The sequence below is a fragment of the Lampris incognitus genome, chromosome 17 (genome assembly GCF_029633865.1).
Source record: "Lampris incognitus isolate fLamInc1 chromosome 17, fLamInc1.hap2, whole genome shotgun sequence".
Classification (NCBI taxonomy): domain Eukaryota; kingdom Metazoa; phylum Chordata; class Actinopteri; order Lampriformes; family Lampridae; genus Lampris; species Lampris incognitus.
Window position 1 is genome coordinate 39,179,030 of NC_079227.1, and position 60,333 is coordinate 39,239,362.

Consider the following 60,333-nt stretch of genomic DNA (forward strand, 5'->3'; position numbering starts at 1 on the left):
GCATGAAGATTTGGGAAAGAGTAATAGAAGCTAGGTTAAGAGGAGGAGAGGTGATGATCAGCGAGCAGCAGTATGGTTTCATGCCACGAAAGAGCACCACAGATGTGATGTTTGCTTTGAGAATGTTGATTGAGAAGTATAGAGAAGGCCAGAAACAGTTGCATTGTGTCTTTGTAGATTTAGAGAAAGCTTATGACAGGGTGCCGAGAGAGGAGGTGTGGTATTGTATGAGGAAGTCAGGAGTTGCAGAGAAGTATGTAGGAGTGGTGCAGGATACGTATGAGGGAAGTGTGACAATGGTGAGGTGTGTGGTTGGAATGACAGATGGGTTCAAGGTGGAGGTGGGATTACATCAAGGATCGGCTCTGAGCCCTTTCTTGTTTGCAATGGTGATGGACAGGTTGACGGACAAGATCAGGCAGGAGTCTCCATGGACGATGATGTTCGCGGATGACATTGTGATCTGTAGAGTAGGGTGCAGGTGGAGGAGAGCCTGGAGAGGTTGAGGTTTGCACTGGAGAGAAGAGGAATGAAAGTCAGTAGGAGCAAGACGGAATACCTATGCGTGAATGAGAGGGAGGACAGTGGGATGGTCAGGATGCAAGGAGTGGAGGTGACAAAGGCATTTGAGTTTAAATACTTGGGGACAACTGTCCAAAGTAACGGGGAGTGCAGTAGAGAGGTGAAGAAGAGAGTGCAGGCAGGGTGGAGTGGGTGGAGAAGTGTGTCAGGAGTGATTTGCGACAGAAGGGTATCAGCAAGAGTTAAAGGGAAAGTTTACAAGATGGTTGTGAGACCAGCTATGTTATATGGTTTGGAGACAGTGGCACTGACGAAAAGACAGGAGGAGGAGCTGGAGGTGGCAGAGTTGAAGATGCTAAGATTTTCACTGGGAGTAACGAAGAAGGACAGGATTAGGAATGATTATATTAGAGGGACCGCTCAGGTTGGACGGTTTGGAGACAAAGCAAGAAAGGCAAGATTGAGATGTTTTGGACATGTGTGGAGGACAGATGCTGGGTATACTGGGAGAAGGATGCTGAATATGGAGCTGCCAGGGAAGAGGAGAGGAGGAAGGCCAAAGAGGAGGTTTATGGATGTGGTGAATGAAGACATGCAGGTGGCTGGTGTGACAGAGGAAGACGCAGAAGACAGGAAGAAATGGAAACGGATGATCCGCTGTGGTGACCCCTAGCGGGAGCAGCCAAAGGTAGTAGTAGTAGTAGTAGATAAAGAAAAACATTATATTTGAAAATAATGATAATAAAAACACATTGAATAAAACAAGGTAGTCTGTTTAACAGCTTTTAAATAAAATTATGTTTTCAATATATTTTAGATGAAATTGTCACATTTAAATAAAAAAATGTAAATACATTTGTAAATGAATGACTTATGGTATTTAAATAGCATACAAATGAAAATAAACTGTAGTCTATTGAGACTATCCATCTCATAGTGAAAAAATAACCATTTCAACATTTCAATAACAGCATTAACCATCGATGTGGTCTAATTTTAGAACGGTCTTGAAACAAATCTGACTGTGTGAGAATGTATATTGACATTCAAAAGTCTAGACCTCGAATGTAAGACGACCCCCACTTTTTCATACGTATTTCCAGGGTAAAAACCCCGTCTTCTATTCAGAACAATACGGTAGCTACCTATCATACATCACATATATCATATATCAGAATATTCTATTACTGTTAAGCCAACTATGAACATTAAAATACGTCAAACCTTGTGTCCTGTATCATAGCTACATGTATGACGTTTTCAGCAACAAAAAAGGCGTGGAAATCAGTTTGGTATTCAGCGAGTTATGATTGATTAACTGCGCTGACAGTTCATTGCGCCTGCCAAACACATTACACTGAGTGGAGCGGGTGACCGGTCCAAGATGGCGGCCCCACGCTCGTCAGCGCCAATAGGCAGCAGCGGTCGATGCGGCGTCTACTCTTTATATGTCTATGACATCCGAATCTGTAGAGCATTAGTAAGAATACGAGCAGGAGGCAATGAGATCCAGCAGGGGGCAGCACTGACAACCTGGGAGAAAACCTTCAGGTGAAAGCGACACACACTGAACTGCCACCAAAACAACCAACGAGGAAGAAGCGTCACTTCCTGCTTCAGCTGGTTGGAACCAGAACACGCCCTGTTAAAAAAGACCAACGATAAGAAAAGTGGTGAAGAGTGAAGAGACTGAAATACAACCAAACAAGTCTGGCCCACTTCAAGTACTGATGACACCCAACTTAACTATTGTTTCTTCAACTATCTATAAGTACTAATGTGTACAGTGTACTGTCTATAAGTACTGATATGTATAGTGTATGGTCTATATGTATAGTGTACTGTCTATATGTACTGATATAGTGTAGTGATATAGAGTGTACTGCTTATATGTGTTTGTATTATAATGTAGTGATGTAGTATACTGCGTATATATAGTGGTATTATAGTGTACTGTGTATATGTAGTGATATTATAGTGTAGGGTGTATATGTAGTGGTATTATAGTGTAGTGGTATTATAGTGTAGTGTGTATATGTGGACTGATGTGAACCAGTGTAAACCTGGTCTGGACTGATCTAGTGTTACTGACCTCTGACCTTCCTCTTGTAGTAGATCAGACCTGCCAAAGACAAAATCAAACCCAGAAGGAGACCTGACGCTCCAGTGGCGATCTTGTTTCTGTCTGATTGTGGCATGGAGGGATCTGGAGAGACAGACACATGTCTCTATCTATAGACACATCTGCATGTTGACCTGTCTCTCTATGTCTTCATCACCTATCCATGGACAGAGACACACATAGATACTCACTCCAGTCCACTTTCTTAGGAGAGGGGAAACTGGCGTGTTCCACCATGCAGGTGATCTTCTCTCCAGACCTGAGATGAAATAAGTGAAGAAGAAGAAAACACACAGGGAATAAACAACATATCAACAATAAATAAGACGTGATGTGATTGGATGAGGTAAGTTTGTACCTTCCTGTCTGTCTGCACAGAAACTAGTCGAGTCTGATACTAAACATCAGCCCAGTTTAAAACACGGTATTAATATACAATAAATACTCTGTTGTCCATCTGGAATCTCACCAGTAAAGAGCCACGCATCCCACCTTAAATATACAGCTGGTGTCTACAGAGCAGACACTGAGGAGACACGTTCCACCTTAAACATACAGCTGGTGTCTACAGAGCAGACACTGAGGAGACACGTTCCACCTTAAACATACAGCTGGTGTCTACAGAGCAGACGCTGAGGAGACACGTTCCACCTTAAACCATCACTTTGTGCTTTGTTTTCCAGTCATTGTGTGTGTGTGTGTGTGTGTGTGTGTGTGTGTGTGTGTGTGTGTGTGTGTGTGTGTGTGTGTGAGAGAGCGCGCGCGCGCGCGTGCGTGTGCGTGTGTGTGTGCGTGTGCGCGTGAGTGTATAGTGTTAAAGTATTTTGTATGTATTTGGACCGGTCCATTTGGTACTGAGTCTAAGTGTTCTTACCTGGGCGTGTACTCCAGGTGGGAGTGGATCTGGTAGTACCAATCACCGTTTGCCAGCTCATCGGTGGAAGTGACGTCAGAGGTCACCGGCTGTCCGTCTCTCAGCCAGGTGACACTGATGTATTTGGGGTAGAAGTTGTAGACACTGCACATCAGCATGGCCGGATGTCGGCCACTAGGGGGCGTCACTGAAGTCAGTCTCACACTGGGCTCAGCTGGTAAATAATTATTTTGTTATCATCATCATCATCGTCATCATCATCATCATCATCATCATCATCATCATCAGGACTTGAAATTAACTTTTTGAATCAATGTCAAATGTGTAGAATTGCTAATCCTGAGAGTATATAATGTTTGGGGCCACATGGTGGCGCAGTGGTCAGCACGGTCGCCTCACAGCAGAAAGGTCGTGGGTTGGAATCCCGGGGTAGTCCAGCCTTGGCGATTGTACTGATGTGTCGTAGGTTAGTTTACATTATTACGACAGCGGCCCCCAGAGGAGTTACCATAAACTGATTTACGGCAGTGCCTAGCAGAGCTGGAATAAAGCATGTTAAACGGCTCTTCTGCGGTGAGTCGCCTCAGTCCAGCCCTCCGCATTGAGGACTAGACTCTGTTATAGCCGGACCTCAAACAGGGCTCATGAAAACCCGGCACGTTACTGTAACATGAGACTCATCCTAGAGCTGCTGGATTATGCAGATACAGTAAATTCTGAAGCACTTATTTGTTCCTAGACTTCTATGAGGCCTTTGACACGACTGAACTCACGGTTCTGTTACAGTCCGTCGAGGCGTTGGGCTTTGGGAATAACTTTGTTGGCATTGTCAATATGTTTTACAAAGATATGAATAGTTCTGTTATGATGAACTTCAACAGCTGTAAAAGAGTCCAGATGAACAGAGGGTTCCGCCAAGGCTGCCCTGTTCCTCCTCCCTTATTTATTTGAGGGGCTGAATTCTTATCAGTTAATATCGTGAATGATGGACGTTTGGGAGGAATGTCGGGTTTTGGTGGAGAGTTAAAAATCTCACAACTGGCAGACGACACCACTTTGTTTTGAAGGACAAGAAGCACGTGAGGAACTCTGTTACCTCAGGTAACCAGTGTTCCAGGGCCTCGGACCTGCGACTAAATGTGTGCACATGTGGAATGTTGTCTGTGCGTGATTGTAGCGATTGTGTACTTGGAAAGATCCGGTAAAAGAGTCCGTTAAGTATTTGGGAATATATACAACTACACATCTTACAGCTAGACAACATCTCCATTTCTCCAACAGATTAAAAAGACCAAGTCTGTCTTCAGGATTGGTCTTGGAAGGGGTTTCTCTACTTTAGGAGGAGTTCTCCTCTCCAAAGCAGAGGGCCTGTCTCGCTTTGTGGGTCCATCTGTGTCTCTATTGGTTTATGGTTCTACCGCCACAGAAGCAAATAGAACTTTCTTAAATGTCATTTGGAAGAATAAACCACACCAGCTTAAAACATGTGTCCTGTCCAGCAGTGAAGCAGAAGGAGGTCTGGAAGTTCTAGATTCCGTTGATTCTGGTAACACAACACACAAACACGCTCACACTTGTTGTGTGATGGTGAAATGTCCCATAAGTGTTGGACTGGTGTGGAGTCTCGTGACTCTGTCCCTCCTTTAACATGAGACACGTGACCTGGTGCTGTCTTCATCCAGAAGATGTGCTCTTCAACACCCGATTAATTGTGTTACTGTAGATGCAACATGTGTACTCACAAACAGGAGTTGTGTAAATCACTACCTAAGATCCCTGCTTGTCTCCAAGAAGTGAGTCTTTCCTTAAACCTCTCAGCCTTGAAACAACAACACAAGTAACGAGCTGCTGACCTACTACCACACTTGTGTCCTGACAGCCGTCTGTTACTTTACATGTGTACACGTGTACTCCCCTTCTGTTTTGTTGTGTGTCTGTTCTTTGTTTGTATTATGTTGTTACCATTTATTAGGGGTCCAAGCCCCAGGGGCTGGGGACCCCTATTGTTTCTGCTCGGATTTTTATTTTTATTTTTCCGTTGGTAAAAGTGGTACTGCAGCCTACACCGTAACAGATTCTACAAAACCCTTTGGAGGCCTGGTACAGAACTTCGCTCTCACCCCAAATGCAAAACATGACACATGTCAACCAGTTGGTGGTGCTATTTTGAAGGTCAACGCGTTTTGGCGTGTAACTCCCAAACCGTACATCGGACATGCAAAACCTTTACAGGCGCAGATTCACTGAGCATACCTGAGTCACGTGGTATAGACCACGCCCATTTCTGCTGTAATTTCATTTCGCAAATTTGCGAAAATATCCAAAACTACTTGTTCGAACTCCTCCAAGGCCGTGCGATCGATTTACACGAAACGTGGCACACATCATCTACAGTCACTCAAGGCAAAAATGGTGTCGAAAGAATTTTGATCCGTTGCTCGGTTTTGATTTGACAGATCAATTAACCTTGACTGGAAAACGGTGATTTTCCATGACGGTGCCATAACTCATCAATGCATTGACATATCAACTTGAAATTTTAGACGTATGTGACGTATTGTCGAAAGGTCCTAACCCATGAAGTACGTTTCAATTGTCCAGTAGAGGGCGCTATAAATTGGATAAGATTATATCTCATAATTGACAACATGGATTTGGATGACATTTGGGGTGCACAATCTAGGATCATACTGGAGTTGATACATGCAATTTAGTCATAATTTTAAAAGTGGGCGTGGTTTATGACAAAAATGTAAATTTCACCTGCGAAACTTCAAAAATGCCCCAAAATGTCCCCCAAATCCCCTGCACATCCTACAGAGCTGAGATGTTGTGAGCAGATCCAATAACTGATGCCAACACTTTGCTGCACTGCAACATATGGTCAATTCAGAAGTCTGTCACTCTATATTTTTCAAAATATGAAAAATCATAAAACATAAACATTTCTGCACAGATTCATTCAATTGCTACCAACATCGCCACAGATATTCTGGAGAAGGAACATATCAAGGGGGTCAAAGGTCATTCTAATCGGTCAAAACATGCATCCACACCAATGTACAATATATGCCTGTACAGTGTACAATATACCTAATATTTTTTATTTTCACACATATTTGATCAAACTATTCCAAAATATTTGAGAGGACACGTGACACTACCAGCATGACGTGTGAATGTGTTCAGATGTTTATCAGCGACGGTTTTTGTGTTATGAGCGTTTAAAGTATAAGGGACAACATGCAGCTCTTTAGCAGCAGCTATGCTATTGGTTCAAGGTGGCGGATCTTGTTCACAGCAACTCCGATTAACACGAAACTTGGTCCACCAATAAGTCATGACGCCCTGAGGTTCTGTGCATTATTTACTGTTAATTGGCCACTAGGTGGCGCTATCCTGCAAAATCATGACATGCGCTAAAATTATATATCCAAACTACTTGTAGCCTGTCAGTGTGATCAAACTGAAGCTTTGCAGCTAGCAGCTACGTACTCTTGTGAGCACCCTTCAGTAAAGGACATTTTATAATGCAAACCATTATAACCCCAAGTCCACTCTACTGCCCTTTGACACGGCTACACAACGCACTACAGGAGTATAACTACGCATTTCTTTCAGAATCAGCAAACAAGTCACAGAATGACCCATAGCAGCTGTAAGATAAGCCTCTGCTTCCACATCTCTGGCTCAGACACCGCCATTAGCTGCGTCTGTTAAGAACTAATCTCAGTTTCCTGATGACGCCTTCACGCATCACTGCATAGATGCTGAACTCAGATGCAGCATACTCATGCTTCATTATATCCTCCTACTCCCACCTCAGCAGGTTTAATTAAAACACAAATAAGTTCCCTGAAGCTCAGAACAAGGTTTCCAGCAGGCTGCATTTCTCCCACTTTACTGAATAACTCACTGCAAGGCTGCCAAGAAACCCTCTGAAGTTAGTGGAAGACAACCTCTTCGCTCCTGTCAGCCCCACACTTGCCTCGTCCATGGGAGGGAACACTAGAATTGTACTTCTCCTAAAACAGATACTACACGCTCTTCCACTGTTATTACTCAGTACTTAACACTCAACATTGTTGACAAGTATGTACAGCCTAATACTACTCATTTCCCCACCTCATCCCTACATGTCATTATATTCTTTTAGACACATATGTTGTTTTTCTTCCAGCCCCAACCCACACGATGTTAATAACCTGTTCCGGGTTCATCAATAATCCTTTGTTGACGTCATAGATGTTCAATAGTTGTGCGCTGTGTTCACAACCATCCTCATACACCATCTTGACGGACAGCTTTACGACCACCGTCGCTCTTTAAGACTGAGACTTGCATCCGTCTAATAAGCAAACAGCTCAACTAGCGAGGCTCCTACAGACAGCCAGACCCGACTTACATACATGGGGGCTTGGAGCCCGTTAATACCTGCTGGCAGCGCTGCTTTATGTCGGGGACTGTCTCACACCCTGATTGGGTTCTTCTGACGTAGTTGTGTAATGATACTGAACCTGATGTGTGTCCGTAATACTACACACCTGTTTTATGTACCATGTTCTATTGTTCAATAATACACACACACACGCACACACACGCACACACACACACAAACACACACGCACACACACACACACACACACACACAGACACACACACACACACACACAGACACACACACAGAAACACGCACACAGACACACACACACACAGACACACACACACAGACATACATACACATGCACACACACACACACACACACACAGACACACGCACACAGCACACACAGACACACGCGCATGCACACACACACGCACATATACACACACATAGACACACACACGCACACGCACACACACGCACAAACACACACAGACACAGACACACACACACACACTCACAGACACACACACACAAACACACACACAGACACACATACAGACACACACACACACACACACAGCCACACACAAAGACATACAGACACAAGCACACACACGCACACAGACACAGACACACACAGACATAGACACACACACACACACACACACACACACACAGAGACACACGCACACGCATATATACACACATAGACACACACACGCGCACACACACACACGCACGCACACACACACACAGACACACACAAACACAAACACACAAACACACACAGACACACACACAAAAACACACACACAGACACACATACAGACACACACACACATACACTCACACACAGACACAGACACACACAAAGACATACAGACACACGCGCACACACACACACAGACTGACAGACACACGCACACACAGACACACGCACACAGACACACACGCACACGCACACAGACACACACGCACACACACGCACACACGCACGCGCGAACGTACACGCGCGCGCACGACACACAAACTCCGACGGGCGCGCACACAACTCACAAACACGCACACAGCGTGACAAACACACACAAACGCGCGCGCACATACACGCGCACACACCGACACACACACAACTCACAGACAGACGCGCGCACTTACACACAGATACACACAAACACACACACAGACGCACACATGGTGACAAACACACACACGCACGCACACACACACACGGTGACAAACACACACACAAACACACAAACGGACACGCGCGCTCGCAGACACCCGCGCGCACCGACACACAACTCAGAAGCGCGAGCACACACAACTGACAAACAGGCGCGCACACTTACATACGCGCGCACACACACACACACACACAGACGCACACACGCAAACCCACACGCACACACACGGACACACGCGCGCGCACACAAAAACGCGCGCGCAGAGACTCGCGCGCACACCGATACACACAACTCGCAGACGCTCGCGCGCACACAACTCACAAACACGCGCGCTCACTTACACACACGGATACATGCATGCATAATAATAGTACTGCTAATAGTAGTAGTAACAGTAGTAGTAATAGTCATAATTATAGTACTACTAATAGTAGTAGTAACAGTAGTAGTAATAGTCATAATAATAGTACTACTAATAGTAGTAGTAACAGTAGTAGTAATAGTCATAATAACAGTACTACTAATAGTAGTAGTAACAGTAGTAGTAATAGTCATAATAACAGTACTACTAATAGTAGTAGTAACAGTAGTAGTAATAGTCATCATAGCAGAGCAGCTCACCTGTCTTATCCAGTGTTTTTCGATACTGTATCTTTATATTATGTTTGCAGTATCTCTCTTTCTCAGCTCTCCTTCGTGCCATCTCTGCAGGATCGTTGTTCCAGCGCTCTGCGTTATAGATACCAAACTTATCATATCCAACATACTTCCCCACAGTGCTGTTAAACCTCATAAATTCTATCTTATTGAAATACAGAGAGCGTATGTACTCTATGTCAGGAAGTTCAGAGGAGGTGTACACACATGTGTCCAGGTAATACCACAAAAACGCATCTGGAGCAGAAAGAGAAACAGGTTCAAGTTATTTAGTTGAATTGTTTTAAAGACAATAATTAAAACCTCTTTTCTAACAACACAGCAGAGTCCATCCAACAGAGACTGATTTACATATTTTATCTCACCTGCTCCATAGAAACCCACGACCAGGAGGGAGCTACACACAACAAGGCAGCATGAAGCCATGTGTCTGTCTTGCTGATGAACACAATAAACTGTCCTCCTTTACAGACTGACTGGTGTGGACTGCCCCCTGGACATAAACCAGTCCACCACCCAATCACCTCACTGGGCTGGCTAGCTCTCCCAACATCAGCCAATAGAAAAAACAGAGGCCTGCCACGTCATCTGTTACCAGGTAGAGGGTAGAGCCTAATGCTGGAAAGGGACAGAAAGTCACAGGTTCAAGCCTGTTCGGGGACTGAGAAGCTTTGGCCGGTGACAGAATGACAAGAGGACATGTGTTGTTAGTATAGCGCCCCCTAGCTGCAGGACACTCAACATGTACACAATACACACTAGACCAGTAGACAATACACACTCAACATGTACAAGAACACACACACACACAAATATATATATATATATATATGTGTGTGTGTGTGTGTGTTTGTGTGTGTGTGTGTTACAGGTAATGTGAAAAACCGGGTAGTGTGCCACCCCCCGCTTGGATGGTTAATGTGGATGGAAGGAAGGTGCAACTCCTCTCGGTAGGATATTTGCATATGTAAATCAGCAGCAGCCTTCAGCCTAATGAGTCATGAAGTGAGGCCATGTGAGGAACCACAAGTTGTGCTAAATGAAAGAACAGACGTTGGCGATATCATTCTGTCTTTAGATCAACGTCCCCCCACTTGTATAACGAGGCTATTAGCATCAAAGAACACACACATGAGCCTCCTCCTCCTCCTCCTCCTCCTCCTCTCTATCTGCTCCCTGATATGAAGGAGTAGCCTACACATTTGACAAGGGTGGACAGAAATATCAGTGTCGGCCATCTCCCATCAGGCTGCTATAGCCTACTCTCACTGGAGACATGCGTCATCCAACCAACCCCAAATGGTGCCCCTCCGTGGACAGACTGGTAAATAACACTTTATGGAAGAGAGGTACTGGCGGGGGGTACCGAGACTAGATGATGTGAACCCAGAACCACATCCGTTTATAAGCCCAGTATGTAGGAGCGGAAGCAGCGACAACATATGTCCACATGCACTTCCTGTCTGCCAACCAGGCGAGACACATGAATGAACAGGCCGCACCTTTCACATGCACGTTTACACAACCACCAGAAAAGACCAACATGTGTCCTCCCCCCTCCCCCCTCCCTCCTCCCTCCTCCCTCCTCCCTCACCTGGCTAATATGCTGCTATTAGCCTACACCTTTCCTCCATCATGTCCTCATCTAACCCAGGATATGGGAGGGACTGTGCTATAAAAAACACTACCTCCAGCTCAGGGCAGAGCATATCCTCACAGACGAACCTCTGTGTGGCCTTATGTCTCTCCATCTGCAGATGCAATAAAGATTCTCTGTTTGCTCCAATGTTTGTGGGGTGATTGTTCTCCCCAGAGGATGCTGGGGCAAGAGCCCATTTAAGGATAAAGGAAAATCCACAACAAATTTGGTGTCAGAAGTGGGATCTCACGTCACCCGCCAGACGGACAACCGGCTGACTGATCATCTCGGGACGAGGACATAGTCACCCATCTCCCAATAACCTCAGCAGGTTTGAGGAGAAGAAAGGGAGAGGCGGGTGGTCCGTTTGGTCGGTGTCGCTGAGACCCCTCAGCAAAACCCGGGGAGATTCATCACACGGGTAAGCAGGATTCTTTAAAGGAGGAAATGATCATTTAAAACGCGGACTATTGAAACCAGATGAGGTCGTGCACTGACAATTAGGCGGCTGTTCACCCTCGGTCTCGCACTAATAGAAGTGGTCACCTGGTAGGATCAAGTGAACCCAGAAGAGAAAAAACAGGGAAACAAGGGCAGGAAACTGGCCCCGATAGATATGGAGGGTCCTATCTATCAGATAATGATAAGGAAATATGGTGAAGACTCGGTAAAATATGTTTTAGACTGGATACAGGGTCATGGGTTTCCTGTTGAAGGAACTTTGAGCAAGAATAAACTAATGGAAGTCCGACAGTCCATGGAAAAGGGAAGAGCGAAGGTCTTGGAAAGGAAACAGATTTCTACAACATGGTTAGAGTATATGGCAGAGCAAGAACGAATTTTGGGAATGTGGGAGAAAGAGTGTGAAAGGAGGGAAAGAAAAAAGCTACAGAGGACTATGACGCGAAACCATTGGTACCAAACCGCACCTTGACAGACCCTGACTGGCTTTTGTGTTTGACATGACTTGTTTGTGTGTGTGTTCATAGTTTGTTCCGTGGTGTTTGTCCGTCTGGCCATTTTGTGTTGTTTAGAAGTTGCAAGTCCTTGAGAGTGGCTTAAATGGGGATATAAAAGCTGGGGGAGGTTTTGTTTTGGCTTTTCCAAACCTTTGTTTTCCTGACAATTGGGGTGTGAGAGGGGGTTTTCAGAGACCACCTCGTTTAGCATCCTTATCAGACCCAACCCGGCTTTGTTCCTGTTTGACAAACAACTGGCTTTAGAAAGTCACTAACCTGAAGCAATGATTATTCAAATCCTTTCAAGGAATCTATTTCTTTTCTTTCTGAGGTACCTCATATGAAATGTGATTTACCCATTTGGTTTTTTTTGGAGCATTGAAAAGTTTTTGTGGTGTATTTTTCACTTTAAATTGATCCTGTCCTCACTTCTTTTAGGATTCCCCAAAACCGAAGGATGTCGTGTCCCTATTTCATTTTCTGAACTGTTAAGCAGAACTCTGTTATGTCCAACGCCACGGTTGCAATATTTTTAATTTTACCTATTCTGTTTTTCTTTCTGCTACTGAGATTTTTTTTTTAAGAATAACTGGTGGGACCCAACTGCCTACCCACTTCACGCCTTGGGGGGGGGGGGTCTCCTTGAGAGTAACAGGGACAATGTAAACCACAGTTATGTTGTGTAAACTGTTGTTGTTTCTCTTTCCATTAGACGACACCCATTGGTTCATTTGTTTTTATGTTGACTTACCTCTGTGTTAAATTGGACTTGTTTTGTTTTTCAGCACTAAGGTGTGAGTTTTAGGATTTTTGTTTTTTAAAGAGGGGTAGTGGGAATGAGGAATTGAAATTCAGGATGGTTGTGAGCCTTCTTCTGTACATTTTTCTTTGATTTTTTTACTTCATAGAAAACAAACTGTTTTACGAATACAAACTTAGATCATAGCGGAAGTTTCTGAAGAACACTGAATCAAGTTGACTACGAATCTTCAGAATCCTAGAATGACAGTGTTTTCAGTGTTGTGCACTTTCACTCTGAAAGTTTTTCCCTCCAGAATTGTCCAACCGAAGGTCCATGCGCTGAAAACATTCCTCCAGAGTTACGCAGCCTGTCCAGAGCTGACACCACTTGCTCCTCCCCCTCCTCCAGACGGGCTGGGTAACACCCCAACTCCCATGGTACCGGGTCCAGGGCCCCGGGGTATGCTCCACGGAAAGACAACCTCCCAGCTGGACAGAACAAAGAGCAACCCGCCACATAACGCGGCTGTAGGAGCTGTGTCTGTGTGAGGGTGATCTCCAAGGTGTCCCGGTCTGCTCCTGGCACAGCCAATCCTCCCACACATGAAGACCCTCTGGTTGTCTAGATGAGACTAGCACCAACCAACTCCCTAGCTCTGGAGACGACAGATTTGGGTTTGGCTTTGAGAGTCCGAAATCGCCTTGCCTCTGTGGAGTCTGTAACCAGTGACAACTTTGAACGTTTCACTGCAGCTGAATCCACCATCAGAATGCTCCGAACCCAAAACCTGTCTCTGCAGGACCGAATCGACGACCTCGAGAACCGATCTCAGAGGGCCAATCTCCATGTACTGAACATTCCTGAAGGCAGTGAGGCCGGTAGAGATCCGGTGCAGTTCATGTCGGAGATGCTGATGCAAATAATGAGTACTCGCCTAGCCATAGCAGCATCACTTTTCCTGGGTGTCCTGCTACTCCTCACCTGCTGCATTGTGCCCATAGTTCGGCGTTTGATAAACGGCCTCATTGCTACTCAGCTCATGTATTATCACCTCCTTGCCCAACAGGATGGGGACCCTGTTTCGTCTCCCCCCCCCCACCACTGCTTTTCCCCTCTTCCCCGCCCCCTCAGAAGGACTTCGGTTCTGAATCCTCCTACACCTCCTCCGATGACAGTGACTCCCCCGTCTACATGATACTTTATGACGAACACTGGTTAACCCTTTCCATTCCGGTTGTTCTGATGCCCGTTTATTATTCCTGTGTATAGATGTTATGTGTGCTGATTTCCATTATTTTATGTTACCTCTGGGTGTTCAATGATGAACAAAAGGGGGGAATTGTGGAGTACAACATGTACTGCATACGCACTCCGTATGTACTCTGTAGTTTTCTACTTCTCTGTGTGTATGAAACTTCTCACTCAATGCAGACACACATACCCATTGTTCTTATGCGCGCCTCCATGGGGTCACATAGCCACGTCATCATGATTGCGTCCCCTTTGCTGCGTCCCAGACACTGGGACAGCAAAGATAAGACTAATGGACCTACAGACACTCACCAGTCAAAGAACCTGATTAACTCAGATGGTTTCCTGCATAGCTTTGTCAGACGACACCTTAGTTAATGCAGGAAACATAGGGTATGACGCAACGGACTGTGCTATAAAAACCACTACCTCCAGATCAGAAGCAGAGCATATTCTCGCAGACTAATATCTCTGTGGCCTTATGTCTCTCCATCTGCAGATGCAATAAAGATTCTGTGTTTGCTCCAATGCTTGTCCGATGATTATTCTCCCCAGGGGTTGCTGGGGCAAGAGCCCATTTAAGGATAAAGGAAAATCCACGACACTGATCACCGCAGCATCACCAGCAGCAGGCAGGAGCAGGAGAACAACTGTGATTTTTACAATGATTAAATCCTGAAAAACGTTTAAAACTATCAAACGCTGAATCAGTTCCTCTGGACACGTTTATCGACCGATACGTTTCATCACCTAGTACCTGTCAGATATCTGTCAGACATCTGTCAATAACATCTATCAGACATCTGTCGATAACATCTGTCAGACATCTGTCGATAACATCTGTCAGACATCTGTCAAACATCTGTCGATAACATCTGTCAAACATCTGTCGATAACATCTGTCAGACATCTGTCGATAACATGTCAATAACATCTGTCAATAACATCTGTCGATAACATCTGTCAAACATCTGCCAGTAACATCTGTCGATAACATCTGTCAAACATCTGCCAGTAACATCTGTCAGACATCTGTCAATAACATCTGGCAATAACATCTGTCAATAAAATCTGTCAGTGACATGTTAATTACACCTGTCAAACATCTGTCCATAACATCTGTCTATAGTAAACGCTGCGTCCAGATGGACTGATTCAACCTTCTTTGGTTTTCTAAGCTGGGTTGCTGCGCATGCGTCAAGACGTTTAACACACAAAGCAGAACATGTCAGAACTCTTCATGAAAGCTCTTTCAGTCCGCAAGCAAACAGCGTCGCTGTTCTCATTTGTTCGTGTGTCTGAGTAGTTGGTCTGTTGTCGTTTCCCTCCTGTTGTGTTTGTTCTTGGCTCTTTTCATACGGAGTAGTTTTTCCTCTGGTGTATTTATTTCATAGTTTTGATATTTCCATGTTATTGAGCTAAAAACATTGATGTAAATGTGACTTGTACAGTTGTGTTTTTTGCCACATGGTGTTCAGTTGTGATACGGCTCTACTGTGATGGAGGACACACACCAGCTCATGCCTGTAACTTTGGGAAGTGTTGCTGAGCTCTACTGTCCTCATGCCATAAAATACTTTGTATGAAAATGAACTGCCAAACTATTGTAAAGACGGTGTAAAGTTGTATTATGTGAAGACAAGAAGACCTACAAGGCTTATACACTTCAGCATTTTATTAAAACGGTATTCACTGTAAAGTTAAGGCATTTATACAACATAATGTCATTTATTTAAGAAACCTGTCTTGTTTCTCTTTGGTTAAAAAGTTACCATAGTGAACTTTTGAAGTAAATGATACAACAATGAAAAACTATGTTGTGTACATATATACATATATACATTCACTGAGGTATTTTTTTAAAACATGGCTTGCTTCAATTTCAGATTTTAAGGTGCAAGTGTTACATGCTTTGTACATTGAAGTTCTAAAGGGTTTTACATTTTCCATTAAAATGGATTTATCAACCTTGTGGTTGCTGTGGTTTGCATACCGGCCAGTCAGGGACCGTGTCTAACTTGTCCCAAACCCGAGGAATGGATGTGTACTAACGAGTCAGAGGCTTTGGTACAGTGCAGAGTGCAGTACACTGCTGAGCTGATTTCTATACATGACTAGAGTGCTACAAAGGAAGGGACCGGGGTTAGCTTAGCCTGTTAAATTGCTAACTATGCATTATATACTACATAGCTGATGTTCGAGCTGTACTTTTACTGCTCACCCTTATTACAGCCGGGCAGCAAAAGTGAGCCGGGTGTCTTTGTCCAGTTAGTTTTTCTCACTCCTGCGGAATTCCAAGATGTGTTCTCAGGTTAACTGGCAGATTGAATCTCTCCCACACTTCCTGGGTCTTCCTCGAAGTGGACCCCTACATGGAATGCCGTTTCCAATTCAAACTGGCTACTGACCACCACCTTCCCGAGTAACCGAGTTCTACCCTGCTGGGAAAACCCTCCTTCCTGCCGCTGGGATCCATCAGCCCAGAGTTTTGCTTTGAGATCGTCACTGTCAGATGTAATGCATCGCTGTAACCGCTAGTAGGCGTTTCTTTTATTTTGGGGCGTGTCTTGTAATTTGGGGGCGCGTCTTGTACGTTACGCCCCTGTCCTTCAGTCCGCAGACGTGCTGTTGGGTTTTTAAGCTCTGCTGGGCGTCCAGCACAACGTCTGGACGGACGTCTATCTGTCGTCCTTTTGATGGTACTGAGTAAAATTCGTGTTCGCGAGTATTCTGTCGCAGTACTAGAGCGCCACTTCGTTACACTGCGTCGTATTGGCTACTGTGAAAGGAGTCTGCGTTTTTATTCAACAGTACCTGTCTGTGGACTGCCAGACAGGGATGTAAGGCACAAGACACGCCCCCTAAGTAAAAGGACCGCCCACTTGCCAGTTCGTGAAACCTTCACGTTACAGAAACCTTCACATCACGTTAAAAAGACCGGGCCGCTCCGTAAGCATTTCACTCCAGGGCAGAAAGTGTGGGGCATAAACCACTTGTCACCCCAACACAGATATTTCTGCCTCCTCCTCATCTAAAACCCAGACTGATGGGACATGTTGTGAAAGCAGGGAACAAAGACGGTGATGGACTTCACTATCTGAGACACATGTTTCCAAGAATACCTGGTGCCAAGATGAAGGAAGGCCTTTGTGTTGGTCCACAAGTCAGACAGGTCCTCAGTGACAGGGAGGTAGAAGATCTGCTAGTGGGCCAGGGAAAACAGCATGGAAGGCGTTTCAGGATGTTGTGGGGGATTTCCTTGGCAACTGCAGAGCACCAAACTCCACTGAGCTGCTGGACGACATGCTTAAAGCCCACAAAACCATGAAGTGAAACAGGTCTATGAAAATTCCTGTTGTGCACCACACGTGGACTTCTTCCCTGCTGGACTTGGTGCAGTCAGTGAGGAACATGGTGAAAGGTTTCACCAGGACATTGGACCATGGAAAAGAGGCGTCACGACAACTGGAATCCATCAATGCTGGTGGACCACTGTTGGACACTGAGACGAGAGGCACCAGGTGCTGAGTACCAACGAAGATCCTCTGCAAAACGTTTTAAGCTCAGCTGAACTAACACCACGTGTCGGCACCATTATGTGATTACACGTTACATCCAATACAAGGTATTTTAATGTTCCTCCACCTTCCTACGTGATGCAGCTCATCTGAAATGTGAATGATGTCTGTGTTCAGCTTGACATTGTCCATCATTACCTCCTTTTTCCAGGAAGCGAGACGTCTGAAAACGTGTCCAGTGTTATCGCCGCCTATAGTCCCGTGTGTACCAGAGAGATCAGGCAGTAAATCAGATACCTCACGGAAGAAGGCCGGCTCATCAACAATCGGACCATAGGAGTGTAACGGGACATGACTAAATGTAGGCAGTTACCAAAACACATCTGCCGTCTGGCTCATTCACAGTACAGACACGTCTGAACGGAACCCCAGTCCTGCAAATCCAAATGGCCGCTCCCCGGGCTTTACTGGGGAACGTGGACTGGAAGATCTGGTTGGCCCCTGTTGAGAAATCACCTTCGTGGTCCTCGTCCTCGGGTCCGTTGATGTGAAGAAAACAGCCACCACGTCTTAGGAGATTAAAATGATTTTATTGAGTACAGATCTGGAGACACACTGCCAATCCGTCGTGTGTGTCTGACTTCTTTGTGTGCCCTGGTGGGTTATATAGACCCCCCTGCTTCTCCTTTACGACACCTCTGGTCTTGATTATCCTATCAATAGAACCTTTTGGTGGTTGAGCTTTAAGAAGTGTTCATCCTGTTTCAACCTACTGAGCTTAGCAGGGGGTCCTCCTCGTACCAGACACGGTGTCTCTCCCAAGGCCCCAGGGGAGGGCAACCCCCTCCCCTACCCACATTCTTGTGGGAGACCTGCAATATATTTGTCTACATGAAGGTGTCTTCTTCGCCCTCTGTTCTGGTTACATACATTGGTTACATACTGAGTAACACATTGGTTACATACTGAGTAATACAAAATACACTCGGATTATATTTAATATCAATCAACAATTCCCCCTTTTGATCTCCTCTAAGGAGATCACTAAAAGGCTTCTAACTGCTGATCTAAGGGGTTCAGGACAAACAGGGGCATCATAGGGAGCGGTAGTTCCCCGTCTTTATGCTCAATAGCCGTGATGATGAGCCGGTTTTCCAGGGAACGCAGGCAGGGTATGAAGCAACAACCGCAAGTAACTAGTATAGCCAGAAATATGGCGAGGGAAAGGAGGAAGGATATTACAACACCCTTCCACTTGCCAAATAGGGAAGCGAGCCATCTTTCAAACGGGTTGGCAATCCCAGAGTGCTCATGCATGGTTTGTGATAATGCCCTCAGACCCTCGAGGGCTCGTGTAACAGATCCATCTGGGGCGGTGTTATTGGGAATGAAAATACAACGCTGGTCCCCAAACATAGAGCAAACACCCCCTTTTTACCTCGTCCCTCTTTGCCCGGCTCTGGGTTAAACCAAAAGCCCAGACGCACACGGTCAGCCACATCACCACGGCCAGAGCCCCAACCGCAAATCGAGTTTCTACATGATGGTGAATTCTTTTGACCGTCATGGCGCAGGCTGCTGGGTCGCCGATCTGCTGGACCGTTCCTCCCGAATCAGCTTCTTCTAGCCGGGTTTGTGATCGTCCGGCCGGGCTCCTCTATGACCTAGGGGAGAGGTTACCAGCACTTTCACCCTGTTCCAAGCTAACAGTGTGTTTTGGTGTTTCGCTGGAATCTGGTCTCTCTTCCTGGGGGGACGTTGCCTCCTGTAGGCCCTCTGGTATAGCGTCTAGGGTCCGTCCGGGCTCCTCCGCGACAGCACACTGGCTCCAGTGGTACCAGACGTCTCCTTTCCCTTTCAGCCGGACTGCATGAGACGTCCTCTCTACCACCTCGTAGGGTCCGGTCCACCGGGGCTCCGCCCACTTCCGCTTAATGGGTCGCAACAGGATCCACCGCGCCTGGTGGAGGGTGGATTCCGGTGCTGGCGCGCGTCTTTCGCCAACCTGTCGGGAGAAATCTGAAACCAAAGCCTGTAATTCTTTAAAACATGTGCTTTTAGTTCCCCCCATTGATTCTAGTCCCTCCGTTGAGGCCGCCCCTGGCCCCGGAAACTGTCGCCCCGTCATTAATTCATATGGGGTGAACCCGGTCCTCTGATTGATTGATGACCTAATCGTCATTAGTGCCAAGGGAAGGGCCTCAACCCAATTCATTTTAGTTTGAGCACAAATTTTAGCCAGTTTTTGTTTGAGGTTGTGATTCATTCTTTCTACCTTGCCCTGGGACTGTGGATGGTATACGGTCCCAAAGGCGTGTTTCAGTCCTAATAGGCTGACACCAAATTGTGGATTTTCTTATCCTCTTAATGGGCTCTTGCCCCAGCAACCTCTGGGACGGACAATCATTGGACAAATATTGGAGCAAACAGAAAATCTCTAATGCATCTGCAGATGGAGAGTCATATAATCACAGAAGTCAGTCTGTGAGGATAAGCTCCGCCCCTATACTGGAGACAGGGGTTTTTATAGCACAGTCCGTCGTGTCATACCCTATGTTTCCTGCATTAACCAATGTGTTGTCTTACAAAGGAATGCAGGAAAACGTCAGTCATGTTCTGTGCCTGGTGAGTGTCTGTAGATTTATTCTTTTACTGCCCCAGGCCGGAGTGGCCCTCATGTTTTAGTGACCCCTAGTTGTTATCTTTACTGCCCAAGGCTGGGGAGGCCCTCATGTGTTAGTGACCATTTGTCGTCTGCAGTGTGCGGGATTTAGTGGCCATGTGTGTGTCTGCAGTGAATGAGAAGTTTCATACACACAGAGAATTGGAAAACTACAGAGTACCTACGGAGTGCACATGGAGTACTATTTGTACTCCACAATTCCCCCCTTTTGTTCATCATTGAACACCTAAAGGTAACATAGAAATAATATCAATCAGCACACATAACATGCATATACAGAAATGAGAAACAGCCATGAGAACAACCGGAATCGAAAGGGTTAACCAGTGTTCGTCATAAAGTATCATTCAGACGGGGGAGTCGCTGTCATTGGAGGAGGTGTAGGAGGATTCAGAAACGAAGTCCTTGTGGGGGGGCGAGGAAAATCAGTGGTGGAGAGGGGGAAGATGAAACAAGGTCCCCGTCCTGTTGGGCAAGGAGGTGATAATACACGAGCTGAGTAGCAATGGGCACGAACTATGGGCACGATGCAGCAGGTGAGGAGTAGCAGGACACCCAGGAAAAGTGGTGCTGCTTCGGCCAGGCGAGTAAAAGACATCAGGACCCATTATCTGCATCAGCATCTCCGACATGAACTGCACCGGATCTCTACCGACCGCACCACCTTCAGGAATGTTCAGTACATGGAGATTGACCCTCTGAGATCGGTTCTCGAGGTCGTCGATTCGGTCCTGCAGAGACAGGTTTTGGGTTCGGACCATTTTGATGGTGGACTCAGCTGCAGTTAAACGTTCAAAGTTGTCACTGGTTACAGACTCCACAGAGGCAAGGCGATTTCGGACTCTCAAAGCCAAACCCAAACCTGTGGTCTCCAGAGCTAGCTAGTTGGTGCTAGTCTCATCTAGACAACCAGAGGGTCTTCATGTTGGAGGATTGGCTGGGCCAGGAGCAGACCACCCTCACCTCCTCTCTCACCCGGAAGCTAACCGGGACACCATGGAGACCACCCTCACACCGACACAGCTCCTACAGCCACGTTATGTGGCGGGTTGCTCTTAGTTCTGTCCAGCCGGGAGGTTGTCTTCCCGTGGAGCGTACCCCGGGGCCCTGGACCCGGTACCACGGGAGTGGGGGTGTTTCCCAGCCCGTCTGGAGGAGGGGGAGGAGCAGGTGTTGACGATATCTGGAGGGAAAAACTTTCAGAGAGAAACTGCACAACACTGAAAACACTGTCATTCTAGGATTCTGAAGATTCGTAGTCAACGTGATTCAGTGTTCTTCAGATACTTCCGCTATGATCCAGGTTGGTATCCGTTTGTTTCTTATGAAGTAAAAAATCAAAGAAAACTGTACAGAAGAAGGCTCACAACCATTCTAGATTTCAATTCCTCATTCCCACTACCCCTCTTATTACACAAGAACAGAACACATTGTGTCAACCCATTTAACCATGAAGAACAAAAATGAAATTATGATATGATCAGTTTGTATGTTAGTTGTTAGTAAACCAAAAACAATTTCATGCAGTCGAATGAATCGGACTTTCATTTCATCCAAGCTGTTTACAAATGTTCTGAAGTCTGTAATGTTGTACTTATCTGAAATAAATTCTCTAAATCTAAAACAGATGAGGGATGATAAAGATAGTTGTTGTCTCAGATCCTGAACGTTCAAATAAACCCTAAATTAATAAAATCATAAGGTATCTTGTAAACCATTGAAACAATGAGCTGTTTGAAGACAAGAAACAAATGCCCCCCACCTTAACCAAATGAAACAACAAGAAGCCCCTTTCAAGGCCCCAAAAAGAGGGAGGGGGTTTCAAAGGAAAGAAATGCTCAATTAACAATACAAAGAAATTGATGTAATCAGTTAAAACCAAATAAATCAAACCAAAAATGAGTCTTATGAGGAGGCTCAAACTCATGGTAAAAAATAACATAAACATAGCCATAGCATAGACCTTTAAAACACAGGACTCAGTAGGTTTCATTCATATTCAAATAAAATGTAATCGTCCTCCTCACAAGAAACTGTCAAAGAAATGAATACCCTCTTTAAAAAAAAAGAACAACATCCTAAAACTCACACCTTAGTGTTGAAAAACAAAACAAGTTCAATTTAACACAGAGGAAAGTCAACATAAAGACAAATGAACCAATGGGTGTCTTCTAATGGAAAGAAAAACAACAACAGCTTAAAACAACATAACTGTGGTTTACACTGTCCCTGTTACTCTCAAGGCAACCCCCCCCCATCCATCCCCCCAAGGTGTGAAGTGGGTAGGCAGTTGGTTCCCACCAGTTATTCTTTAAAACAAATCCCAGTAACAGAAAGAAAAACAGAATAGGTAAAATTAAAAATATTGCAGCTGTGGCGTTGGACATAACAGAGTTCTGCTTAACAGTTCAGGAAATGAAGCAGGGACAGGGAATCCTTCGGTTTAGGGGAATCCTAAAAGAAGTGAGGACAGGATCAAGTTAATGTGAAAAATACACCACAAATACTTTTCAATGCAACAAAAACAAAAAACAAAAAACCAAATGGATATATCACATTTTATATGAGGTACCTCAGAAAGAAAAGAAATAGATTTCTTGAAAGGATTTAAATAATCAATGCTTCAGGTTGGTGACTTTCTAAAGCCAGTTGTTTGTCACACAAGAACAAAAGCCGGGTTGGGTCTGATAAGGATGCTAAACGAGGTGGTCTCTGAAAACCCCCTCTCACACCCCAATTGACAGGAAAACAAAGGTTTGGAAAAGCCGAAACAAAACCTCCCCCAGCTTTTATATCCCCATTTAAGCCCCTCTCAAGGACTTGCAACTTCTAAACAACACAAAATGGCCAGACGGACAAACACCAGGGAACAAATTATGAACACACACACAGACAAGTCATGTCAAACACAAAAGCCAGTCAGGGTCCGTCAAGGTGCGGTTTGGTACCAATGGTTTCGTGTCATAGTCCTCTGTAGCTTTTCTCTTTCCCTACTTTCACACTCTTTCTTTTCCGAGTATTCAACATTATTCCGACCAGTACATCTATTTGTTCCCGTAAGGACTTCCACCGGGGCTTCTCTTCACCCTTTTCACCCGCCACAAATACCTTCCCAACGGAACGGCATCCTCCGCATTTCTCTCTCTCCCCTTATAATAGCTTCTCCTAACCTCCTTTGTTCTTCCTCCCTTCGTCTCGCCTTTGCCTTGGGACCCTCATTTTTTTGGTTCGTCATCATTTGTATCAGTATGTCGCTCTGCTTCTGCAGGGACTTCCACTGCGGTCCGCCACCCCTTTTTTCTCCTTCTTCTTTTTCCATTCTACCTTTTACGTCTCCTGTCTATCTGTTAGGGACTCCAACCCTCTATTTTATTTAATCTATCCTTTAGGGACTCCAACCCTTACTCTTATTTAATCTATTGTTCAGGGACTCCAACCCTTACTCTATTTAATCAATTGTTCAGGGACTCCAACCCTTACTCTATTTAACCAATTGTTCAGGGACTCCAACTCTTATTGTATTTAACCAATTGTTCAGGGACTCCAACCCTTACTCTATTTAACCAATTGTTCAGGGACTCCAACCCTTACTGTATTTAATCTATTATTCAGGGACTCCAACCCTTACTGTATTTAACCAATTGTTCAGGGACTCCAACCGTTACTCTATTTAACCTATTGTTCAGGGACTCCAACCCTTACTCTATTTAACCAATTGTTCAGGGACTCCAACACTTACTCTATTTAACCAATTGTTCAGGGACTCCAACCCATACTCTATTTAACCAGTTGTTCAGGGACTCCAACCCTTACTCTATTTAAACAATTGTTCAGGGACTCCAAACCTTACTCTATTTAACCTATTGTTCAGGGACTCCAACCCTTACTCTATTTAACCAATTGTTCAGGGACTCCAACACTTACTCTATTTAACCAATTGTTCAGGGACTCCAACCCTTACTCTATTTAACCAGTTGTTCAGGGACTCCAACCCTTACTCTATTTAACCAATTGTTCAGGGACTCCAACCCTTACTCTATTTAACCAGTTGTTCAGGGACTCCAAGCCTTACTGTATTTAACCAGTTGTTCAGGGACTCCAACCCTTGCTGTATTTAACCAGTTGTTCAGGGGCTCCAACCCTTAGTCTATTTAACCAATTGTTCAGGGACTCCAACCCTTACTGTATTTAACCAATTGTTCAGGGACTCCAACCCTTACTGTATTTAACTAATTGTTGAGGGGCTCCAACCCTTAGTCTATTTAACCAATTGTTCAGGGACTCCAACCCTTACTCTATTTAACCAATTGTTCAGGAACTCCAACCCTTACTCTATTTAACCAATTGTTCAGGGACTCCAACCCTTATTGTATTTAACTAATTGTTCAGGGACTCCAACCCTTACTGTATTTAACCAATTGTTCAGGGACTCCAACCCTTACTGTATTTAACCAATTGTTCAGGGACTCCAACCCTTACTGTATTTAACCAATTGTTCAGGGACTCCAACCCTTACTGTATTTAACCAATTGTTCAGAGACTCCAACCCTTACTCTATTTAACCAATTGTTCAGGGACTCCAAACCTTACTCTATTTAACCTATTGTTCAGGGACTCCAACCCTTACTCTATTTAACCAATTGTTCAGGGACTCCAACACTTACTCTATTTAACCAATTGTTCAGGGACTCCAACCCTTACTCTATTTAACCAGTTGTTCAGGGACTCCAACCCTTACTCTATTTAACCAATTGTTCAGGGACTCCAACCCTTACTCTATTTAACCAGTTGTTCAGGGACTCCAAGCCTTACTGTATTTAACCAGTTGTTCAGGGACTCCAACCCTTGCTGTATTTAACCAGTTGTTCAGGGGCTCCAACCCTTAGTCTATTTAACCAATTGTTCAGGGACTCCAACCCTTACTGTATTTAACCAATTGTTCAGGGACTCCAACCCTTACTGTATTTAACTAATTGTTCAGGGACTCCAACCCTTACTCTATTTAACCAATTGTTCAGGAACTCCAACCCTTACTCTATTTAACCAATTGTTCAGGGACTCCAACCCTTATTGTATTTAACTAATTGTTCAGGGACTCCAACCCTTACTGTATTTAACCAATTGTTCAGGGACTCCAACCCTTACTGTATTTAACCAATTGTTCAGGGACTCCAACCCTTACTGTATTTAACCAATTGTTCAGGGACTCCAAACCTTACTGTATTTAACCAATTGTTCAGGGACTCCAACCCTTACTCTATTTAACCAGTTGTTCAGGGACTCCAACCCTTACTCTATTTAACCAATTGTTCAGGGACTCCAAACCTTACTCTATTTAACCTATTGTTCAGGGACTCCAACCCTTACTCTATTTAACCAATTGTTCAGGGACTCCAACACTTACTCTATTTAACCAATTGTTCAGGGACTCCAACCCTTACTCTATTTAACCAGTTGTTCAGGGACTCCAACCCTTACTCTATTTAACCAATTGTTCAGGGACTCCAACCCTTACTCTATTTAACCAGTTGTTCAGGGACTCCAAGCCTTACTGTATTTAACCAATTGTTCAGGGACTCCAACCCTTGCTGTATTTAACCAGTTGTTCAGGGGCTCCAACCCTTAGTCTATTTAACCAATTGTTCAGGGACTCCAACCCTTACTCTATTTAACCAATTGTTCAGGGACTCCAACCCTTACTCTATTTAACCAATTGTTCAGGGACTCCAACCCTTACTGTATTTAACCAATTGTTCAGGGACTCCAACCCTTACTGTATTTAACCAATTGTTCAGGGACTCCAACCCTTACTCTATTTAACCAATTGTTCAGGGACTCCAACCCTTATTGTATTTAACTAATTGTTCAGGGACTCCAACCCTTACTGTATTTAACCAATTGTTCAGGGACTCCAACCCTTACTGTATTTAACCAATTGTTCAGGGACTCCAACCCTTACTCTATTTAACCAATTGTTCAGGGACTCCAACCCTTACTGAGCTCTAAGCTTCCCTCCTTTGGGGGTCCTCAATTCCCCGGGAGAGTTTTCCCAGCCTTAACCTCACCCCCTCGTCAGAGAGTGAGTGGGTGCGCCATTACCTAGGATCTTAGACAGAGGACTCCAACCTCTTCTACCGATTATCTCCTTTTTACTCTTACCACAGGGGACTCCAACCCCTCCTTTTTTGTTAAACTGGTCGCCTTCTCCTTCCCGAGCTTAGTACAATTTAGTAATTCAGTCCAATATGCAGATTTCGTTAAAACAGGTTCTGCTTACCTTATTCGTGTTGTGGGTCGACCCCAAGCTCGGGAGGTGTCGGCGGGCAGCCACACTATCCAATTAGGACTGCTTCTTCACATCCCGGACGAAGCCCCCAATTTGTTGAGAAATCACCTTCGTGGTCCTCGTCCTCGGGTCCGTTGATGTGAAGAAAACAGCCACACGTCTTAGGAGATTAAAATTATTTTATTGAGTACAGATCTGGAGACACACTGCCAATCCGTCGTGTGTGTCTGACTTCTTTGTGTGCCCTGGTGGGTTATATAGACCCCCCTGCTTCTCCTTTACAACACCTCTGGTCTTGATTATCCTATCAATAGAACCTTTTGGTGGTTGAGCTTTAAGAAGTGCTCATCCTGTTTCAACCTACTGAGCTTAGCAGGGGGTCCTCCTCGTACCAGACACGGTGTCTCTCCCAAGGCCCCATGGGAGGGCAACCCCCTCCCCTACCCACATTCTTGTGGGAGACCTGCAATATATTTGTCTACATGAAGGTGTCTTCCTCACCCTCTGTTCTGGTTACATACATTGGTTACATACAGAGTAATACAAATACACTCGGGTTATATTTAATATCAATCAACACCCCGCTGAGCAACCTTTCTTTTCTGGGTCTAATATGTTTCTTGTTAATGTATGACGTCAGCGGACAGAGATTCTTTTTTATCCCCTTTTCCTCCCCAATTGTACCTGACCAGTCACCCCACTCTTCCAAGCCGTCCGGGTCTCTGGTCCACCCCCTCTGCTGATCCGGGAGGGCTGCAGACTACCACGTCTCCTCCCATACATGTGGAGTCACCAGCCGCTTCTTTTCACATGACGGTGAGGAGTTTCACCAGGGGGACGGAGCGCGTGGGAGGATCACGCTATTCTCCCCAGTCCCCCCCCCCCTCGAACAGGCACCTCGACCGACCAGAGGAGGCGCTAGTGCTGCGAGCAGGACACATACCCACATCCGGCTTCCCACCCGCAGACACGTGTCTGTAGGGACGCCCGACCAAAGCGGACAGAGATTTTAAATGAGACAACACTTCAGCTTGTTTGAGCACATGGCTCATCCACGCACATTGCAGCTAGTGAAAGTAGTGTCGCCACCTGGCGGAGGTAAACTAGGATGCATATCGAGTTTGAATAGTAGCGGTGTACACCCAAAATGCCCTAGTAAAACATTGATAAGAAGAATAAAAGTTAAAAAACAAAACAGGAGTCCCAGAGTCTCAACTGCCCAGTGCTACACACTGAAAAAAGTAAAACATGGCTGTTGTTCCTGTGATGCATTTTTTCTGATTGTGAAAACCTAAAAATATTAGATTGTTTATTTGACCTGAATGTTGTGATTTAAGCTTATAGATCAACTTATTTTTTTTTGTTTGATTCAATATAAAATGTCGAAATGCCCTTTTTTAGATTGAGCGTGTTTCGCGCATGCGCCTTCTCTGCTCGGCCCGTCAGGCTGTAGCACGTGTCTTTCCATCCGTCATTTCAATAAGAAGAAGAAGAGGAAGAAGCAGCGAGTGCCTTTCTTGCCGAGGTGAAGAGACTTGAAACTGGTAAGGGAGGTATACGAAACTAAACACGTAAACATTAACCTTCACTCTTGTGGAAAATGTGTAGCTCATACAGTTTGTAGTAGATATAACCTGCAGTATCCGAAGGAGGTAAAAGTACTTTTGGAGTCATTCAGAAGGTGTTCATGGGCCTAGATGCAACAAAATGACGCTCAAAGTTGAACGTTTGTGCAACCTTCTACACAGCCAGTATTGAAACCAAGCTTTGCTGAGGATTCACAATAATGCTGGTGACCCTTGTCCTTTAGGGGGTACTGTAATTAATCCAGTCTGTGGACTGCAGTTTTCCTCATACCAAACCTGATCAGTTAATGAGCTGTTTAAGAGTCAAATGCATTTGACTGGTAGCACCAATCGAATGCAAATGTCATGCTCATGTTTTTTTTTATTTAATGAGATGCTGCTTTATGGCTGTTTTTAAGTGTTTCCTGCTGTGTTGACTACATGTCATGATCAATTTAATCCATTCATACATTGATACATATTCATACATTAAGCCATGCATACGTTAATTACTTCCTGTATCAAATATAGACACTCCTGCACAGAAACATTCAAAACACAAATATTGAATTTTTGTCATTGTTGAGGGAACATATATTGGAAATAAAAATATATATCTGTAACTGTCTGTGTGATCTCGGTCATTTATCAATCATGTTTTAATTACAGCTTAGAATTTATAAGTAATGTCAAATTAACTCATTTTTAAAAAAATGAGTTAATCTAAAATAATATTGAGGCGAATTCCACTAGTGTTTCTGCTCCGAGGTTCATTCACATATTACCCACAATGCAACTGAGCTGTCGATGTTTTGGTTATGTTGTGGGATATGGACCATGTTAAAAACGGACATATCTGTTACAGAGAGCGGTGATGTGGTGGAAGGTGATGGGGACGTTATGAGAGAAGCTAGATTAGATAACACGCTACTTCCCACCATGAGGGTAAAGAGTAGGCAAATAGATAGGGTCGCTTCGATGCCCGAGAAAAGGGGCGGAGCTAAGACTTATACAAACTTGTGTCTGTTCTGATTTGCTTGACTTGCGGTCATTAAAAGCTGACTTGTTAACTCTGAAAGGGTGTCCAAGAAGTCCATTATTTAACCACGTCACAATATATTTTTTGAATCTAATATTAGCTATTTTTTTTTAATTGAGGTAATTTAAAATAATCAGATTTCTCTAATCTTTTAACTTATAAAAATCAATTGAATAGAGTAAATATTTCAGGTTGAAGAGAATGGATTATTTACATTGAGATAATGAAGGCAATCTGTTTTTTTTCAATTGGCTCAAGTTAAAGTAATTAGCTTGCCTGAAGTTAAAAGAGAAGTTTGCTTGGATTTAAAAAGATTAAATTAGACTTGAGTGTTTTTTTTAGGTTGAGCCAATGTCAAATAGTTTGTGTGATGGATTACTCTAATTTGACTAGGTTAAACCAACAAATTACTTTTTTCAGTGCAGAGTCTCCACTACCCAGCACCACGCTATGGAGACCTTTCCGGTTCCAGAGTGGTCGGCCTCTCCCTGCCGACGACCAGTCTGTTCCCGAGCCGTCGGCTGCCTCTGCTGACCACCTGTCTTTGCCGGCGATTGCCCTGATCTTTATCCGCCTTTGACGACGGTACCCCGAGCAGCCCTGCGCCTCCGAAGCAAGTTCCCTGAGCGGTCCCGCCTCTGCCCTGTCTACGTCGCCGCTCTCCCGAGCGGTGGTCCCGTCCATGCCGCCGAGCTCCCGAGAAGCTGACCAATCTACATCACATGCCTGTAGTGATATAACGCCATGTATAAACACTGGAACTACACTAGGTGTTATGTACTACCCGGACTGTTATTATGGTTACACCACTATCATGTATGGTTATTACGTATGCCTACTGAGCCACGATTAAACCTGAGTTCTATAACCCGGTGTGGTCATTGATCCTCGACCAATACTACCCCAAGTATTACTTCAAGGCCTCCAGGTCATCCACCTGTCCATCCGCCGGGGCTTCTCCCTTCAGTCCTGCATTCTGGTCGTACTCCAGATCAGTTGTGTCCATCGGTTCAGCCCTCGGGCCATCTGCCTAAGATCTCTGGCCCCATTCATCCATTCCCAGATCCCTTGGTCCTGAGGCCCTACCCCAGACCCCCTCCGCCCACCCTGCTTGGGGCTCCTGCTCCATTTGTTTGGGATGTCTGGAATCCGTCCACTGAAGGAGGGGGGGGGGTTCTGTCATGGTTGTGTGGTCTTGGTCATCAAAGCTCCCCATTCCCTGACTAGCATTTCTGTTCCTGCCCTGCCCTGCTCACCTGCGCCCCGTTTACCTGATTGGCTGCCCAGCAGGTATATTCCCCTGGGTTGCCCCGACTCTTAGTCGGATGGTTGTGTTTAACCTTTGGTAGCCGGATGCTGCATCTCTCTTCTCAAGTCTTCCTTGCTGCCTGAATCTACGTTGCTGTTTTGTAAGTCTGTTTGCCTTATTAGAACATTGTTCTAGCCCAGTCTGTCTCCGCTGTCTGCATCCTGGTCCTCAGTTCCTGCTACTAGCATGACACTTAGTATGTTGGTGACGTACATTGGAAACCATTAATGTTGAAAAACAGAAATATGAATCTGAATTTGAGCTCTGACCTTTCCTAAAAAACCAAAAAGCCACATGTTCACTGAAGCTAAAACAAAACACAACAGAATGTTTGCGGTGGTTTATTTTAGAAAGAACAATTTGAATTGGAGAAACAGCAACAGACGACTGGTGATTTAAAAAGGAGCATTAAAATGATTTCCCTGTAATATAGGTCAGGGGAATTTTGTGGGTTGATTTTGATACAAAGTTGTGTTACAGGAGGTGAAGCATTGGGTCACATCAGAATCTGTAGAGCATTAGTAAGAATACGAGCAGGAGGCAATGAGATCCAGCAGGGGGCAGCACTGACAACCTGGGAGAAAACCTTCAGGTGAAAGCAACACACACTGAACTGCCACCAAAAAAACCAACGAGGAAGAAGCGTCACTTCCTGCTTCAGCTGGTTGGAACCAGAACACGCCCTGTTAAAAAAGACCAAAGATAAGAAAAGTGGTGAAGAGTGAAGAGACTGAAATACAACCAAACAAGTCTGGCCCACTTCAAGTACTGATGACACCCAACTTAACTATTGTTTCTTCAACTATCTATAAGTACTAATGTGTACAGTGTACTGTACATGTGTACTGATATGTACAGTGTACTGTCTATATGTATAGTGTACTGTCTATATGTACTAATATGTACAGTGTACTGTCTATAAGTACTGATATGTATAGTGTACTGTCTATGTATATGTATAGTGTATGGTCTATATGTACTGATATAGTGTAGTGATATAGAGTGTACTGTTTATATGTGTTTGTATTATGATGTAGTGTACTGTGTATATGTAGTGGTATTATAGTGTAGTGTGTATATGTAGTGATATTATAGTGTAGTGTGTATATGTAGTGGTATTATAGTGTAGTGGTATTATAGTGTAGTGTGTATATGTGGACTGATGTGAACCAGTGTAAACCTGGTCTGGACTGATCTAGTGTTACTGACCTCTGGCCTTCCTCTTGTAGTAGATCAGACCTGCCAAAGACAAAATCAAACCCAGAAGCAGACCTGACGCTCCGATGGCGATCTTGTTTCTGTCTGATTGTGACATGGAGGGATCTGGAGAGACAGACACATGTCTCTATCTATAGACACATCTGCATGTTGACCTGTCTCTCTATGTCTTCATCACCTATCCATGGACAGAGACACACATAGATACTCACTCCAGTCCACTTTCTTAGGAGAGGGGAAACTGGCGTGTTCCACCATGCAGGTGATCTTCTCTCCAGACCTGAGATGAAATAAGTGAAGAAGAAGAAAACACACAGGAAATAAACAACATATGAACAATAAATAAGAGGTGATGTGATTTGATGAGGTAAATTTTTTCATTTCCTGTCTGTCTGCACAGAAACTAGTCGAGTCTGATAATAAACATCAGCCCAGTTTAAAACACGGTATTAATACACAATAAATACTCTGTCGTCCATCTGGGATCTCACCTGTAAAGAGCCACGTATCCCACCTTAAATATACAGCTGGTGTCTACAGAGTAGACCGTGAGGAGACACGTTCCACCTTAAACATACAGCTGGTGTCTACAGAGCAGACACTGAGGAGACACGTTCCACCTTAAACGTACAGCTGGTGTCTACAGAGCAGACACTGAGGAGACACGTTCCACCTTAAACATATCGCTGGTGTCTACAGAACAGACACTGAGGAGACACGTTCCACCTTAAACATACAGCTGGTGTCTACAGAGCAGACACTGAGGTGACACGTTCCACCTTAAACGTACAGCTGGTGTCTACAGAGCAGACACTGAGGAGACACGTTCCACCTTAAACATATCGCTGGTGTCTACAGAGCAGACACTGAGGAGACACGTTCCACCTTAAACATACAGCTGGTGTCTACAGAGCAGACACTGAGGAGACACGTTCCACCTTAAACGTACAGCAGGTGTCTACAGAGCAGACACTGAGGAGACACGTTCCACCTTAAACATATCGCTGGTGTCTACAGAGCAGACGCTGAGGAGACACGTTCCACCTTTAAACCATCACTTTGTGCTTTTTTTCCATTCATTGTGTGTGTGTGTGTGTGTGTGTGTGTGTGTGTGTGTGTGTGCGTGAGTGTATAGTGTTAAAGTGTTGTGTATGTATTTGGACCGGTCCATTTGGTACTGAGTCTAAGTGTTCTGACCTGGGCGTGTACTCCAGGTGGGAGTGGATCTGGTAGTACCAATCACCATTTGCCAGCTCATCGGTGGAAGTGACGTCAGAGGTCACCGGCTGTCCGTCTCTCAGCCAGGTGACACTGATGTATTTGGGGTAGAAGTTGTAGACACTGCACATCAGCATGGCCGGATGTCGGCCACTAGGGGGCGTCACTGAAGTCAGTCTCACACTGGGCTCAGCTGGTAAAGAATTATTTTGTTATCATCATCATCATGATCATCATCATGATCATCATCATCATCATCATCATCAGGACTTGAAATTAACTTTTTGAATCAATGTCAAATGTGTAGAGTTGCTAATCCCGAGAGTATATAATGTTTGGGGCCACATGGTGGCGCAGTGGTTAGCGCGGTCGCCTCACAGCAGAGAGGTCGTGGGTTGGAATCCCGGGGTAGTCCAACCTTGGCGGTTGTACTGATGTGTCGTAGGTTAGCTTACATTATTACGACAGCGGCCCCCAGAGGAGTTACCATTAACTGATTTACGGCAGTGCCTAGCAGAGCTGGAATAAAGCATGTTAAACGGCTCTTCTGCTGTGAGTCGCCTCAGTCCAGCCCTCCGCATTGAGGACTAGACTCTGTTATAGCCGGACCTCAAACAGGACTCATGAAAACCCGGCACGTTACTGTAACATGAGACTCATCCTAGATCTGCTGGATGATGCAGATGCAGTAAATTCTGAAGCACTTATTTTGTTCCTAGACTTCTATGAGGCCTTTGACGTGATTGAACTCACGGTTCTGTTACAGTCCGTCGAGGCGTTGGGCTTTTGGAATAACTTTGTTGGCATTGTCAATATGGTTTAGAAAGATATGAATAGTTCTGTTATGATGAACTTTAACAGCTGTAAAAGAGTCCAGAGGAACAGAGGGCTCCGCCAAGGCTGCCCTGTTCCTCCTCCCTTATTTATTTGAGGGGCTGAATTCTTATCAGTTAATATCGTGAATGATGGACGTTTGGAAGGAATGTCGGGTTTTGGTGGAGAGTTAAAAATCTCACAACTGGCAGACGACACCACTTTGTTTTGAAGGACAAGAAGCACGTGAGGAACTCTGTTACCTCAGGTAACCAGTGTTCCAGGGCCTCGGACCTGCGACTAAATGTGTGCACATGTGGAATGTTGTCTGTGCGTGATTGTAGCGATTGTGTAGTTGGAAACATCCGGTAAAAGAGTTCGTTAAGTATTTGGGAATATATACAACTACACATCTTACAGCTAGACAACATCTCCATTTCTCCAACAGATTAAAAAGACCAAGTCTGTCTTCAGGATTGGTCTTGGAAGGGGTCTCTCTATTTTAGGAGGAGTTCTCCTCTCCAAAGCAGAGGGCCTGTCTCGCTTTGTGGGTCCATCTGTGTCTCTATTGGTTTATGGTTCTACCGCCACAGAAGCAAATAGAACTTTCTTAAATGTCATTTGGAAGAATAAACCACACCAGCTTAAAACATGTGTCCTGTCCAGCAGTGAAGCAGAAGGAGGTCTGGAAGTTCTAGATTCCGTTGACTCTGGTAACACAACACACAAACACGCTCACACTTGTTGTGTGATGGTGAAATGTCCCATAAGTGTTGGACTGGTGTGGAGTCTCGTGACTCTGTCCCTCCTTTAACATGAGACACGTGATCTGGTGCTGTCTTCATCCAGAAGATGTGCTCTTCAACATCTGATTAATTGTGTTACTGTAGATGCAACATGTGTACTCACAAACAGGAGTTGTGTAAATCATTACCTAAGATCCCTGCTTGTCTCCAAGAAGTGAGTCTTTCCTTAAACCTCTCAGCCTTGAAACAACAACACAAGTAACGAGCTGCTGACCTACTACCACACTTGTGTCCTGACAGCCGTCTGTTACTTTACATGTGTACACGTGTACTCCCCTTCTGTTTTGTTGTGTGTCTGTTCTTTGTTTGTATGATGTTGTTACCATTTATTAGGGGTCCAAGCCCCAGGGGCTGGGGACCCCTATTGTTTCTGCTCAGGTTTTTATTTTTATTTTTCCGTTGGTAAAAGTGGTACTGCAGCCTACACCGTAACAGATTCTACAAAACCCTTTGGAGGCCTGGTACAGAACTTCGCACTTACCCCAGGTGCAAAAGATGACCCATGTCAACCAGTTGGTGGCGCTATTTTGAAGGTCAACGCGTTTTGGCGTGTAACTCCCTAACCGTACATCGGACATGCAAAACCTTTACATGCTCAGATTCACTGAGCATAGATGAATCAAGTGGTATAGGCCACGCCCATTTCTGCTGTAATTTCATTTCGCAAATTTGCGAAAATTGCCAAAACTACTTGTTCGATCTCCTCCTAGGCCGTGCGAACGATTTACACGAAACGTGGCACACATCATCTACAGTCACTCAAGGCAAAAAGTTATCGAAAGAATTTTGATCCGTTGCTCGGTTTTGATTTGACAGATCAATGAACCTTGACTGAAAAACGGTGATTTTCCATGACGGTGCCATAACTCATCAATGCATTGACATATCAACTTGAAATTTTAGACGTATGTCACGTATTCTCAAAAGATCCTAACTCATGAAGTGCGTTTTATTTGTCCAGTAGGGGGCGCTATAAATTGGAGAAGTTTTATCTCATAATTGGCACCATGGATTTGGATGAAATTTGGGGTGCACAATCTAGGATCATACTGGAGTTGATGCATGCAATTTGGTCATAATTGAAAAAAGTGGGCGTGGCTTATGACAAAAATTTAAATTTCACCTGCAAAACTTCAAAAATGCCCCTAAATGTCCCCCAAATCCCCTGCACATCCTACAGAGCTGAGATGTTGTGAGCAGATCCAGTAAGTGATGCCAACACTTTCCTGCACTGCAACATAGGGTCAGTTCAGAAGTCCGTCACTCTATATTTTTCAAAATATGAAAAATCATAAAACATAAACATTTCTGCACAGATTCATTCAATTGCTACCAACATCGCCACAGACATTCTGGAGAATGAACATATCAAGGGGGTCAAAGGTCATTCTAATCGGTCAAAACATGCATCCACACCAATGTACAATATATGCCTGTACAGTGTACAATATACCTAATATTTTTTATTTTCACACATATTTGATCAAACTATTCCAAAATATTTGACAGGACACGTGACACTACCAGCATGACGTGTGAATGTGTTCAGATGTTTATCAGCGACGGTTTTTGTGTTATAAGCGTTTAAAGTATAAGGGACAACATGCAGCTCTTTAGCAGCAGCTATGCTATTGGTTCAAGGTGGCGGATCTTGTTCACAGCAACTCCGATTAACACGAAACTTGGTCCACCAATAAGTCATGACGCCCTGAGGTTCTGTGCATTATTTACTGTTAATTGGCCACTAGGTGGCGCTATGCTGCAAAATCATGAAATGCGCTAACATTATATATCCAAACTACTTGTAGCCTGTCAGTGTGATCAAACTGAAGCTTTGCAGCTAGCAGCTATGTACTCTTGTGAGCGCCCTTCAGTAAAGGACATTTTATAATGCAAACCATTATCACCCCAAGTCCACTCTACTGCCCTTTGACACGGCTACACAACGCACTACAGGAGTATAACTACACATTTATTTCAGAATCAGCAAACAAGTCACAGAATGACCCATAGCAGCTCTAAGATAAGCCTCTGCTTCCACATCTCTGGCTCAGACACCGCCATTAGCTGCGTCTGTTAAGAACTAATCTCAGTTTCCTGATGACGCCTTCACGCATTCACTGCATAGATGCTGAACTCAGATGCAGCATACTCATGCTTCATTATATCCTCCTACTCCCACTTCAGCAGGTTTAATTAAAACACAAATAAGTTCCCTGAAGCTCAGAACAAGGTTTCCAGCAGGCTGCATTTCTCCCACTTTACTGAATAACTCACTGCAAGGCTGCCAAGAAACCCTCTGAAGTTAGTGGAAGACAACCTCTTCGCTCCTGTCAGCCCCACACTTGCCTCGTCCATGGGAGGGAACACTAGAATTGTACTTCTCCTAAAACAGATACTACACGCTCTTCCACTGTTATTACTCAGTACTTAACACTCAACATTGTTGACAAGTATGTACAGCCTAATACTACTCATTTCCCCACCTCATCCCTACATGTCATTATATTCTTTTAGACACATATGTTGTTTTTCTTCCAGCCCCAACCCACACGATGTTAATAACCTGTTCCGGGTTCATCAATAATCCTTTGTTGACGTCATAGATGATCAATAGTTGTGCGCTGTGTTCACAACCATCCTCATACACCATCTTGACGGACAGCTTTACGACCACCGTCGCTCTTTAAGACTGAGACTTGCATCCGTCTAATAAGCAAACAGCTCAACTAGCGAGGCTCCTACAGACAGCCAGACCCGACTTACATACATGGGGGCTTGGAGCCCGTTAATACCTGCTGGCAGCGCTGCTTTATGTCGGGGACTGTCTCACACCCTGATTGGGTTCTTCTGACGTAGTTGTGTAATTATACTGAACCTGATGTGTGTCCGTAATACTACACACCTGTTTTATGTACCATGTTCTATTGTTCACTAATACACACACACACACACACACACAAACACACACACACGCACACACGGACACACACACACGGACACACAGACACACACACACACACGCACACACACAAACACACACACACGCATACACACACGCACACACACACGCACACACACAAACACAAAAAACACACACACATACACACAATCACACACGATCACACACAAACACACACACACGCACAGACACACACACACGCACACACACGCACACACAAAAACACACACACGGACACACGCGCGCACACAAAAACGCGCGCACATACACGCGCTCACACCGACACACACAACTCACAAACGCGCGCGCACACAACTCACAAACGCGCGCGCGCACTTGTACACACACAGATACAAACACAAACACACACACACACACACAAGTGACAAACACACACACTCACACACAAACACACACCGTCACGTGCGCGCACACACACGGACACATATACATACATGCACTACTAATAGTATTAGTAACAAAAGTAGTTGTAGTCATTATAATAGCACTACTAATAGTATTAGTAACAGTAGTAGTAATAGTCATAATGACAGTACTACTAATAGTAGTAGTAACTGTAGTAGAAGTAGTCATAATAATAGTACTACTAATAGTAGTAGTAACTGTAGTAGTAATAGTCATAATAATAGTACTACTAATAGTAGTAGTAACAGTAGTAGTAATAGTCATAATAGTAGTACTACTAATAGTAGTAGTAACAGTAGTAGTAATAGTCATCATAGCAGAGCAGCTCACCTGTCTTATCCAGTGTTTTTCGGTACTCTATCTCTATATTAGGTTTGCAGAATCTCTCTGTCCGAGCTCTCATGTCTGCCAGAAATGCAGGATCGTTGTTAAAGCGCTCTGCGTTATAGATACCATGATGATCATATCCAACCCACTTCCCCACAGTGCTGTTAAACCTGCGATATTCTATCTTATTGAAATAAGCAGAGAGTATGTACTCTATGTCAGGAAGCTCAGAGGAGGTGAATACACATGTGGACGTGTAATAACGCAAAAACGCATCTGGAAGAGAAAGAGAAACAGGTTCAAGTTACTTAGTTGAATTGTTTTAAAGACAATAATTAAAACCTCTTTTCTAACAACACAGCAGAGTCCATCCAACAGAGACTGATTTACATATTTTATCTCACCTGCTCCATAGAAACCCACGACCAGGAGGGAGCAACACACAACAAGGCAGCATGAAGCCATGTGTCTGTCTTGCTGATGAACACAATAAACTGTCCTCCTTTACAGACTGACTGGTGTGGACTGTCCCCTGGACATAAACCAGTCCACCACCCAATCACCTCACTGGGCTGGCTAGCTCTCCCAGCATCAGCCAATAGAAAACACAGAGGCCTGCCACGTCATCTGTTACCAGGTAGAGGGTAGAGTCTAATGCTGGAAAGGGACAGAAACTCACAGGTTCGAGCCTGTTCGGGGACTGAGAAGCTTTGGCCGGTGACAGAATGAAGAGAAGACATGTGTTGTTAGTATAGCGCCCCCTAGCTGCAGGATACTCAACATGTACACAATACACACTCAACATGTAGACAATACACACTCAACATGTACAAGAACACACACACACACACACACACACATATATATATACATAGGTATATGTTACGGGTAATGTAAAAAACCGGGTAGTGTGCCCCCCCCCCCCGCTTGGATGGTTAATGTGGATGGAAGGAAGGTGCAACTCCTCTTGGTAGGATATTTGCATATGTAAATCAGCAGCAGCCTTCAGCCTAATGAGTCATGAAGTGAGGCCATGTGAGGAACCACAAGTTCTGCTAAATGAAAGAACAGACGTTGGCGATATCATTCTGTCTTTAGATCAACGTCCCCCCACCTGTATAACGAGGCTATTAGCATCAAAGAACCCACACATGAGCCTCCTCCTCCTCCTCCTCCTCCTCCTCCTCCTCCTCCTCCTCCTCCTCCTCCTCCTCCTCCTCCTCCTCCTCCTCCTCCTCCTCCTCCTCCTCTCTATCTGCTCCCTGATATGAAGGAGTAGCCTACACATTTGACAAGGGTGCACAGAAATATCAGTGTCGGCCATCTCCCATCAGGCTGCTATAGCCTACTCTCACTGGAGACATGCGTCATCCAACCAATCCCAAATGGCGCCCCTCCGTGGACAGACTGGTAAATAACACTTTATGAAAGAGGGGTACTGGCGGGGGGTACTGAGACTAGATCAGCGGTCCCCAACCTTTTTTGCGCCACGGACCGGTTTAATGTCAGACAACATTGTCACGGACCGGCCTTTAAGGTGTGGCGGATAAATACACAAAATAAAATGACACGAGCGGCATAAAAACTGTGGTATTTTCTAAATATAATAATAAACGTGAATCCACCGTGTACTCGTATGCAACTTTATTAGCAGCGTCCTCGTAACATCGCGCCGACAACAGAACATGAGTAACATCCTCTCTGCCCCCTAACGCTCTCTGGTCGCCATGGTAACGTTTAAACGTGCCTTCAAAATAAGATGCAACACAAAAACAAATATAAATTGCATGAAAATACGACTCACCGTAACGCTGAATCAGTGGGAGCCCTGAGCTGGTTTCTCTGCTCGGAGACGGTGCCATCTAGTGGTAATGGGACACAATGACACCCCAAGTGTGCTGCTCATGTCCAGTCTACTCCGTCCTTTTGTTTCGGTTGCCGTCACTGCAGAACATCCCGCTTCACACAAATAGGAGCGTGTGGGAGACGGCGACAGGGTTTCCAGCGCTGTTGTGCTGATCTCAGGGTATCTGCCGGGACTTTAACCCAGGACACCGGCAGAGTTGCCGTCTCCAACATACTTTTAAGGCCGCCGCCATGTGCGGTCTCCAGCAGCAGCTGATCTTCTTCTTGGCTAGACGTGCTGGATTCACCTGGTTCGTTGACAAATGGGTGGCGGATCCAGTCCTTGGCAGTTCGTGGGTCTTTTGTGGTTGGGAAGTAGCGCTCAAACTCTTGTAAAAGCAAAGACAGGTGATGGTGCAGCAGCTGGGAGAATGAAGGCTCGGTCTCAGTCTCTTCCAAAATCCCCGCCAATGTTTGACACATGTCAAATATAACTCTGTTCACGCGCCGTCCCCACAGATCCAGCTGGGCTTTAAATGCAGCTACTTTATCTGCCAACTTGAAGACAGTTGTCATTTCCCCCTGAAGGGACCGACTGAGTTCATTGAGCAGGTTGAATATGTCGCACAAGTCAGCGAGTTTTGCGCCCCATTCCTCGTCACTGACATGTGCTGCCAGCGGGGACTGGTTTCTGAGAGACATCTCTGCAGCGGCTCTCGTAACTCAAACACTCTGGCCAGCGACCTCCCTCGGGATAGCCATCTTATTTCTGTGTATAAGAGAAGGTGTCTGCACTCCGCGTCAATCTCCTCACAAAGCTGCTCGAACAGGCGCGAGTTAAGGGCGCGTGCTCTGACGTGGTTAATAACTTTAACGACGTCATTCAATACGCTGTTAAGTTCCGGCGGTATTTCTCGGCTAGCCAGCATCTCCCGGTGAATGACACAATGCGTAGACTCACATTCAGGTGCAACCTCCTTAATCCGAGTAGTTACACCAGACAGCCACCAGTCCGGTCATGGCAGCAGCTCCGTCTGTGCATATGCCGACACAAAAGGACCGGTTCGGTTCTCCTGATATATAATCATCCAGCCACTTGAACAGTTCTGCGGCTGTGGTTTTGGTTGGCAACGACAGTGCACATAACATATCCTCATGCCAGTGTTGTAGTACTCGAGTCCAGGACTCGGACTCGAGTCCGACTCGAGTCCTGATTTTCATGACTCGTGACTCGACTTGGACTTGAGCACTGATGACTCGGACCTGGACTTGGACTCGCGAATTCACTGCATTCGGACTCGGAAGTTGGAGACCCGGACTCTGACTTTTTAATTGATAAAGACTGTTTTTGTTAGATTTTTTTTAAATAATATGCCCTATTAAAATATATTGATAGCTATATTAATACTGTAACATTATTCAATTCCGTGTAAGGGCAGGCCCGTGTGTTCCACCTACATGCGGATTCACGTGGCGTGCATACCGTCATGTTCAGTAGCGCCAAGATGCCTAAAGAGACGCCCCGAATTGTGCGCTTTGCTTACACAGATTTTACAACAAATTCCAGCAAGATCACTGCTAGATGTTCGATATGTAAACGAACTATTGAGGAGAAGACCGGGACAACCTCAAACTTCAACAGACATCTGTCAAGGACGCACCCAGAAAAGTAAGTGATATGCAGTCCGTTGATGATATGGTTGGTGATCAGTTAACGTTAGCTAGCTAGCTATCTAGCTACGGTAACAATAGCCTCTGAAGTAACTCAACCACTGGTCCAAGATGTTGGGTCAGGTCGTGTGGCGGGTATATCATATCACTAGAACCAAGTGAGACTGTATAGGTAAGTTCAGTAACGTTACTGTTAGCATGCTAATGCAGCATTGCACAGAAAAGTCACAGTACGGTTCGCTTTCGGTACGAGCGTACCATCCATCTCACTAATGATGAGTTGGTAAGTAACACGCAGCGTCTTCGTGTTATAGGGAGATTAAAACTGATTTTTCTTATTTATCATTTAGCTAATTACCAAGTAGCATACACTTAACAGAAAAACACACCACTCTGAACTACCGTGTTAGCATTAATCTTAACTAGCAATAGCAAATCCGCACATGGCAGGTCTCCGCCATGAATATTCTCCAAGTGCGGAGGCGGAAGAAGTCTAGCCTATATGCATCCACAAATAATGTTGATAAAATGTGCACAACTTTACAATGCAAATAAAAATAATTGTAGGCTATTACTCGCTAAATGGACTAATTGAAGAAAGCTAATGTGGATGCCGCCACTGGTTTTCTTGAGAGCTGGAGACGGTACGAGATTTGACGGATGTGGCATCCCCCCCCCCCGATGTACCGAAAACTACCGAACCGTATGGTGATTGGTGACACCGCATAGGCTACTGTAAATATGGGGGTATTTTTCTTTGCATATATGCAGCATTGGCTGTGCCAAATTCTAAAAATAGACACGCGCGACGTAGCTTTTGAACAGTACTATGAACTGGCTCTGTCTTCTAACAAAGTCACACCCTCCCTGACCCATACAGAATAAACATACAGACTCACGGAGGATAGAGAGTTAAAGCTCAGCTAGGTAGCATGTAACATACTTAAATCAATAATTAAATGACTGGGTTTTGCTAATTAATCCCTCTCCTGTTAGTCTCATAAATTATGTATCTTTTCTCATACTTTTCATTTATCCAGCTAGCTTACATTAGTTAATCTTCTAATATGGTAATGTTAGTTATATAGATAACTAAATATGTAACTTAACTGGTTATGGTTCAAACAACTATGTGTATAATGTGTAACATTTGTATTGCATATTGTTATAGTTATAACGTTACACATTTTTTGCTGTGAGAAAGATTACTTGAAACAGTTTGGCATCAGCAAGCTAAAGTGTGTATCCTATCTTCCCCTAGGTTCCAAGAATACCGTGCCTCCACTGCTTCAGATGTGATGCCAGCTGCTCCAGGTCAGAAGACTATCACATCATTTTTAAATGATGGACAGCAAAGGATGTACGACCTTAAACATCCACGTCAGAAGGCTATAAGTGATGCCCTTGTAAAAGATCTAATCATTAAGTGCTGCTTGCCACTCTCCATCGTTGACAACGAGGACTTCAAGCACTTGCTGCATGTCCTGGACCCTCAGTACCGGCCCATAGCAAGATCCACAATTTCCTCTGTGACCATTCCAGGAATGGTGGAAGTCAAGAAAGAACAGATAAAGAGCCAGCTGGCAGAAGCATCGAGTGTTGCTGTTACCACAGACATTTGGAGTGATCGAAATATGCGGTCATTCCTTGGAGTGACAGCACACACAGTGGCAATGGATAACAAAAAACAGGAATTCAGCCTTCAGTCATATCTTCTTTCCTGCAAAAGAGTGCATGGGAAACACTCAGGAGAGAAGATTGCAATGATGTTTGAATGCTGTGCTGAAGAATACCTGATTAAGGACAAGATCAACTTTGTCATAACTGACAATGCATCCAACATGAGAAAAGCTTTCCAGGCCAGCTTTCCCCTAGAGGATCCTTGTGATGCTGAAGCTCATGATCCCAGCACATTTGAGGAGGATGATGAAATATGGCAAGACCTGATGCCAGAAGATCAACAGACAGTCAATGACACTTTGGCTGAGAACTGTAAGATGCAGAGACTATCATGCTTCACACATTCACTGCAGTTGGTCATAAAAGATGGTCTGAAAGACAACAGTGGGCTGTCAAGCACCCTAGCAAAGCTATCCCGTGCAGCCAACCTCCTCCACAGTGGCACCTCGTTTAAAGACTGCTTTGAAGCGTGTTCTGGTGATGCAACAATTCCAACAGCGAATGCCACACGATGGAATTCCACTCTGAAGCAGGTGAAGGCTTATGTGCATTTAGACATGCAAAAGCTGTCCAGTGTGTTGGAATCAGAGGGGGCACAAAAGCCTTATCTTATCCCCGCGAGAGTATGCTCAGCTTAAAGAACTGATCGAAGTTCTTGATCCGTTCTTAGAGGCAACCAACCTAACTCAGGGTGAGACTACTGTCACCGTCAGTGTGATTGTGCCCTGTGTCCTCACTCTGCGCTGTCACCTGCAGGAAATAAGAGGAAAAGCCAGATACTGTGGGCCTCTGGGGAGAGCTCTGGAGAGCTCCTTGAAAACAAGGTTTGCAGAGGTTTTCAGTGCAGTCAAGATACCAGGATGTGAGCCAGCTGAAGGAAGAGGCCCTACCAAATTTCCTTTCACCAATGCCTACTTCATAGCATCTGTGTTGGACCCAGCATTTGGCTTCCAGTGGCTAGAACATGATGTGCAGCTGGACAGTGACATCAAAGATGTGCTGAAGACTGAGATCAAAGGTGAGAAATGTTTTGATTAACGTTAGTTAAGTGATTAACTATTTGATTGTTGTGATGTTTATATCATTGAAGGTGTTACAATAAAGCACATAGACGTGTCATTTGTCATGTAGGCCTAGTCAATAACATATTTGTAATGAGTCCCCCATGCCCCCCTCTCATTTCAGAGTATATAAAGGCAGAGGGTGTCAAGCAAGCGGTATCAACAGCAGATGCAGCGGAAGCAACAGGACCAGGGGAAGGTGAACTTTCAGAGTCTCCTCCTGAGAAGCAGTTGAGAATGTTCTCCCACTACAGGAGGACTCCCTCCTCCACCGAGAAGAAGCCGTCTGGCCAGGCTCAGTTGACTGCATACCTCGACTTGATCGCCGAGCAGGACTCTGACTCAGTCCCGTGCCTCAGGTTTTGGCAGCAAAACAAATCCAAATTCCCTACCCTCTCTATCAGATTGCCACACAGGTATTCTCTATCCCTACCTCCAGTGCACCCATTGAAAGGGTATTTAGTCATGGAGGCATTTTGATGAGGCCTCACCGTGCAAGGTTGAGTAGTTCCATGCTGTCAGATCTTATGTTTTTGAAATGCAATGTGTATGCTTAAAACTAGTGCCACCAGCCTTTTGTTCCTAACTATTCCTGAGAGACAATGTCTTTTGACTAGTTTTTATGAATGTATTGTATGCTGTGGAACTTACTTCTGTATACTGTTTCCACCATTTGCTAATATCATGCTATTCACAGCTATCAATGTGTTTTGAAGCACATCCAGTGTTCAGAATGTCAAAGAAATTCAGACTGTTCTAAAAATGTGTGTGTGCGCGCATGCTTGCGCGTGCATGTGTGCGAGTGTGTGGGTGTGCATTTGTTTGGCTATCGTGTCACAAAGTAATTAAACTCCCTTTGAAATGGTGACAGCTGTGTCCTTTTTGTTTAATGTACACCTTTTTTATTTGTATGTCAGATCTTTGACTGTGCCCGAGTGGATCAATGGAGCCCTCTTGGAACTCGACTCAGACTCAACCTTGATGACTCGGACTCGGACTAGGGTAATAGGGACTCGACTCGGACTCAGGTAATGGGGACTCGACTCGGACTCGACTCGACTTTTCTTTGGTGACTCGGACTTGGACTCGAACACTGGGGACTCGAGACTCGACTCGGACTCGAGGTTTAGTGACTCGACTACAACACTGGTGTCTAGATATGAGATGTGAAATGTGTGTCTAGATATGGGATGTGAAATGTGTGTCTAGATATGAGATGTGAAATGTGTGTCTAGATATGGGATGTGAAGTTCATTTAACCAGTCTACATATGCTCACGTTTACAGAGAGGTTTAAGGTGCCAGCTGTTCCCCTGCCTTGTTGGTAAAATCAGCATTAGGCTTTATTAACATGTGATTTAATTGTTCTGTAAAGATCCTGAAAGTATCAGTGTAAAAGGGGGAGATGTAGTGAGCAGGTTTTGATATGTAATGAGCGCGCATGCGCGAGTGTTGGGACTTGAAGACATGCCTAGTAAAAGGTCAACGTTATGCCTTGGTCTCCGGTCCATTCATGACTAATATCAGTACTATAAAGTACAAGACAACATGCACCCCCAAACAAACTCTGGGGACCGTCCTTGATGAGTCCCGCTGGCAGCCAGAAGACACCAGGGTCTTTCTTGTGGCATTCCATCCAGCCCAGCAGCACCGTCAGGGACTCCTGCTCAGCAAAGTTTGTTCCCCCTAATTTGTGAATAGTTGTACATTTTAAGACTGTCGCTTAATTAGTAATTATAATAAAAGAAACAATTCCGTCCTTTGTTGCCCGTGAAATGTTTGTTAACCCTTTTATAAATGGTTGTACTTTAGTTGTAAATAGTAAAAAGAATAGATAACACATATAACAAAGTAACAATATTTTAATTTATAAAACATCTAACGTTTTGCACAATAAACTTATTCATAACAATTAATACCCACACAAAGAACAACAACCAATCAACGCCTGTCTCTCATTCTGGCTCCAGTAAACAGTTGCTGGTTGTCTTCACGGAGTGGGATGAACTGCTCAGTTTGTTCCTTGCTGCCTTAAACAAGCTGACATGTAAAGCATGTTGTGTGTTATGTCACCAGACACAAGGCTTCTTATGGACTACATTCATCATAATTAAAACGTTTAACTACACTTAACGGTTTTACAGTCTGGAAATAAGGCAGGACTCACAACTTAACATGACATTAGTTCATCTTGGTGCATTGATGTAGATAATATGAAGTATCAATAGTCTATAAAGTGTCCCGATCATCTTAGATATGAGTCCAGCTTGTAAAGTGGAACATGGGAAAGTGAAGCGTTATAAGGCTTTAGTTCAAAGCTGAAACTGAGGCCTCACATCGAGCCGTCGGCTAGCATGCTAGGTGGCTACATGGAAGCAATACTAACCTCACGTATCTTAACAGACATTTTGAGCTTTTAAGCTCCCCTGAAGTTTAACATATCTGCCGTTAGATGTTCAAATGAGTAGAAACCCAGTACTTACATTTATAAGGGAAATCTTGCTCGGTGCTTTGAACAGACATTCGTCCGCCGCCCATTATTTATTTATCTTTATTTGTTGTTGGTGAGGAGAAGGGGCGGAGCAGCGGCGCGCAAAGCATCTTGGGATATGGAAGTCCGCGAAGGATAGTATTTTTTTTTTATTGAACAAAACATATAAACAAGAAAATATTACATCACAATAGGACTAAAAGTAGTTACAAAAATATAAATTGTTTCAAAATTAAAATTTACATATCCATAAAAAAAGAAAAGACAAAATAAAAAAGCTCGAGATACAGGATTTAAGTTAAATTATATTCTTCACATAGTCTTCTTGTTTTGCTGGCTTTAGGATTCATACATTCTTTTAAAGATTCTAAATAGGATGAAAGAAGTGCTTTGAATACACTAATGTTTGGACGCTGGTGTGCAAATTTGGTACAATGAATATGAAATTTAGCAAATATTAATAGAAGTTTGATAATATACATTGTTTTCTGAACTTATTTCCTCATTTTGTGACAGACCAAATAAAACATGTTGGATGTCCAGTTTACAAGAAGAGTCAATTTTGTTATTTATGAGATTATTTAGATCAATCCAAAAAACATGAGAGTAGGTACAATCCCAAAATAAATGACATATGGTTTCATCCACATTGCCACAAAAGGAACAGAGGGTGTCAATATGAATCTTGTATTTTACAAGAAGGTCCGCGAAGGATAGTAGCGGTGCATACATAGACATATAAAGAGTAGACGCCGCATTGGCTGTTGGGGCGCGAGAAATACGGCCGCCATCTTGGACCGGTCATCCTACGAGTTGCCTAGCAGCAGAATACACGACACGACTGAGAAAGATGGCAGAACACTGTTCAGCATATTCCTGCTCCAATCGACGGACCGTGGAAAACAGGGCTCGGGGGATTACTTTTCACAAGTAAGATTGAATATACGGTGGCACCACATTGCAAAACTCACCTCTCTTGACCTGCAGAGAGGGAGCACGAGAAAGAAACTCTGCACAACAGGTCTCTTTCAAGGGTTTTAGGGGTTTCATGTCAAACTTTAATTAGCAACTTTTATTCTTTCCCCGACATTGTTATGCTACATTGTTTATATATTTATCTCTCTTTAAATATATATATGTATATCTGTATTTATGTTTTATTATTACATCATACTATTGGATATAATTACGATATTATTACAGTATTATACCAATTTATTATACACACACACACACACACACACACACACACACACACTGTATACTTCCTACCCTCACATGTAAATATTTTGTGTTGTTGTCAGTGTTTACGTTTGTCCATTGTGTGTAATGCACTGGTCACCTATGTAAGCAACGTTGTACATGTGTAAATATGGTTTGGGGCGGGGATTTATATATATTTTTCATTTTCTCTGATATATAACATATATTGTTGTTATATATACTGTAGATATATAATGTGTTCATATATTGTTTATATATTTATATAGCCTAATCATATATTGTTTCTTCAACTTATTAAAATAGCTGACTTTACTGCCACTATCTGCTTCTGCCTCTCTATCATATTTTACCTTGTGTGTGTGTGTGTGTGTGTATATATATATATATAGTGAGCGTTTTGCTAAATACCGTATTGTTCCGAATATAAGACGACCCTGATTATAAGACGACCCCCCCCCCGTTTTTCAAGAATCATTTTTGGAAAAATACTTTTTGAAGAGCAAATATTGGTTTTATAAAGAAAAACATTATATTTGAAAATAATGATAATAAAAACACATTGAATAAAACAAGGTAGTCTGTTTAACAGCTTTTAAATAAAATTATGTTTTCAATATATTTCAGATGAAATTGTCACATTTAAATAAAAAAATGTAAATACATTTGTAAATGAATGACTTATGGTATTTAAATAGCATACAAATGAAAATAAACTGTAGTCTATTGAGACTATCCATCTCATATTGAAAAAATAACCATTTCAACATTTCAATACCTGCATTAACCATCGAAGTGGTCTAATTTTAGAACGGTCTTGAAACAAATCTGACTGAGTGAGAATGTATATTGACATTCAAAAGTCTAGAACTCGAATGTAAGACGACCCCCCCTTTTTCATACGTATTTCCAGGGTAAAAACCCCGTCTTATATTCAGAACAATACGGTAGCTACCTATCATACATCACATATATCATATATCAGAATATTCTATTACTGTTAAGCCAACTATAAACATTAAAATACGTCAAACCATGTGTCCTGTATCAGCTACATGTATGACGTTTTCATCAACAAAAGAGGCGTGGAAATCAGTTTGGTATTCAGCGAGTTATGATTGATTAACTGCGCTGACAGTTCATTGCGCCTGCCAAACACATTACACTGAGTGGAGCGGGTGACCGGTCCAAGATGGCGGCCCCACGGCTCGTCAGCGTCAATAGGCAGCAGCGGTCGATGCGGCGTCTACTCTTTATATGTCTATGACATCAGAATCTGTAGAGCATTAGTGAGAATACGAGCAGGAGGCAATGAGATCCAGCAGGGGGCAGTACTGACAAGCTGGGAGAAAACCTTCAGGTGAAAGCGACACACACTGGACTGCCACCAAAACAACCAACGAGGAAGAAGCGTCACTTCCTGCTTCAGCTGGTTGGAACCAGAACACGCCCTGTTAAAAAATACCAACGATAAGAAAAGTGGTGAAGAGTGAAGAGACTGAAATACAACCAAACAAGTCTGGCCCACTTCAAGTACTGATGACACCCACTAATGTGTACAGTGTACTGTACATGTGTACTGATATGTATAGTGTACTGTCTATATGTATAGTGTACTGTCTATATGTACTAATATGTACAGTGTACTGTCTATAAGTACTGATATGTATAGTGTACTGTCTGTATATGTATAGTGTATAGTCTATATGTACTGATATAGTGTAGTGATATAGAGTGTACTGTTTATATGTGTTTGTATTATAATGTAGTGATGTAGTATACTGCGTATATGTAGTGGTATTATAGTGTACTGTGTATATGTAGTGATATTATAGTGTAGTGTGTATATGTAGTGGTATTATAGTGTACTGTGTATATGTAGTGTTATTATAGTGTACTGTGTATATGTAGTGATATTATAGTGTAGTGTGTATATGTAGTGGTATTATAGTGTAGTGGTATTATAGTGTAGTGTGTACATGTGGACTGATGTGAACCAGTGTAAACCTGGTCTGGACTGATCTAGTGTTACTGACCTCTGGCCTTCCTCTTGTAGTAGATCAGACCTGCCAAAGACAAAATCAAACCCAGAAGCAGACCTGACGCTCCGCTGGCGATCTTGTTTCTGTCTGATTGTGACATGGAGGGATCTGGAGAGACAGACACATGTCTCTATCTATAGACACATCTGCATGTTGACCTGTCTCTCTATGTCTTCATCACCTATCCATGGACAGACACACATAGATACTCACTCCAGTCCACTTTCTTAGGAGAGGGGAAACTGGCGTGTTCCACCATGCAGGTGATCTTCTCTCCAGACCTGGGATGAAATAAGTGAAGAAGAAGAAAACACAGGAAATAAACAACATATCAACAATAAATAAGACGTGATGTGATTGGATGAGGTAAGTCTGTACTTTCCTGTCTGTCTGCACAGAAACTAGTCGAGTCTGATACTAAACATCAGCCCAGTTTAAAACACGGTATTAATACACAATAAATACTCTGTCGTCCATCTGGGATCTCACCTGTAAAGAGCCACGCATCCCACCTTAAACATACAGCTGGTGTCTACAGAGCAGACGCTGAGGAGACACGTTCCACCTTAAACATACAGCTGGGGTCTACAGAGCAGACGCTGAGGAGACACGTTCCACCTTAAACATACAGCTGGGGTCTACAGAGCAGACGCTGAGGAGACACGTTCCACCTTAAACATACAGCTGGTGTCTACAGAGCAGACACTGAGGAGACACGTTCCACCTTAAATCATCACTTTGTGCTTTGTTTTCCAGTCATTGTGTGTGTGTGTGTGTGTGTGTGTGTGTGTGTGTGTGTGTGTGTGTGTGTGTGCGTGAGTGTGTAGTGTTAAAGTATTGTGTATGTATTTGGACCGGTCCATTTGGTACTGAGTCTAAGTGTTCTGACCTGGGCGTGTACTCCAGGTGGGAGTGGATCTGGTAGTACCAATCACCATTTGCCAGCTCATCGGTGGAAGTGACGTCAGAGGTCACCGGCTGTCCGTCTCTCAGCCAGGTGACACTGATGTATTTGGGGAAGAAGTTGTAGACACTGCACATCAGCATGGCCGGATGTCGGCCACTAGGGGGCGTCACTGAAGTCAGTCTCACACTGGGCTCAGCTGATAAAGAATTATTTTGTTATCATCATCATCATCATCATCATCATCATCATCATCATCAGGACTTGAAATTAACTTTTTGAATCAATGTCAAATGTGTAGAGTTGCTAATCCCGAGAGTATATAATGTTTGGGGCCACATGGTGGCGCAGTGGTTAGCGCGGTCGCCTCACAGCAGAAAGGTCGTGGGTTGGAATCCCGGGTTAGTCCAACCTTGGCGGTTGTACTGATGTGTCGTAGGTTAGTTTACATTATTACGACAGCGGCCCCCAGAGGAGTTACCATAAACTGATTTACGGCAGTGCCTAGCAGAGCTGGAATAAAGCATGTTAAACGGCTCTTCTGCGGTGAGTCGCCTCAGTCCAGCCCTCCGCATTGAGGACTAGACTCTGTTATAGCCGGACCTCAAACAGGACTCATGAAAACCCGGCACGTTACTGTAACATGAGACTAATCCTAGATCTGCTGGATTATGCAGATGCAGTAAATCCTGAAGCACTTATTTTGTTCCTAGACTTCTATGAGGCCTTTGACGCGATTGAACTCACGGTTCTGTTACAGTCCGTCGAGGCGTTGGGCTTTGGGAATAACTTTGTTGGCATTGTCAGTATGTTTTACAAAGATATGAATAGTTCTGTTATGATGAACTTTAACAGCTGTAAAAGAGTCCAGATGAACAGAGGGCTCCGCCAAGGCTGCCCTGTTCCTCCTCCCTTATTTATTTGAGGGGCTGAATTCTTATCAGTTAATATCGTGAATGATGGACGTTTGGAAGGAATGTCGGGTTTTGGTGGAGAGTTAAAAATCTCACAACTGGCAGACGACACCACTTTGTTTTGAAGGACAAGAAGCACGTGAGGAACTCTGTTACCTCAGGTAACCAGTGTTCCAGGGCCTCGGACCTGCGACTAAATGTGTGCACATGTGGAATGTTGTCTGTGCGTGATTGTAGCGATTGTGTACTTGGTAAAAGAGTAAAAGAGTCCGTTAAGTATTTGGGAATATATACAACTACACATCTTACAGCTAGACAACATCTCCATTTCTCCAACAGATTAAAAAGACCAAGTCTGTCTTCAGGATTGGTCTTGGAAGGGGTTTCTCTATTTTAGGAGGAGTTCTCCTCTCCAAAGCAGAGGGCCTGTCTCGCTTTGTGGGTCCATCTGTGTCTCTATTGGTTTATGGTTCTACCGCCACAGAAGCAAATAGAACTTTCTTAAATGTCATTTGGAAGAATAAACCACACCAGCTTAAACCATGTGTCCTGTCCAGCAGTGAAGCAGAAGGAGGTCTGGAAGTTCTAGATTCCGTTGATTCTGGTAACACAACACACAAACACGCTCACACTTGTTGTGTGACGGTGAAATGTCCCATAAGTGTGCGACTGGTGTGGAGTCTCGTGACTCTGTCCCTCCTTTAACATGAGACACGTGACCTGGTGCTGTCTTCATCCAGAAGATGTGCTCTTCAACATCTGATTAATTGTGTTACTGTAGATGCAACATGTGTACTCACAAACAGGAGTTGTGTAAATCATTACCTAAGATCCCTGCTTGTCTCCAAGAAGTGAGTCTTTCCTTAAACCTCTCAGCCTTGAAACAACAACGCAAGTAACGAGCTGCTGACCTACTACCACACTTGTGTCCTGAGAGCCGTCTGTTACTTTACATGTGCACATGTGTACTCCCCTTCTGTTTTGTTGTGTGTCTGTTCTTTGTTTGTATTATGTTGTTACCATTTATTAGGGGTCCAAGCCCCAGGGGATGGGGACCCCTATTGTTTCTGCTCAGTTTTTTATTTTTATTTTTATTTTTTATTTTATCCGTTGGTAAAAGTGGTACTGCAGCCTACACCGTAACAGATTCTACAAAACCCTTTGGAGGCCTGGTACAGAACTTCGCACTTACCCCAGATGCAAAACATGACACATATCAACCAGTTGGTGGCGCAATTTCGAAGGTCAACGCGTTTTGGCGTGTAACTCCCAAACCGTACATCGGACATGCAAACCTTTACATGCACCGATTCACTGAGCATAGCTGAATCACGAGGTATAGGCCACGCCCATTTCTGCTGTAATATCATTTCGCAAATTTGCGAAAATAGCCAAAACTAATTGTTCGAACTCCTCCTAGGCCGTGCGATCGATTTACACGAAACGTGGCACACATCATCTACAGTCACTCAAGGCAAAAAGTTATCGAAAGAATTTTGATCCGTTGCTCGGTTTTGATTTGACAGATCAATGAACCTTGACTGAAAAACGGTGATTTTCCATGACGGTGCCATAACTCATCAATGCATTGACATATCAACTTGAAATTTTAGATGTACGTCACGTATTGTCAAAAGATCCTAACTCATGAAGTACGTTTCAATTGTCCAGTAGAGGGCGCTATAAATTGGATAAGATTATATCTCATAATTGACAACATGGATTTGGATGACATTTGGGGTGCACAATCTAGGATCATACATGCAATTTGGTCATGATTTTAAAAGTGGGCGTGGTTTATGAAAAAAAATTAAATTTCACCTGCGAATCTTCAAAAATGCCCCAAAATGTCCCCCAAATCCCCTGCACATCCTACAGAGCTGAGATGTTGTGAGCAGATCCAGTAAGTGATGCCAACACTTTGCTGCACTGCAACATAGGGTCAATTCAGAAGTCCGTCACTCTATATTTTTCAAAATATGAAAAATCATAAAGCATAAATATTTCTGCACCGATTCATTCAATTGCTACCAACATCGCCACAGACATTCTGGAGAATGAACATATCAAGGGGGCCAAAGGTCATTCTAATCGGTCAAAACATGCATCCACAGCAATGTACAATATATGCCTGTACAGTGTACAATATACCTAATATTTTTTATTTTCACACATATTTGATCAAACTATTCCAAAATATTTGACAGGGCACGTGACACTACCAGCATGACGTGTGAATGTGTTCAGATGTTTATCAGCGACGGTTTTTGTGTTATAAGCGTTTAAAGTATAAGGGACAACATGCAGCTCTTTAGCAGCAGCTATGCTATTGGTTCAAGGTGGCGGATCTTGTTCACAGCAACTCCGATTAACACGAAACTTGGTCCACCAATAAGTCATGACGCCCTGAGGTTCTGTGCATTATTTACTGTTAATTGGCCACTAGGTGGCGCTATGCTGCAAAATCATGAAATGCGCTAACATTATATATCCAAACTACTTGTAGCCTGTCAATGTGATCAAACTGAAGCTTTGCAGCTAGCAGCTATGTACTCTTGTGAGCACCCTTCAGTAAAGGACATTTTATAATGCAAACCATTATCAGCCCAAGTCCACTCTACTGCCCTTTGACACGGCTACACAACGCACTACAGGAGTATAACTACACATTTCTTTCAGAATCAGCAAACAAGTCACAGAATGACCCATAGCAGCTGTAAGATAAGCCTCTGCTTCCACATCTCTGGCTCAGACACCGCCATTAGCTGCGTCTGTTAAGAACTAATCTCAGTTTCCTGATGACGCCTTCACGCATTCACTGCATAGATGCTGAACTCAGATGCAGCATACTCATGCTTCATTATATCCTCCTACTCCCACTTCAGCAGGTTTAATTAAAACACAAATAAGTTCCCTGAAGCTCAGAACAAGGTTTCCAGCAGGCTGCATTTCTCCCACTTTACTGAATAACTCACTGCAAGGCTGCCAAGAAACCCTCTGAAGTTAGTGGAAGACAACCTCTTCGCTCCTGTCAGCCCCACACTTGCCTCGTCCATGGGAGGGAACACTAGAATTGTACTTCTCCTAAAACATATACTACACGCTCTTCCACTGTTAGTACTCAGTACTTAACACTCAACATTGTTGACAAGTATGTACAGCCTAATACTACTCATTTCCCCACCTCATCCCTACATGTCATTATATTCTTTTAGACACATATGTTGTTTTTCTTCCAGCCCCAACCCACACGATGTTAATAACCTGTTCCGGGTTCATCAATAATCCTTTGTTGACGTCATAGATGATCAATAGTTGTGCGCTGTGTTCACAACCATCCTCATACACCATCTTGACGGACAGCTTTACGACCACCGTCGCTCTTTAAGACTGAGACTTGCATCCGTCTAATAAGCAAACAGCTCAACTAGCGAGGCTCCTACAGACAGCCAGACCCGACTTACATACATGGGGGCTTGGAGCCCGTTAATACCTGCTGGCAGCGCTGCTTTATGTCGGGGACTGTCTCACACCCTGATTGGGTTCTTCTGACGTAGTTGTGTAATTATACTGAACCTGGTGTGTGTCCGTAATACTACACACCTGTTTTATGTACCATGTTCTATTGTTCAATAACACACACACACACACACACGCACAAAAGCACAAGCACGCACGCACACACGCACACGCGCGCGCGCACTTATACACACAAACACACACACACAGATACAAACATAAAACACACACACACGCACACACGGTGACAAACACACACTCACACACAAACAGACACGCGCGCACACCGAAAGACAACTCAGAAACGCGCGCACACACTTACAAACGTGCGCGCGCACACACGCGCTCACACAACTCACAGACGCGCGCGAACACACAGAAACACACACATACATCCACTACTAATAGTAGTAGTAACAGTAGTAGTAGTCATAATGATAGTATTAGTAACAGTAGTAGTAATAGCCATAATAACAGTACTACTAATAGTAGTAGTAACAGTAGTAGTAATAGTCATAATAATAGTACTACTAATAGTAGTAGTAACAGTAGTAGTAATAGTCATAATAGCAGAGCAGCTCACCTGTCTTATCCAGTGCAGCTTGGTAATCTATCTCTATACCAGGTTTGCAGTATCTCTCTTTCTGAGCTCTCCCTTCTGCCAGAAATGCAGGATCGTTGTTCGCGCGCTCTGCGTTACGGATACCAAACTCATCATATCCAACATGCTTCCCCACAGTGCTGTTAAACCTCATAAATTCTATCTTATTGAAATAATAAGAGCGTATGAACTCTATGTCAGGAAGCTCAGAGGAGGTGAACACACATGTGGACGTGTAATACCACAAAAACGCATCTGGAAGAGAAAGAGAAACAGGTTCAAGTTACTTAGTTGAATTGTTTTAAAGACAATAATTAAAACCTCTTTTCTAACAACACAGCAGAGTCCATCCGACAGAGACTGATTTACATATTTTATCTCACCTGCTCCATAGAAACCCACGACCAGGAGGGAGCAACACACAACAAGGCAGCATGAAGCCATGTGTCTGTCTTGCTGATGAACACAATAAACTGTCCTCCTTTACAGACTGACTGGTGTGGACTGCCCCCTGGACATAAACCAGTCCACCACCCAATCACCTCACTGGGCTGGCTAGCTCTCCCAACATCAGCCAATAGAAAACACAGAGGCCTGTCACGTCATCTGGTACCAGGTAGAGGGAAGAGCCTAATGCTGGAAAGGGACAGAAACTCACAGGTTCGAGCCTGTTCGGGGACTGAGAAGCTTTGTCCGGTGACAGAATGACAAGAGGACATGTGTGGTTAGTATAGCGCCCCCTAGCTGCAGGACACTCAACATGTACACAATACACACTCACCATGTACACAATACACACTCAACATGTACACAATACACACTCACCATGTACACAATACACACTCAACATGTACAAGAACACAAACACACACACACACACACACACACACACACACGCATATATATATATATATATATATATATATATATATATATATATATATGTGTGTGTGTGTGTGTGAGAGAGAGAGAGGTGTGTGTGTGTGTGTGTGTGTGTGTGTGTTACGGGTAATGTGAAAAACCGGGTGGTCTGCACATTAACCGGGTAGTGTGCCCCCCCCCCCCCCGCTTGGATGGTTAATGTGGATGGAAGGAAGGTGCAACTCCTCTTGGTAGGATATTTGCATATGTAAATCAGCAGCAGCCTTCAGCCTAATGAGTCATGAAGTGAGGCCATGTGAGGAACCACAAGTTCTGCTAAATGAAAGAACAGACGTTGGCGATATCATTCTGTCTTTAGATCAACGTCCCCCCACTTGTATAACGAGGCTATTAGCATCAAAGAACACACACATGAGCCTCCTCCTCCTCCTCCTCCTCCTCCTCCTCCTCTCTATCTGCTCCCTGATATGAAGGAGTAGCCTACACATTTGACAAGGGTGGACAGAAACATCAGTGTCGGCCATCTCCCATCAGGCTGCTATAGCCTACTCTCACTGGAGACATGCGTCATCCAACCAATCCCAAATGGCGCCCCTCCGTGGACAGACTGGTAAATAACACTTTATGGAAGAGGGGTACTGGCGGGGGGTACCGAGACTAGATCAGCGGTCCCCAACCTTTTTTGCGCCACGGACCGGTTTAATGTCAGACAACATTGTCACGGACCGGCCTTTAAGGTGTGGCGGATAAATACACAAAATAAAATGACACGAGCGGCATAAAAACTGTGGTATTTTCTAAATATAATAATAAACGTGAATCCACCGTGTACTCGTATGCAACTTTATTAGCAGCGTCCTCGTAACATCGCGCCGACAACAGAACATGAGTAACATCCTCTCTGCCCCCTAACGCTCTCTGGTCGCCATGGTAACGTTTAAACGTGCCTTCAAAATAAGATGCAACTCAAAAACAAATATAAATTGCATGAAAATACGACTCACCGTAACTCTGAATCAGTGGGAGCCCTGAGCTGGTTTCTCTGCTCGGAGACGGTGCCATCTAGTGGTAATGGGACACAATGACACCCCAAGTGTGCCGCTCATGTCCAGTCTACTCCGTCCTTTTGTTTCGGTTGCCGTCACTGCAGAACATCCCGCTTCACACAAATAGGAGCGTGTCGGAAACGGCGACAGGGTTTCCAGCGCTGTTGTGCTGATCTCAGGGTATCTGCCGGGACTTTAACCCAGGACACCGGCAGAGTTGCCGTCTCCAACATACTTTCAAGGCCGCCGCCATGTGCGGTCTCCATGTGCTCTCTAGCAGTTGATCTTCTTCTTGGCTAGACGTGCTGGATTCACCTGGTTCGTTGACAAATGGGTGGCGGATCCAGTCCTTGGCAGTTCGTGGGTCTTTTGTGGTTGGGAAGTAGCGCTCAAACTCTTGTAAAAGCAAAGACAGGTGATGGTGCAGCAGCTGGGAGAATGAAGGCTCGGTCTCAGTCTCTTCCAAATCCCCGCCAATGTTTGACACATGTCAAATATACCTCTGTTCACGCGCCGTCCCCACAGATCCAGCTGGGCTTTAAATGCAGCTACTTTATCTGCCAACTTGAAGACAGTTGTCATTCCCCCTGAAGGGACCGACTGAGTTCATTGAGCAGGTTGAATATGTCGCACAAGTTAGCGAGTTTTGCGCCCCATTCTGTAGTGATATAACGCCATGTATATCCACTGAAACTACACTAGGTGTTATGTACTACCCGGACTGTTATTATGGTTACACCACTACCATGTATGGTTATTTATGTCTGCCTACTGAGCCACGATTAAACCTGAGTTCTATAACCCGGTGTGGTCATTGATCCTCGACCAATACTACCCCAAGTATTACTTCCCATTCCTCGTCACTGACATGTGCTGCCAGCGGGGACTGGTTTCTGAGAGACATCTCTGCAGCGGCTCTCGTAACTCAAACACTCTGGCCAGCGACCTCCCTCGGGATAGCCATCCTAGTTCTGTGTATAAGAGAAGGTGTCTGCACTCCGCGTCCATCTCCTCACAAAGCTGCTCGAACAGGCGCGAGTCAAGGGCGCGTGCTCTGACGTGGTTAATAACTTTAACGACGTCATTCAATACGCTGTTAAGTTCCAGCGGTATTTCTCGGCTAGCCAGCATCTCCCGGTGAATGACACAATGCGTAGACTCACATTCAGGTGCAACCTCCTTAATCCGAGTAGTTACACCAGACAGCCACCAGTCCGGTCATGGCAGCAGCTCCGTCTGTGCATATGCCGACACAAAAAGACCAGTTCGGTTCTCCTGATATATAATCATCCAGCCACTTGAACAGTTCTGCGGCTGTGGTTTTGGTTGGCAACGACAGTGCACATAACATATCCTCATGCCAGTGTTGTAGTACTCGAGTCCAGGACTCGGACTCGAGTCCGACTCGAGTCCTGATTTTCATGACTCGTGACTCGACTTTGACTTGAGAACTGATGACTCGGACTTGGACTTGGACTCGCGAATTTACTGCATTCGGACTCGGAAGTTGGAGACCCGGACTCTGACTTTTTAATTGATAAAGACTGTTTTTGTTAGATTTTTTTTAAATAATATGCCCTATTAAAATATATTGATAGCTATATTAATACTGTAACATTATTCAATTCCGTGTAAGGGCAGGCACGTGTGTTCCACCTACATGCGGATTCACGTGGCGTGCATACCGTCATGTTCAGTAGCGCCAAGATGCCTAAAGAGACCCCCCGAATTGTGCGCTTTGCTTACACAGATTTTACAACAAATTCCAGCAAGATCACTGCTAGATGTTCGATATGTAAACGAACTATTGAGGAGAAGACCGGGACAACCTCAAACTTCAACAGACATCTGTCAAGGATGCACCCAGAAAAGTAAGTGATATGCAGTCCGTTGATGATATGGTTGGTGATCAGTTACCGTTAGCTAGCTAGCTATCTAGCTACGGTAACA

At 44.2% G+C, this 60,333-nt stretch overlaps 3 protein-coding genes across 3 annotated transcripts; all 3 read right to left on the minus strand.

The window, feature by feature from the left end:
- Positions 1-2,606: 2,606 nt before the first annotated feature.
- On the minus strand, positions 2,607-30,112 carry LOC130127212 (H-2 class II histocompatibility antigen, E-S beta chain-like). The gene is made up of 5 exons (XM_056296782.1): positions 29,840-30,112; positions 9,711-9,996; positions 3,519-3,732; positions 2,836-2,903; positions 2,607-2,728 (listed from the first exon to the last, which is right to left on the minus strand). Exons 1-5 carry the CDS (start codon positions 30,110-30,112, stop codon positions 2,607-2,609), a joined length of 963 nt encoding a protein of 320 aa, XP_056152757.1.
- Positions 30,113-31,394: 1,282 nt separating this feature from the next.
- On the minus strand, positions 31,395-38,972 carry LOC130128076 (H-2 class II histocompatibility antigen, E-S beta chain-like). Its single transcript, XM_056297783.1, has 6 exons — positions 38,912-38,972; positions 38,511-38,783; positions 33,153-33,366; positions 32,168-32,235; positions 31,947-32,060; positions 31,395-31,420 (listed from the first exon to the last, which is right to left on the minus strand). Exons 1-6 carry the CDS (start codon positions 38,970-38,972, stop codon positions 31,395-31,397), a joined length of 756 nt encoding a protein of 251 aa, XP_056153758.1.
- Positions 38,973-41,330: 2,358 nt separating this feature from the next.
- On the minus strand, positions 41,331-58,965 carry LOC130127214 (H-2 class II histocompatibility antigen, E-S beta chain-like). Its single transcript, XM_056296783.1, has 7 exons — positions 58,884-58,965; positions 58,699-58,779; positions 58,342-58,399; positions 56,438-56,727; positions 51,407-51,620; positions 50,737-50,798; positions 41,331-41,386 (listed from the first exon to the last, which is right to left on the minus strand). Exons 1-7 carry the CDS (start codon positions 58,963-58,965, stop codon positions 41,331-41,333), a joined length of 843 nt encoding a protein of 280 aa, XP_056152758.1.
- Positions 58,966-60,333: the final 1,368 nt, after the last annotated feature.

Coding starts and splice junctions, on each gene's coding strand:
- LOC130127214 (XM_056296783.1), bottom strand. CDS start 58,965: ATGACAACTGTCTTCAAGTTGGCAGATAAAGTAGCTGCATTTAAAGCC. Junction 58,400..58,698: donor CCCATTTGTCAACGAACCAG/GTGAATCCAGCA, acceptor CATTACCACTAG/ATGGCACCGTCTCCGAGCAG. Junction 51,621..56,437: donor AGCTGCACTGGATAAGACAG/GTGAGCTGCTCT, acceptor ATTCTTTATCAG/CTGAGCCCAGTGTGAGACTG.
- LOC130127212 (XM_056296782.1), bottom strand. CDS start 30,112: ATGGACGGGACCACCGCTCGGGAGAGCGGCGACGTAGACAGGGCAGAG. Junction 9,997..29,839: donor GAGACTCTGCACTGAAAAAA/GTAATTTGTTGG, acceptor GAACCTGTTTCT/CTTTCTGCTCCAGATGCGTT. Junction 2,729..2,835: donor TCCTAAGAAAGTGGACTGGA/GTGAGTATCTAT, acceptor CTGTCTCTCCAG/ATCCCTCCATGCCACAATCA.
- LOC130128076 (XM_056297783.1), bottom strand. CDS start 38,972: ATGGCTTCATGCTGCCTTGTTGTGTGTTGCTCCCTCCTGGTCGTGGGT. Junction 33,367..38,510: donor AAAAACACTGGATAAGACAG/GTGAGCTGCTCT, acceptor ATTCTTTACCAG/CTGAGCCCAGTGTGAGACTG. Junction 31,421..31,946: donor CTACAAGAGGAAGGCCAGAG/GTCAGTAACACT, acceptor CTTTTTTAACAG/GGCGTGTTCTGGTTCCAACC.